Raw genomic sequence first — 71,485 nt, forward strand, 5'->3', positions numbered from 1 at the left:
CAAAATCATGAGTACGAGGAGTTCTTGCTTATGTACATACTGTTTGCAAGAAGGACTCATGAGCATGAAGGTATTTTCCTTGATAATCTTTTTCTCTGATGCATATGGCCAAGATACATGTAACACATTGCCTACTCTGTCATGGTTATGCTCTCACATGCCTCTATATTTCATATTTACATGAGTGCATACATGTAGAGGGAGCCTATGCTTGTTACATGTCCTTCCAAAGCTTTACTTTCTGTTCTTTATATCTTTATCTAAAGCTTTGATGTATGTTGCCATCAATTACCAAAAAGGGGGAGATTGAAAGCACAAGTGCTCCCTAGGTGGTTTTGGTAATTGATGACAACATATCTCTTGTTGGACTAATGTTTCTATCTAGTATGTTTCAGATAAGTTCAACAATGGAGTGGCATGGACTAAAGGTTGTGGGAACTCCTTCAAGATGCTAAGGACAAAGGATTGGCTAAAGCTTCAAGCTCAAGACTCTTCACTTTACATTTTAGTGATCCAAGATCACATTGAGTCCATAGGAAAAGCCAATACTATCAAGGAGGGATGAGGTGTTGCTTAATGAGCCTCTTGCTTCATGTGCTTAATGATATGCTCCAAAATCCTCAGCTACTTTCCCACTTCCACATATGACCTAAACCCTAAGCCAAACTCGGTCCTACCGATTATTCCTATCCGGCGCCACCGAGTTTCACTTGTCATAAGCCACTGCCAAACCCTAGCAATTCGGTTCTACCGATAGGGATCTCGGTCTCACCGAGATGGGATTGCAAACTCTCTGTTTCCCTTTCGTAACTTTTTGGTCTCACCGAAAGAGCGAATCGGTCCCACCGAGATTGCAATGTAAATTCAGAGTTTCCTTTTTGTAACTTTTCGGTCTCACCGAAAGAGCAAATCGGTCCCACCGAGTTTGCCTAACCAACTCTCTGGTTAGCTAATTACCAAAATCGGTCCACCGAGTTTGTGTAATCGGTCTCACTGAGATTACGTTATGCCCAAACCCTAACCATATCGGTCCTACCGAGTTGCATGTCAGTCCCACCGAAAATCTCTAACGGTCACTAGGTTTACCTTTTCTGTCCGACCGAGTTTGTTGACTCGGTCCCACCGAGATTGGAAAACTGTGTGTAACGGTTGGATTTTGTGTGGAGGCTATATATACCCCTCCACCTCCTCTTCATTCGTGGAGAGAGCCACCAGAACACATACACAATTCCAACTCATATGTTCTGAGAGAGAACCACCTACTCATGTGTTGAGACCAAGATATTCCATTCCTACCATATGAATCTTGATCTCTAGCCTTCCCCAAGTTGCTTTCCACTCAAATCTTCTTTCCACAAAATCCAAATCCTATGAGAGAGAGTTGAGTGTTGGGGAGACTATCATTTGAAGCACAAGAGCAAGGAGTTCATTACCTACACACCATTTGTTACTTCTTGGAGAGTGGTGTCTCCTAGATTGGCTAGGTGTTACTTGGGAGCCTCCGACAAGATTGTGGAGTTGAACCAAGGAGTTTGTAAGGGCAAGGAGATCGCCTACTTCGTGAAGATCTACCGCTAGTGAGGCAAGTCCTTCGTGGGCGATGGCCATGGTGGGATAGACAAGGTTGCTTCTTCGTGTACCCTTCGTGGGTGGTTGCTTCTTCGTGGACCGTTCATGGGTGGAGCCCTCCGTGGACTCGCGCAACCATTACCCTTTGTGGGTGGAGCCCTCCGTGGACTCGCGCAACCGTTACCCTTCGTGGGTTGAAGTCTCCATCAACGTGGATGTAGGATAGCACCACCTATCTGAACCACGGGAAAAACATCCGTGTCTCCAATTGCGTTTGAATTCTCCAAACCCTTCCCCTTACATTCTTGCAAGTTGCATGCTTTACATTCCGCTGCTCATATCCTCTTTGCATGCTTGCTTGATATGTATGGTGTATGTTGAAATTGTGCCTAAAACTCCACTCAAACCAAAAAGGCCTAAAAATTGCAACTTTAGCACTAAGTGTCTAATCACCCCCCCCCCTCTAGACACATCTACTTCAAGGTCCTACATCTATATAAACCGGAGGGTTGTAGTCCGTAGGCAATAAACTCCATATACAACAATCATACCATAGGCTAGCTTCTAGGGTTTAGCCTCCTTGATCTCGTGGTAGATCTACTCTTGTACTACCCATATCATCAATATTAATCAAGCAGGACGTAGGGTTTTACCTCCATCAAGAGGGCCCGAACCTGGGTAAAACATCGTGTTCCCTGCCTCCTGTTACCATCCGGCCTAGACGCACAGTTCGGGACCCACTACCCGAGATCCGCCGGTTTTGACACCAACATTGGTGCTTTCATTGAGAGATCCTCTGTGTCATCGCCTTTAGGCCCGATGGCTCCTTTGATCATCAACAACGATACGGTCCAGGGTGAGACTTTTCTCCCCGGACAGATCTTCGTCTTCGGCGGCTTCGCTCTGCGGGCCAATTCGCTCGGCCACCTGGAGCAGATCGAAAGCTACGCCCCTGGCCATCAAGTCAGGTTTGGAAGCTTAAACTACAAGGCTGACATCCACGGAGACTTGATCTTCGACGGGTTCGAGCCACGGCCAAGCGCGCCGCACTATCTCGAGGGGCATGATCTAGCTCTGCCTCCGGACGGTGTCCTGGAGGCCGCACACGCATCGGTTCCGACCCCTAACTCGGAGCCTATTGCGCCGATCGAGGATGAGCGGTTGGACGTCACCTCGGGGGCTTCGATCTCAAAGGCGATCGAGCCGAACGCTAGCCCCGCACTCTGCATGATCCGTGACTCCAAGGATCCGGACTCCTTTCCGAACTCCGAACCCCCCGCGCCCCTGCCGATCGAATCCGATTGGGCGCCGATAATGGAGTTCACCGCCGCAGACATCTTTCAGCACTCACCTTTTGGCGATATCCTAAACTCTCTCAAGTCTCTCTCTTTATCAGGAGAGCCCTGGCCGAACTACGGTCAGCGAGGATGGGATACGGACGAGGAAGAAATTCAAAGCCCACCCACCACCCACTTGGTAGCCATTGTCGACAATTTAAACGACGTGCTCAACTTCGACTCCGGAGACATCGACAGCATGGATGACGATGCAGGAGATACCGACGAACCAACGCCCATAGGGCATTGGACAGCCACCTCATCTCACGATGTGTACATGGTGGATACCCCTAAAGGAAGCGACAACGAGGAAAAAGGGGATGGGACGGGAGATCGACCCCCCGAAAAGCAATCAAAACGTCGGGGTAAATGCCGACCCAAGCCCCGCCTCAACAAAAACCCAGCCATAGAGCAGGACGAGCCGGTAGATGACGAGCAGGCCTTAGAGCAACCGTCCGAACAGGGCAACACGGACAGAGAAACCGAACATCCCTCCTCCGGCGAAAACGGCGCTCCGGACGACCTCACGCCGGATAAACCTATGGAGCGGAAGAATCTCCACGAGAGGCTCGTTGCAACTGCACGTAGCCTAAAAAAGCAGAAGCGGAAGCTAAAAACAGCGGAAGATGCACTCCGGATTAGATGGAGCAAAGTAATCAATACCGCAGATAAATACGGCGACAGTCGCCGCACTAAAAGCTATCCGAAAAGAAAGCTACTGCCTGAATTCGACGAAGAGGCCCTAGAGCCCTCGCATTCAAAAAATGAGAAAGCGACACGGTCGGATAGACGACCCCATAAAGCGGCAAGCGGCGCCGCACCTAAATCGGCATGCGACCCACTTAAGGATTTGCATCATGGCCCAGTCAGGTCCATTTATGGGCCAAGAAAGCAAGCTCTCGTAAGCAACGCTATGAAGCCATCATCAGAATCCGGCACACCCAAATACAGGGGCACCGCACACCCCCTATGTTTCACCGATGAGGTCCTGGACTATGAATTTCCAAAGGGATTCAAACCCATAAACATAGAGGCATATGATGGAACAACAGACCCTGGAGTTTGGATCGAGGATTATATCCTCCACATACACATGGCTAGAGGAGATGATCTCCACGCCATAAAATATTTACCCCTTAAGCTTAAAGGGCCAGCCCGGCATTGGCTTAAAAGCCTTCCCGAAAACACAATTGGAAGCTGGGAAGAGCTCGAGGATGCTTTCCGAGCAAACTTTCAAGGGACCTATGTCCGCCCTCCCGATGCAGACGATCTTAGTCACATAACTCAACAACCCAGAGAATCAGCTCGGCAGTTCTGGAATAGATTCCTCACTAAAAAGAATCAGATAGTCGACTGTCCGGACGCCGAAGCCTTAGCAGCTTTCAGGCACAACGTCCGAGACGAATGGCTCGCCAGACACCTCGGCCAAGAAAACCCAAGAACAATGGCCGCACTAACAAGCCTCATGACCCGCTTTTGTGCAGGGGAGGACAACTGGTTGGCAAGGTGCAGCCCCAGCGACCCAAGTACATCCGAAACTAGGGATGGAAATGGAAAACCGTGACGCAACAAGGACCGTCGCTGGACTAAGGACAAAAGTTTGAAGAGCACGGCAGTCAATGCTGGATTCAAAGGCTCACGACAAAATCAGGCAAAATCGCCCCCCCCCCCCAGGACAACAGGGACGATCCATCCAACCTAAATAAAATCCTGGACAGGATATGTCAGATACGCAGTACTCCCGGGAAGCCTGCTAACCACACCCACAGAGACTGTTGGGTTTTCAAACAATCCGGCAGACTCAATGCCGAACACAAGGGGCTCGACACACCAAGCGAAGATGAGGACGAACCCCAAAAGCAGAGCACCAGGAAACAAAAGAACTTCCCACAAGAAGTAAAAACAGTGAACTCACTTCACATAACAAAACGTGCGGCGCCCGTAAAGGTACGCACCACACGGCCCATCCCCAGAGGGTCCTGCCACTGGTTGTCAAAACCGATCATCTTCGATCAGCTAGATTATTCTAGAAATATCAAGAATGTAGGCTGGACTGCCTTGATACTCGATCCAATAATTGGTGGACTCCAGTTTTCAAATGTCCTTATGGACGGCGGTAGTGGACTAAACCTGATATATCAGGATACAATCCAGCACATGGGGATAAACCCAGCAAGAATCCGCCGCAGCAAAACCTCCTTTCAAGGGGTAATACCTGGTCCGGACACCCATTGTATGGGTTTCCTCTGGCTCGAAGTCATATTCGGCTCTGCCGATAACCTCCGCCGCGAAAAGCTGACCTTCCATATCGTCCCGTTCTCAAGTCGCTATCAAGCACTACTGGGACGCGAAGCTTTCGCTCGCTTTAACGCAATACCACATTATGCATCTCTTACGCTTAAGATGCCCGGTCCACGAGGCATCATCTCTTTGAATGGGAAGCACTAAAGTGTGCCTCCCCAAGCGGAGGACTGTGCGGCCGCTTTGACAGCCCCACAGCAAAATGGCCTCACCAGCCAAAAAACTTCGAAATAGGTCATTCAAGACCACGAACGCGGATAGACGAGTTCGGTGTACAATCATCATTGATGCAGGCCTAGTGGCCACATACCCCCACACTAGGGGCTCCACGCATATACAATAAGAGACAATAAAGCTCAATCTTATATATTTTACTTTTTACTTTGTTTATTTTCAACTTTTTCGGCACGACCCGTTTTCAACTCAGTTCCTCTCTTTTACAGATGAACGTTGTGCGGCGCCCGTCCAGGATACGGCACAACGGAGACACAGGCGCAGACGTGCAGTAGGGACCCGTCCTAAAGGATTCTTTTCAGATTAAGACCCTGCGTAAACCTTTTTTACTGTCTCTTGTTGCTATACATCCCCTGGTTTTTTCTGATATAACCAAGGAGGAGGCTGGCGTCTTGGCATGTGGCCACATCAGAATTTTTGCACGTACCTGGACACTAGGGGCTTTTTTAATAAAGAGTGTTGTTTCGCCCGCACTCATAAAGACCGAACACCTTAGGGAGTGTTCGGCGTCGCGAGTTTTGGCATTATATGCATCGGCTCCGAATCATGTCTTTGGTCAAATGTTGGGTTGCCCGGCTCCTGAGTTCGGATACCTTACGTTCCGCTCTATCGGCTAAGGTAGCACCAGGAGAACTACTGCGATTGTGCCCCGGTTCGGCCGGGCGAGCACCTCAGTAGAGAAAGCCGAAAACTGACTGTCATGATGTAGCGTGAGACTGGTCAGCCACTCGATGACCTATCGGAATCTATCGGATTCCTCCGCTTTAACGAAGGGCCGCTTCCCGGTCAGGCACATACGCGCCCCGAACTCAGGCGAGTGCAGTCGCCACCAAGGGGCTACCTAAATAGTCTCACTGTCAAGCTCCTATGGCTAAGTGAAAGTGTTAAAGCATTATAGTCCGGTTGCCTGGCCCGCTGCGCTATCACCTCCTTTGTAGGACCAAGACGTTGGGTTAAGTGTGAAAATGCGTCTTCTGCGAGCACCCCCGCACTATGTGCGTGGGGGCTGAAGCCAACGACTGCCATCTTTCAGATTTTGTATATATATCTTAAAACGGCCGCACAGGAGGTGTTCCCAATACTTGAAGGCACAAGTATAAAAAGGCCACTACAGTTTATCAAAATATTACTTTATAATTACATATGCTATCATAACATAGCATCTTTCGAGCACTGCGTCTCTATTACACGAGCGCCTTCAAGGACTTCCTGAAAATAGTGCTCGGAGGGTACTCAGCTTTTGTCCGAATCTCGGGACGCAACAACGGTGGTCTCCATCTCTGCCCAGTATGTCTTGACACGGGCAAGAGCCATCCTTGCGCCCTCTATGCACGCTGACCTCTTCATTGCATTAATACATGGCACCGCGTCAAGGAATTGCTGCACCAAGCTGAAATAACTCTTCGGCTCCGATCTCCCCGGCCATAGATGACCCATGACGTACTTCATGGCGAGTCCGGACAACCTATTCAGTTCGGCCCATTGAGCCAAACGATCATCCACTGCCAGTGGACGCTCTGGATTGTGAAACTTCGACCAGAAAAGCTTTTCCACTTCGCGATCTTTCTGATCTCGAAAGTGTTCGGTCGCATCAGCAACACTCACTGCCAAATCCAGATAGGTATCCTCCACACTCCACATCCGGTCCAACGGAGAAAACTTCGGATCGCAAAATTTCCTTCGCAGCATAAAGGGCTTTCCAGCCACAATCTATTCGGCCTGACGCAGCTCCTCCTTCGCAGCTCTCATCGCAGAGCGCGCGTCCTTGGCATTAGCAAGGGCCTTCTCTAAGTCCGTCTGTTTCGCCTGGTCTTCTTTTTCAAGAAGTCTGCAACGGTCTGTAGCGCTTTTTAACTTTTCGGCCATCTCGGCCATCTCTTCCTTGCTTCGGCAATGAGCAGCCTGTTCGGCTCTCAGCTCTTCAAGGGCTTTCCTGGTGGCCGCATCACTTTCGCTGGCTTATTCTTTAGCTCGGGCAAGTTCTTCCCTAAGACTCTCCACGGCGGCCGCACCATCTGCGTCAAAGCACATACATCGTAAGACACAGGCATAAAACTGTTCTTACCTGATGCCGCCCAAGGAATTACATACCTTGAGCCTCATCAAGCCGCTTATTAACAAGCGTGATGTCGGCATCTGCCACGTCCAGTTGCCGCTTTAGTTCGGCAAAATCTTCAGTTCGGCCCGATTCCGGACACCCTGCCGCCTACATTCAAAGGCGACATCTTAGACCTAGGATTATGATCCTCTGCGTGCCGTCATTTCTTGACGACGCGCAGAGTCTCAGGGGCTACTATCTACACAGGGCGCATCTTATTCATGCGCGACTGACAAAAGTGTACATTATCTAATGTACCTCAAAACCCGTCAGTAAACTTTTGACGGCCTCATGCAATCCGCTCTCTGCGGATGAGATCCTTTCAATCACCGTGCCCATCAATGCATGGTGCTCCTCCGAGATAGAAGCTCGCCCCAGCAGAATCTTTAGCTCCTCCGGCCGAGCACCAGACGGTGCCGGACTTGTCCCACGACCTCTTTCGAAGGCCGGACGCAGAGAACCTCGGGGGGCCACATAGCTATCTTCCGCCCCTGCCGGATTCGGAGAAACCCTCCGCGACGACACCTCAGGGTCGCCCGCCTCGCTAGGCGGCACGGCAGGGGGAGGCGTCCCGCTCTCCATCATCTCCGGAAGGAGATCCCCCGAAGACGAGCTCTGCTGAGAAGGGCTGAGGTCCGAGCTACAAGGTAAAAATTCGGTTAATCTTCTCAGATCTAAATCAAGGATTTTCCTCATCCCTCAAAAGGAGAATCTTTCTCTACTTACGGCTCGCTGGAGGGCTGATCCCCTTGAGGGCATAGTCCGGCCGAGGAACTCCCCGGCGCCGGACCCTCTGACGAGGATTTTTCCCCCCGCTTCGAGGCCATGGTTTCTGGGTGATGAAGACCGAACCTCGTGGTGAGATCTGATCTGTTGTTGCGGCCTGATCTTTCACGACACTCCACCACCAGCAGTAGCAACCTCTCGCCCGCGCACGCGATGTACACAAAGTAGAGGGTTTGAACCTTGCGGCCCAGCACGAGAAAACCAATCTCGATGAAGGTACTCACGCGCAAAACAATTTCCACGAAGAGAAATCGCAACACAGAGGTTTTCTAAAGATCCCTCCAAAACTTGATACGGGTATCTACCCTGAAAAACACATCGTGTCTATTTCATTTAAAAATAACCTCCGTACAATGCCTCGTATCATGGCTTTATATAGTAGCCGACCAAACCTTGACCTCGTACACGCACAAAAGAAAAATAAAGTAACTCCTAAACAAATCTGGACTCTCATTAAAGATACTTGGCCTAGTAATTTTGGTACAAGCGCTCCCGACTTGTGCAATTAGGAGGGCCCCACTCGACATCTCTTAGGCTTAAAAACTCCCAAATACATGTAGTCCTTTTGTTGATCTTTTCCTTGTGTGGCAGAAATAAAAACGGAAAGGATCTACTCCTAGTAGTTTTAATCCTTACGTAGCATGCAAGATTGGATAGGTGAGCTTGACCTGTAGCTTTATTGGACTACTTCCCATACACGAACTGGTCCTGTTCCGGTGTCCATGACAATATAGATAAATATTCAAAGTGAACACCATCTGGACTCCAACCGAAAATTGGTGGCAGCTGAACTTGTTTTATATCTACTCGCACATCAACGACTGCTTGGTCATCAGTACGAATGCATGCATTGTTAGACATGTTTTGCATACCTAGTGCATGGTTCATGGTCTTTCTCACGCCTAAACATTGCAAAACAGTAACATGGTCTGTAGTACTTGGTAGTAAATCTTCTGCATCATTGTAAGTAATGGACAAATACGTTGGTGTATAAACTGCATATTTTGGCACAACCTCGACAACAATAGGATCGACAACTACACTGGTATTTGGTATAGTCATGGACCTATCATCCTCTCCTCCTTGAAACGAAACCGTCCTCGGTTTCAAATCAGTCTTTTCAGCAATACTTTTATCTACGGACTGAACGACGGCCGTACAAATTCCAGTAGCTTCAACCTTATTATTTTCTTCTTCTTTTTGCTCTTTTATCTTCTCAAGATGATCTTTCCTCCAAGAAATAAAACGATCCTCGTCCATGGACACAAGGTCAAACTTATTATCCCGCTTGATGTGATACATATTTGCAACATGGTCATATTAGCATGGTGCTCCTTGTACCACGGCTCTCCCAACAACAGATGACATGACACCAAGGAGACCGGAATCACGTCGCACAAAACATCGGAAAAAAAAATTCCCAACAAAAACGGTACCTTGGTTTGGTGTGTGACAGTGAGCTCTTCATGACCCCAATGAAAACAGTATGGTTGTGGATGTGGTGTCATTGATAGCTTCAGCTTCTCCACCATCTCGATGCTTGCAGCGTTGATCAAATTCATGTGATCGATCATCATGGCACATGATCTCTCTCTCACGACCACCCGAGTGTGAAAAAGCCCGGCCCAGCGGGCTTCCTCCTCCAACTGAAATCCATAGCTTAACTTACTGAATGACGATGCCCTTGCCATCTTCTCCATAGTGTCGTGAACAACCTGTTGCTCTGAATACCACCTGATGAAAACCGAACCTCGTGGTGAGATCCGATCTGTTGTTGCGGCCTGATCTTTCACGACACTCCACCACCAGCAGTAGCAACCTCTCGCCCGCGCACGCGATGTACACAAAGTAGAGGGTTTGAACCTTGCGGCCCAGCACGAGAAAACCAATCTCGACGAAGGTACTCACGCGCAAAACAATTTCCACGAAGAGAAATTGAAACACAGAGGTTTTCTCAAGATCCCTCCAAAACTTGATACGGGTATCTACCCTGAAAAACACATCGTGTCTATTTCATTTAAAAATAACCTCCGTACAATGCCTCGTATCATGGCTTTATATAGTAGCCGACCAAACCTTGACCTCGTACACGCACAAAAGAAAAATAAAGTAACTCCTAAACAAATCTGGACTCTCATTAAAGATACTTGGCCTAGTAATTTTGGTACAAGCGCTCCCGACTTGTGCAATTAGGAGGGCCCCACTCGACATCTCTTAGGCTTAAAAACTCCCAAATACATGTAGTCCTTTTGTTGATCTTTTCCTTGTGTGGCAGAAATAAAAACGGAAAGGATCTACTCCTAGTAGTTTTAATCCTTACGTAGCATGCAAGATTGGATAGGTGAGCTTGACCTGTAGCTTTATTGGACTACTTCCCATACACGAACTGGTCCTGTTCCGGTGTCCATGACAATATAGATAAATATTCAAAGTGAACACCATCTGGACTCCAACCGAAAATTGGTGGCAGCTGAACTTGTTTTATATCTACTCGCACATCAACGACTGCTTGGTCATCAGTACGAATGCATGCATTGTTAGACATGTTTTGCATACCTAGTGCATGGTTCATGGTCTTTCTCACGCCTAAACATTGCAAAATAGTAACATGGTCTGTAGTACTTGGTAGTAAATCTTCTGCATCATTGTAAGTAATGGACAAATACGTTGGTGTATAAACTGCATATTTTGGCACAACCTCGACAACAATAGGATCGACAACTACACTGGTATTTGGTATAGTCATGGACCTATCACCGGGTCGTCAGAGGCGCTCTCTTCTTCCCCTTAGGAGAGGAATTGTCGGTTCCTCCCTTCGGAGCAGCCTCCTTCGAGGAGGCCATAGTTTCCTTGTCCTCCCCCTTGCTTCCCTCCAAAGGCATTATCTCCAGCATCCTGACCAGCACGGGATCCGGCCTGGTTTCGGGAAGGGGAGCCGGACACCTGATCAGCTTTGCCTTCGCTATCCACTCCTGTTTAAAAGGATGGCTCTTTTAGGGGCAAGTTTATGACAATTATACGGATAGAAGGTCCGGGCACAAGGTTGCTTACTTGAGTATCCGGGCGATTGCAGCTTAGGCCTGCGTCCTCGGTTAAATCCGGACACATCTCTCGTGATCCGAAGAACAGTTTATACATCTCCGCGTGCATTGCGCCCATGAAATTCTGGAGAGCTCGCGGTCCCTCTGGATTAAACTCCCACAGGTGAAGGGAGCGACGTTTGCCGGGAAATATTCGGCGAATCAGCATGACCTGCGTCACCTTGACCAGACTGAGGTCTCCTTCCAAGAGATCCTTAATGCGGCCCTGTAACAAGGGCACGTCTTTGGGCAAACCCCAATCTAACCCTCTGTTAACCCATGACGCTAACCGTGGTGGGGGACCCGAGCGAAAGGCAGGAAGCGCCACCCACTTGGTGCTCCGGGGAGTGGTGATATAGAACCACTCTCGTTGCCACAAGCCTAGCTCCTCTTTAAAAGAGCCCTCGGGCCATGGAGCATCAACATTTTTGCTTATAACAGCGCCTCCGCACTCTGCGTGCCGTCCCTTGATCATCTTCGGCTCCACTTTGAAAGTCTTGAGCCATAATCCGAAGTGAGGGGTAACACGGAGGAACGCTTCGCATACAACGATAAACGAGGAGATATGGAGGATGGACTCCGGAGCTAAGTCGTGAAATTCCAGCCCGTAATAAAACAGTAGTCCCCTCACAAAGGGATCCATCGGGAAGCCTAACCCCCGAAGGAATTGAGACACGAACACTACGCTCTCACCGGGCTGGGGACTGGGGATAGCCTGCCCTTGAGCAGGCAACCTGTGCGAAATTTCAGCGGTCAAGAACTTAGCCTCTCTCAACTTTAGCACGTCCTCCTCCGTGACGGAGGAGGGCATCCATCGGCCTTGAAGGTCGGAACCGGACATTGTCGAAGGTTTGAGGCGCCCGGAATCTGGAGCCTAGGGTGTTGGAACTCGAGGCGACGGGCGAACTCATTTTGGGATTGGAGAAAAGGAGTAAGGCCCTGGTCTCTTTATAAGAGGTTGAATACCAGGAGCCCTCCCCGTAACCGTTTGGGACTTGCCTTTAATCGAGAAAACATGCTAATGGGCACGATTGGGTTACCCACGTCCGTATTGATGAGAATCCCGTGAAAGGGGGGGACACGATCTCTGCTTTGACAAGACGTGCCAAGGAAACTGCCTCGCAAAACACGCTGAGGTGGAAAAGTGAAATCGATTCAAGTAAAGGACTTGGCTGTAGTGTGTTGACGCACTGCGGAATACGTCAGCAGATTTGATTTGTGTTAATATTATTCTCTCTATGGCAATATGTGGAAGCTTATTTTGCAGAGCCGTACACTACTCTTGGTGTTTACAATCTTCTATGAAGGACTTGGAGGAGGAACCCGCCTTGCAATGTCGAAGACAATTTGCGTGCCGGACTCGTCATCATTGAAGCCAGGTTCAGGGGCTACTGAGGGAGTCCCGGATTAGGGGGTGTTCGGATAGCCGGACTATACCTTCAGCCGGACTCCTGGACTATGAAGATACAAGATTGAAGACTTCGTCCCGTGTCCGGATGGGACTTTCCTTGGCGTGGAAGGCAAGCTTGGCGATGTGGATATTCAAGATCTCCTACCATTGTAACCGACTCTATGTAACCTAACCCTATCCGGTGTCTATATAAACCGGAGGGTTGTAGTCCGTAGGCAATAAACTCCATATACAACAATCATACCATAGGCTAGCTTCTAGGGTTTAGCCTCCTTGATCTCGTGGTAGATCTACTCTTGTACTACCCATATCATCAATATTAATCAAGCAGGACGTAGGGTTTTACCTCCATCAAGAGGGCCCGAACCTGGGTAAAACATCGTGTTCCCTGCCTCCTGTTACCATCCGGCCTAGACGCACAGTTCGGGACCCACTACCCGAGATCCGCCGGTTTTGACACCGATAGCTACCAAACGTCACAACGTAACTGGGTGATTATAAAGGTGCTCTACAGGTGTCTTCAAAGGTACTTATTGGGTTGGCGTATTTCGAGATTAGGATTTGTCACTTCGATTGTCGGAGAGGTATCTCTGGGCCCACTCGGTAATACACATCACTTAAGCCTTGTAAGCATTGCAACTAATGAGTTAGTTGCGGGATGATGTGTTACGGAACGAGTAAAGAGACTTGCCAGTAACAAGATTGAACTAGGTATTGAGATACCGACGATCGAATCTCGGGCAAGTAACATACCGATGACAAAAGGAACAACGTATGTTGTTATGCGGTTTGACCGACAAAGATCTTCATAGAATATGTAGGAGCCAATATGAGCATCCAGGTTCCACTATTGGTTATTGACCGGAGACGTGTCTCGGTCATGTCTACATAGTTCTCGAACCCGTAGGGTCTGCACGCTTAAAGTTTGATGACAGTTATATTATGAGTTTATGGTTTTTGATGTACCAAAGATAGTTCGGAGTCCCGGATATGATCACGGACATGACGAGGAGTCTCGAAATGTTCGAGATGTAAAGATCGATATGTTGGACGACTATATTTGGATACCGGAATGGTTCCGGATGAGATCGGGATAATACCGGAGCACCGGGAGGTTATCGGAACCCCCCGGGAGGTATATGGGCCTTAATGGGCTTTAGTGGAAAGGAGGGGAAAGGAGCAAGGGAGGGGGCGCCCCCCCCCCCAGCCCAATCCGAATTGGGAGGGCCCCCCCTTTCCTTCCTCTTCCTTCCCTCTCCCTCTCCAAATAGGAAAAGGAGGAGTCCTACTCCCGGTGGGAGTAGGACTCCCCCCTGGGCGCGCCTCCTTCCCTTGGCCGGCCCTCTCCTCCCCTCCTTTATATACGGAGGAGAGGGGCACCCCATAGACACAACAATTGATCTCTTGGATTTTTTAGCCGTGTGCGGTGCCCCTCTTCACCATAGTCCACCTCGATAATATTGTAGCAGTGCTTAGGCGAAGCCCTGCAACAGTAGAACATCAACATCGTCACCATGCCGTCGTGCTGACGGAACTCTCCCTCAAAGCTCGGCTGGATCGGAGTTCGAGGGACGTCATCGAGTCGAACGTGTGCAGAACTCGGAGGTGTCGTGCGTTCGGTACTTGATCGGTCGGATCGTGAAGACGTACGACTACATCAACCGTGTTGTGCTAACGCTTCCGCTTTCGGTCTACGAGGGTACGTGGACACACTCTCTCCTCTCGTTGCTATGCATCACCATAATCTTGCGTGTGCGTAGATTTTTTTTTTTGAAATTACTACATTCCCCAACAGCAAAATGGATGTATCAATGGACAACTTTCAAGAGATCACGCTTATGTCGGCTAGAAGAGGCAACAACATACTTGCCCATGAGTTTGCGGCGCATGCGAGGAAATATGGGAATCTGACGATGCTTGCTGACGTTTCTTTCGAAATTTGGTAATCGGTAATCGAAAAAGAATGTAGAATCCACTCCGCTAGAAATACTACAAAATCCTATTTTTCTCCATGAGAAAAGAAAACTCAAATCTCATTGTAGTTTTGTATGCCAGTGCATTGTACTTTTCTCCTACAGAAACTTTTTTTTTTGCGGAAACTCCTACAGAAACATTGATGATAATAGATGTCACTTTTTTTTCTGTCAAACAAAAGGCTTCCATCGAAGCATCAGATGCATGATCTCAGGGTAAGTCCTTTTTTTTAGATTGATCTCAGGGTAGGTCGGTGGTACAAGGCGGGGTGGTGGTGCCAACTGGCTGATCCATCCGATAAACTGCGAAGCATTCCTCTTGCCTTTGCCTACCCGACTCAAATTTCCCCACTTCCAAACCCTCGCGTCGTCCCCGGCCCATCTAAAACCCCAGCGAGCGACGCAGGAGGAAACCCCACCCCCACGTCACCGCCATGGACGCCACCCCCGTCGCCACACGCCTGCGCCGCTCCACCCCCGAGCACGACGCCTACACCGTCCGCGTCGCCGACCGCCGCCTCGTCGCCCTCGCCACCGGCCATCCGGCCGACGGGCGCCGCTGGATCTACACCACCCGCTGGCTCCACCAGGCCCTCCTCCGCTCCGGCCGCCTCGTCGTCGGCCTCGGCGTCCAGTGGACCCCCGTCCGCGGCCGCGGGGAAGGGCCGCTGACGCCGCCACCGGCCACCCTGCAGCTCTGCGCGGGCCACCGCTGCCTCGTCTTCCACCTCGCCCAGGTCGACGCCGAAGCCGTCCCCGCCGTGCTCTACCGCTTCCTCGCCGACCCGCGCGTCGTCTTCGTGGGCTACGGCTCCTCGTACGACCGCCGGATGCTGTGGGATCACTACGGCCTGGACGTCGCGTCCGCGTGCGACCTGCGCGCGCTCACCGGCATGGGGAACGCCTCCGTCGAGCTCATGGCGCAGCGCTTCCTCGGCTACCGCGGGATCAGCAAGCCCAGGGACGTGGCCATGAGCGCGTGGCACGCTCCCAGGCTCTCCGTCGAGCAGGTGGAGTACGCCTGCGTTGACGCCTACCTCGCCTTCCGCCTCGGCCTCCTCCTCTGCCCCGGCGGCTACCAGCCCGTACAGCGCGCCCCTGCGTTTCCCCGCGCGCCTCCACCCGCCCCACGCGCTCTGGTGATCGCCCACGCACCTCCTCCCGCCCCCGCGTTCCTCGAGCTCCACCGCGCGCCGGGTCCTGCTCTGGTGCGCTCCCGCGCACCGCCTCCCGCCCCACGCGCTCCGGTGCGCCCCCGCGCACCTCCTCCCGCCCCGCGCGCCCTCATGATCCCGCGCGTTCAGCCTCCCTCCCCACGCGCTCCGGTACGCCCCCGCGCGCCCCCTCCCGCACCTCGCGCCATCATGATCCCGCGCGCTCCGCCTGCCGCTCCACGCGCTCCGGTGACCCCGTGCTTGCTGTCTCCCACCCCACGCGCAGCCGTGAACCCCCACACTCCCGAGCCGCACCTGGCGTTGGCGCCGACGGCGGTGGCTGTGGGCACGGCCGAGAGCAGCAGCAAGGTCGCGGCCCTCCCCGGATTAACTGGATCGGACACGGACACAGACACGGAGGCAGAGCTCGGCGGCCTCAGTTTGGTCCGTTCGAACTACGCTTCTGATGATGATGACGACGACGATCTCTCTTTCTCTTCAGATGGATACGAGGTCGTGGGACGTGGAGCTGTCACCGACGAGGATGAGGAAGAGGAGGATGTCTACGACTACGTCGCCAGGACCGGACTTCTCAGTGACGGTGACTACGTCGTCGGGCCAGGAATTCAGAGCGACGACGACGAGGAGGATGGCTACGAAGGCTACGTCCTCGGCACCGGAACTCTCAATGCTGAAGACGTCGGAGAGCAGGGCTACGCCTACAAGGAGTACGCCGGGATTGGAATTCTCACCGTCAAGGAGGGCCACAACGAGTACACCGGCATCCTCACCGTTGGCAACGAGGCGGCGGCTTACGAGGATGAAGTGTTCGTCAGCAACCTACATGCCACGGTTGTGGAGGTGGAGGAAAGTGGCCTGCAGCTGGATGTTTACCAAGAACCACCGGAGTGCTACGACAACAGCATCGAGGCGTTCCAGGGCGGCGATGATGGGTATGGCCAGGACGACGGCGGCGACTGGTATGATCAGGGGGACGACGGGTATGAGCAGGATGATGATAGCTATGATGCGTTCTACTAGTTGCTAGCTTTGGTTTCATGTCGATTGAACGATCATTCCGCTGTTTTTGGAAGGAACTAGTCGTAGCCCTTGTGCCTGACCGAGTTTGCTTAATTTACAATCCCGCACCGAAGCCTGATTAAGTTCCAGGCGATCTTGGTTATCGTTGTGGTTATCCATGCCTTCTGTTTAGCTCGTAGCACCGGTTGATTACCAGGCTAGCTGTTCTTGGATGAAATTCTGCTGTGAAGTTTGGATAATTATGAGCTTGGGTTAATTTTCGTTCAGCTCAGCGATGCCATTTCAGTTTGGTGGTGTCTCTTCATTTCTCATGTATACTTGATTTGCACGTTGACGTTGGCTCAGGTGTATGAGCACTTAATTTGCATGCAAGGTTCATTGATCCCTACATCTTTTGTTTTTGAGGATCATCGATCCCTACATCTTTGGGGGTTGATTGATACAGTTTGCATTTTGCCGTTCCTTTGACGCAACAGACAAGATGTTGAAGATAATCTACTACAGGGTAGTGTTTAATGACTCTTTGATTTGATTTTCTCAGTAGTTACTAGTACTAAATAACTTCATTTGCTGCCGTATGATTCAAATTTAGTAGCAGAATTAATGAGGGTACTTGATTAGTATAGTGCTTATGCAACATTAACATAGCATTCCAAGTATATTTGAATATGCACGCCGATAACTGTGCGGCACAATGGACTCCCAAGCCAGCCTACACGATTCTGTGTGGGCGAATATTAAAACTCCCCACACGTTCTGGCGCAGCTACAACGGCCCACACGAACTTGTGTGGCAACAGCTCACCTCCATTCCGTGAGCGCGAACGAGTGTGTAATTAACTTTAGTTGCTATGTGTAGTTAACTATAGTTACCATGTCTAATTACTATAGTTGTCATGTGTGATTAACTTTACTTGACATGTATCATTAAATATAGTTGTCATGTGTAACTAATTGGAGTTGCCACGCGTGGTCAAACCATAATTGTCATGTATAGTCAACCATAGTTGTCGTGCGTGATTAACTAGTTGCCATATATGCACAACTGTAGTTGCCATCTATCATCGTGCGAGTGCCGTGTGGGCGAAGAGCAGTTTCATCCACACGTTCGGGTGAGCGTCGTGTGTCCGTTCTGGGGAGGAGCGTCCACACGTGTGGCACTAAATGATAACACCCACACGACGCTGGGTGCTTGCGTGGCTCTCAACCCAGTTGGCAATTACTGCAATATTCGTGCAAATGAATCGAACGACATCGACTGCGTTTGGGTCATGTTGATAAGTGCCACACGTGTGGACGTTATCATTTTAGATTGAATATATGCACACATCAAGGGGAAGATCCTTGTATTAGTAGAGTTGCATGGCATAATTCACTAATTATTCCTATTGTCATGCGCTAACCATATTGTCATCAATTCATCAAAAAAGGAGGAGGGGATTGAAAGTGCTTTAGTCCCTAATGGTATTTTGGTGTTATGACAATGTGATTAGTGAGACAAATGGCGGTTACTAAGTTTATCTCGGGTCATTGGTCTCTCTGTGATGATTATATGAAGATGGTTGACCCCACTTCAAGAAGGAAAAAGGTGTGGTTTTCTGATGACTCGAGAGTTTTGTTTTGATTTCTTTTGAGTCATATGACAGCCACACTATTAAGAGGGAATCGGGGTGCTTGGATGAAATCATGAAAGTGTGGGTTCATGCAAATCATATACACCGACTATTCTACAATCATAAAAGAAAATAGCCTCAAAACCCTTTCTTTTTTGTGCCATGGTCTACTCCCGGGGGGTCAAGAAAATTTGTTTGGACATCCCATGCACACGGGCCTCCTGACCCGTGCACACAGGATCGAGTGGAAAACTCTCAGGACACCCTATGTGCACGGGGTCAATGACCCCATGCCCACGTGGTCTAGGGTTTGGGTGACCCCATGCGCAGGGGCCATCAGGTGGGCAATGATCACTTTGGAGGTGAGGTATATAAAGCCCCTTCTCCCTTCTCCCACCTCCCACCCCTAACCTTAATGCCTTAGCTTCTCCATCATTCTCAATCTTCCAAAAGCCCAATTACTCTCACCTTCATCCACTAAAAAATTGTCATATTTTGAGGATTGAAAGAGGAAGACCTGATCTATATTCCCACTAAATCAATTCGTGATCCCCGCTTGATTTCATAACTATTTCACCAATACCAAATAAGCATAAACATTAGCTCTCCCTCAAAAGGAGGTGATCCAGCCGTACCTTCCAGTACGGCTACCTTCTTACGACTTCACTCTAGTCGCAAGCCTAGCCTTAGACATCACCTCCTTACGGTTAAGGGTACTGACTTCATACATGGCCATCTCCTATAGTGTGACGGGCGGTGTGTACAAGGCACGGGAACAGATTCATCGCCGTATGGCTGACCGGCGGTTACTAGCGATTCCTGCTTCATGCAGGCGAGCTGTAGCCTGCAATCCGAACTAAGGACGGGTTTTTGGAGTTAGCTCACCCTCGCGAGATCGCGACCTTTTGTCCCGCCCATTGTAGCACATTTGTCGCCCAGGGCATAAGGCGCATGATGACTTGGCCTCATCCTCTTCTTCCTCCGGCGGTCTGTTCAAGGTTCCAAACTCATAGTGGCAACTAAACAAGTACAACGATAAACAAACATCACATCACCATCAAAATATTAGCAGCCATCAAGTGTATTGCAAAAATGATTCCTCATTCACACTACATACACAAAATTTGAAGAAAAATACACAAACATCACATCACATCACAAGTGCATACGGAATGTAAAATCAATGAAAACCGGATTTATTTACCTCTCGATGACTTCATCGAACATGTTGGGGACGCTAACGGTTCTGGCGACGAGTGATGTCTACTGGTCCTCATGCAGCGGTGGGAGGGGAAGAGGCCCTAAGCATTGTTGGAGGAGCAACTACTGTCGTGGAAGGGATCGACAACGATGGGGAAGTAACCGTTGTCACCGCCTTCTTCTTCGCGTGGGAAACAACCCTTTGCCGATGAATCCCGCAATAGCCTCTTCCCGACGACCTTCTTCACCCGCACTAAAACTTGTCAACGACGACTGGGTCCTTAGGTGCATCCCTGCCGTCAGCGTTGTCTATTTGGGGCAGCGCAAACCCTTGGCGGCGGACGGCCTTCAGCTTGTTGCCACCGCTGGCGGGAACCACGGGAGGGACGACTATGGGTGTGACCAATGGCGGAGCTAGCATTTGACATCAGGGTGGTCCGACCCCCCCCCTCCCCCCAAATTTTTTTACAAGAAATTTGCCATGTGGACGTTCTAACTAGTTACCAGTATCACATAGAAATAGATCAATATGGTCTTACAAACACACTAAAATTCTCAATTAAGTCTAAGTTTTGCATAAAGAAGCATACATAGTACATGCTACATGGACCATAATACATACCCTGAGAAGCTCAAAAGGACTATATTTCTAGCCTACGCTTTTGCATTGCCATGAAAGTATCAATTATATCATCTTCATTCACCTCGGCAAAAGCATCACTCTCAATGAATGTGACTAGGCAATCATCCAAAAGACTATCACCCATCTTATTTCTCAACTTGCTCTTGACTATACTCTAGAAAAGAGAAACAATGTCTCCGGCCCTCTTCATTCTTCAACCTGCAATAAAAATTAGTTTCTATCAATAAAGCTAATTAAGGAAGAAATGATGTGCAAAATTATGTATGTGTTCATCAATTCATGATAGCATAGTGCGAAAAAACAAACCCTAAATAAAAAATTAGGAGTTTTCGGTACCTTAAATCGATTTTGCACACTTGATGCGGTGCTGCTGTTGAACGACTAGAGATTGGCTACTGAGCGGCACCGACGGCTGTAGGCTTTGCATGGAGGGCGGAGGGCCGGACTCCACCGGAGGGCGGAGGCAGGGGCGAGCGGGCGGCAAGGCCAGGCGGCCCGGGTCAAGGGAGCAGCCGGGCAGAGCATGGGCACGGGGGAGTGGTGGAGCCGAGGGCCAGGCGAGCGTCGGGCGGGAAGGGGAGGCAGTCTGGGCTTCGGCCGGCGACCGGCGAGGAACAACGGCGGTGAGGCGAGGGCGTCAGACGAGGGACGAAACGAGGAACGGAGGAAACGGACGAGACGAGGGTTGTGGCCATCGGTATGGTTATTGCCTTATTGGGCCAATTTTCTTTTTATGGCCCAGTTAAAAATCCATAAGTATATAAGCGGACCCAAAATCCCAGGGTGGGTCGCGGCCCACCCTGGCCACCCTGTAGCTCCGCCACTGGGTGTGACGGGAGCAGCGGGGAGGCCATCAGCATCGGCGGGCGCGTTGAAGATGCCTTCCATGGCATATCGATGGCTGACAGGGTTATAGTAAAAGGTGATTCGGTTGGTTCTCAAAGGATCAATTTTGATTTTGAGTCGGCTGCTAGTGATGATGCAAATTTGTATTAGTTGTAGCAATCTTTTGGGCATGACCTAAAATGTTTTGGTCACCATACATCAATAGGCTGTGGTTGGCGACAAGCATTTTTGTTGGCCCAAGTGACCGAACTGATTTTTAGGGTTTAGTGTTGGAGTTTATTTTTTGTTTTAGACATTGGAGATGTTCTAAACAAATAACTCGTGTTTTTTTTTGACGCGCAAACAGCGCGTGTTGATAGAGCATTGTTGGGCTATGGCCACCCCAACCCCAACTGACTCGTTTGCAGCGCTAGCTCTACACGCACTAGGCTGCGGCCAACCCAAACCCCAACCCCAACGCCAAGCCAGTAGATCCAGACTCCTGTCTTGCAGTCGCAGCTCGGTAAGGAGGAGGCCAGCGCCATGGTAACCTCCGCCCCTTCGCCGCGTCGAACTCATCCCCTCCTCCCCCCTCCCCAATTCGACGGATCTGGCCACCTAATCGTTGTTTTTTGGCGTGATTGTAGTCGGCGCTGTTCAACTTCAACTCCTTCCTCATAGTGGTGCTGCTGGTGATCTGCACCTGCACCTACATCAAGATGCAGTTCCCTGCCATCCTCAACGATCGCACCGGGTATTTTTCTACGCTGACTTCCCATATTGAAAACTCATTAGGGATTTCTTCCTGAGCGATCTGATCTACGCGATTTGTCTTTCCTTTTTTTTCTTCCCTAAAGGCAGATAGTCGTACTGTCAAAATCAGCATGAAGCTGTACGGTACCTATACGGTGCAGTAGTATCCTTTCAACATGGATTGGATTCTCGCTGGGGCTGCGTTAATGCAACATGTAGCTGTTGGGTCTAGGGCATTTTGGTTTTGATCCGTAAACACTTTCGGATGTCCAACAGTATGCTGGTTCAGAGCTGATTGCAACCTCTGAATCCTATAATCGGATTAAGCACGATTTGGAAGAATTGTGAAACTGCCCTTTTTGTATTACTATATAAGATGAGGCTCATTTACAGACTCGATAAGGAGCAACGATTCCCTAAAAAAGTAGTAGAAAGATAAGGAACAAGATATGTAGGGCCTCTTTGATCTGTGTGGTTTGATTTCAAACAACACATAATTAGGAGAAAAAAAGACCATGATTACAGTGCTGTGTCTTCTCTAAGCATAGATAATTGAGTACTAAATGAATCTGAATCAAAGCATATTTCGTATACACCATAGGAAATACAGTGGTATCTTTGCAAGAAGTTTAGTCAACGAATATAACCCTTAGAAATAACTCTTATGGATTACAATCCTGCGTAACCAAAAACCCTGATGGGTGAAATTCCTAAGGATAACTATCCTAAAAAAAGATCAAAAAGGGTCCTCAATGCTATTTGTCAATGATCTCTCTGCTGCCAACTACTCCCTCATCCCAAAATTCTTGTCTTAGATTTGTCTAGATATGGATGTATCTAATACTAAAACGTGACTTGATACATCTGTATTTAGAAAAATCTAAGACAAGAATTTTGGGACGGAGGGAGTATTATTTTATTCAATTAGCTCAATTTGTTAGATTTCAAGAGCACAGGGTTCTGACCCAAATTCAGGCAAACCTTTTTCATTATTCTTCATTTTCTTACATGAATTTCTTTGACAGGTTCCGTGGTTTCTTTTGGAAAGCAGCCAGAATAGGTATGCTTCTGTCTGTCTGTCCAGCTCAAATTTTATGCTAGCTTGCATTCTTCAGACATCTGCTGCATATTTCCTAGTTCCTTTGGTTTGCTCAATTTGGAGCACTTGTTATTGTCGGTGTATATGCACCTAGTTTCATCTGCCAAACTGTATTGTAGACATTAGCTGAGGAATCAAGGTGCTAATAACTTAAGTTCAGTTCTAGACTTGCTTACTTCTCGTGCTTTGTAGCAGTTTTCTTTATTGGTGAAAGACGTAATTTTTTATTTATACAAGAATGTTGTTAAGATTGTTGTGTTGTACTTATCTTATTAAGAAAATAAGAAAAATAGAACAAGGTGCAATCTCTAGTTTTGTCATCTTTCTTATTGGTGTGGATAGCTTACTGCATATTATATCGATGAATGGTTATGGATTTTGTAGCTTTCTTTTATCTTGGTAGGTTTTATTAATATTAGAAAATACCTACATGGTGAAATAGCTGAACTTGATTTGTTATGGAAAAACAGACTTCGACAATATTAAGAAGGATCAACTTAATAGCCATCTTAACCAGTGACAATCAACTACAATTTGTTACTGTAAGTTTCTATATATTAGGGGAAACTCGTGAGGTAAAGCTACGTCCTAGCTGTCATGTGGAAATTACAAAGCCAGCATTGGTTTCTGCTTTCTGATCTTTTTTTTCTATTTGAGTATCTAGTCACTAGTCATAGTTTATTCGATTGTCTGTATACCAGCAGTTTTTTTGCTCTTGTCTTTCGAATTTCCAATACCTCATCCATGCATTCATTTGTTTCATAGTGATTTTGTGTAACAGTTGCTGATTAGTAGTTGCTATTTACATAGAGATGGTGTGTCAAACTTATGCAATGAAAAACATTACTTGCATTTTTTTCTTCTTCTAAAGAACACGATATTTGTTAGCAATGCATCCTTTTCATTTCAAACCTTCGAAATTCAATCTTTCTTGTGCTGCTTCGCAGGTGAGCGGTTGAGCCCTTGGGTAGCATTTGGGTGCTTCGCAATGGGGGTATCCACCATCTTCTTCTGAAGGCCTGGGCAATCATGGCCATGATTTGAATCTAGGTTGCCAGAGTTAAATATAGGAAGGATCATGTCACACTGTATTTCTGTTCATGCCTCCAGAGAAGCCTTCTGCTTCAGTTACTGTCGTGGCGAAAGCGGCATCTTAATACCGAGCATGCAGGTTAGATGAATGCACTCGGGTCGGTGCACTTGCCGATAAGACAGAGATGATACTGTGTTTGCAAATGCTAGGTGCAAGAAGTTAACAACGAAACGATGGAGGATTATGTATGTTGTGTAGAATGTTGTTTGGATCCTGCAAAACCAAATGTGGATTTCTCGTTATATCCTATTTCGTCTCTCAGTTCCAGTACTTTGATGACGCCAAAAAGAGCACCTCTATTTTATCTACATTCTTGTGAACTCGAATGGGATGAAATAAAGTTTCCCAGTGAACCTCTGACACAGTTCAGTTTGGAGTGCGTAGCATTCAGTTTTCAGGTCAGAGCGTGCTAGACTTAGGTACGGAATGCGATCTTCAATTGAGTCCAAACTTGGACCATCTACGATTGGACGCCTCAAATTCCTCTTTCTGGCACGGGCGGACGGCTTGGTCAGTGCTCAAATCCCACTTATACGTCCGGGCTCGGGCGGACAGCTTTTGGTAAGTGACTAATCGCGAAAATATGACCCACCCCTCGAATCCAAAACATATCTGGGAAGACCTGACGTGTTGGTCATGTCGGATCTGGCAGATTGGACCCACGCCAAATTGACTTAGTCCACCAAAATCGATTGTCTTCTCATGTCTGTCCTCCAGTTCTCGTGTTCGAGCCGTCACCGTCATCAACCCGTGCTGCCTGTTTGCATCGCTGCTTGCATCCAAGCCATTGTAGATGTTGTCGCCGAGTACCCCGTCCCCCACCACTGGCATGAATGATGCCTCGACGTCGTCCGTAGGAGCCAGTTGCAAGGCAAAGAACGTTGCCCGAAGGGAGCGGCGAAGGAACCAGGGTGAGCGACAAGAAGGTGGTCAACGCTGACATGAACGCTTCCTCTCCGGTCGCAACTGACGTCGTGCCCGTCCTGCCGCCTAGAAGGAAGGTGCTAGTCACCCCAAACGCGACCTAGTTCATTCGCCGGACGATTGGCGGGGGATTCCGAATGGCTGGAAGCAATAGGAAGTGCCGAAGATGGTGTATGACTTGCCACAACTCCAATGGGCGAGGACAGCTTCGAGAACCGTTGGCTCCGGGTCTGCCCAGGTCTGCTCGACGAAATGGCTGAGCAGGACATGGTACAATCTTTTGCCCCTCCTTTTGTTGATTTGTCTGTTTGTTCCATATGCCACTGAATCAATTTATGGATACATATGACATTAGGAATGCATATGCCAATGACCCTTTTGTTGCATACATGATCAATGACGGTTAAGAGCCTATGCATTAGGACTCGGGAGATATCAACTCTCGTACATATGGTATAGGGCAAACATCGGCCACTCGTAACAAAAAATGAAGATACCCAAGGTAATAGGTCCGACATTCTCAATCAAGGAGGATGTCCTCATCGTATGAAGTTGGCTACAAACATTGACCCTATATATGGAACCGAGCAAAAGGGCAACAAGTATTTGCAAAAGATCCACATACATTACCATGCATACAAGGGATATCCTGATGAATTTGTTGGGCATCCGGCGATCGTCTCGACCCGGTGAGGTACTCTGGCCAAAATCAAGATCAATGCCTTCTAGGTGTTCGTCAGAATTCCACTAAGTTTTTTCCTCTTTTGTTATTTGTTGTGAGCTAAGGCTTGTTCATGATGGAATATGTCCAATGTGTAGATGAGTTGGTGTGATTCCTCCTCCGAAGAGAAATATGAGTTTGATGAAGATGATGACATTGCCATGATCATGTTGATCGACATGGAGAAGAACAAGCGGCTGAAACATGGAGGTTCCATTACCGATTGTGAGGTGATTCGTAGGAGCCGGCTACACAGACACAATAAGCTCATACTTGATTACTTCTGTGCAAATCTAGTGTATCTAGACCGCTACTTCTGGTGTAGGTTCAGAATGGCTCCTGATTTGTTTCTCCACATTGCCTACTCTGTCAAAGAGCATGATCAATTCTTCGTGCAGAGGAGAAATTGTACCAGAGATCTTGGACACATTAGTATCTTTATGGTGACTATGGCACTGCATGATGCCATATGGTATTCTTGCAGATTTGACTGATGATCATCTGGAAATAGGAGAGAGCACTTTCATCAAGTGTGTGAAGCAATTTGTGAAGGCGGTGGTTGAAGTCTTTGGGCCACAGTATTTGAGATCACCCAATGCTCAGGACACTTACAGGATTTTGTAGATGAACAAAGCACAAGGGTTTTCAGGGGGATGATCAACTCAGTTGATTGCATGCACTAGAGGTGGATGAACTGCTCTCTGGCATGACATGGACAGTTATCGACCATGTGAAGGATCCCAACATCATTCTTGAAGCCATTGCAGATCATGAGACATGGTTTTGGCATGCCTATTTTGGAATGCCTGGAGCTTGCAATGACGTCAATGTACTCCACCGATCATCACTCTTTGCACGGTTAGCCAATGGGGAATCAGCACAGGTGGAGTTTTAAGCAAATGGCTGCACATACAACATGAGCTACTATCTAGCGGATGAGATGTACCCAAAGGGGGCAATCTTTTTGAAATCAATTCCCAGCCACCCCAAGGAATAAACAACTTGGTTTCCATAATGCTCAACCATCTGCTGGGAAGGATGTGGAGAGAGCATTTGAGATTTTGCAAGTCCAGTTTACTATTGTGCGAGGACCGGCTCGGTTTTGGGACCAAGAAATCCTTTGGTAAATCATGACTGCCGGCGTGATCTTGCACAATATGATCAACGAGCATGAACGTAGCCAAAATTTGGATTGCTTCTACTATGAATTCGTGCGATGGATGGTGCATCAAAGTAGGAGAGAAGAACACATCTCCAACGTTCTTCAAGTTCACCATGTAATTCGAGATACGGATATTAAAGTTTTCAACAAGTCAAGGAGCGGTGGACATGGAATGGACAACAAGACCACTTGTTCTATTCGTATGTTTCATGTTATGTTCGATGCACTTTGTGTTGTGTTTGATGAACATTTGTGTTGCATTTGGAGTTGCGGATTGAATAACTATGTCATAATTAAGTAATATTTGGATTTTATTTGTTTCAGATATATTTGACATGAGTATGATATTATTTGGAACATTACATATCTACAAATATGTGTGCTAGAAGTAGAAGCTGAAATCTAGATACCCAGTTTTTAGGTCGAAAATACTCTTTAGAGCTCGGGCTCCATGGAGGCCGAGTTTGACTTGATCAAAATTCAAATTTTCACGTTTCAATTTTTTTTTAAAATACACACGTACTTAGAGACATAAAGCATATGTGTGTAAATTTTCAGGACAAAACACCTTAAAATGAGTGCTACACAAAAAGAACAAATCTGAGGCTTTTTAGTAGATGCACTATTCATTCTAAAAGTCCATGAATTTATCTTTTTTTGCACAGATCACATTTTAGGGTATTTCATCCTCAAATTTTACATACATACACATAACATCCTTGTTTACTTGTATGATTTTTTTTCAGATTTTTTTGAAACCGAAAAGTGTGAATTTTGAATTTTTCAAAAAATCCGGCCTTCATGGAGGCCGAGCTCCAAAACGCCCTACTCTTTTTAGGTCCGCTATAAAAAACAGAAAAAAAATTGCTACCTAAATCTTCTCTCTCCACTCCTAAAACTGGATTTAGGTAGTCATTCTTTTTGTGTGCCGTTGGAGATGCTCTAACATCTCCAAATGTACAATTCCATCGACGTCGTCCACACATGGTAATGCACTGGTGCAGTGCAGATGCCGATCAAGTTTACTCGACAGCGCCTGCTCCCATTTCATTGTCAGCTAGGACGCGGCCGGCTGAACTCTCCTTCGTTGGTGCCAGAGCTGGAATTGAACTTGCTGTCCACCGGCGTGGTCATCCGAGACCGCCGCTTGGTCGCGACAAGGTGGGGGTTCTCCTCTTCATCCATGGCCAAGAGCTCATAGATGTCACCGCTGCGGAAGACCGGGTGCACGTATGCGTCCTTGAGGTACTCTCTCAGGTTCAGCATCGGGTCGTTTGCCCGTTGCAGCGTGTCCTTCACCATGGCCTCCTGCAAACATCAAACGCAGCTCTCGCTTAACATTGGAGACGATGTGAATATCATCTGCAGTTATGTATGGAGAAGAGATCAAGAGAATGCGTTTTGATCCTGCCTGCAAGGGGAATTTTATGTATGCCGGCTCGAACCGGCCCTTGCAGACGTAGTGGAACCATATGGTCAGGACAGGAAGAGGAAGAAGGGCGACAGTGGACTGGTCTGCTTCCTGTGTGCTCAGCAGTCCTATCAGCAGGATCTGCGATATGACTAATGCGGTGACGATTCGTCCGTGTACGTCTGGCCAGAATTGCGCGCCGCTCTCGTATTGCTGGTTATAGACATTGATGATCTTGCAACAAAAGAAACATACCAAGGATTAGTATTTTGGTGCATTATACTGTGATGAAGCAGAAATTTGTGATCTATGCCAATGTGGATGTGATATCCACAAGAAAAATTTGAAGCTGAAAGAACACAAAGATAGATCACTTGAACTGGAGGACAGATGTGTACCTGGTGTCTGAAAACAAGATAGGCCAGGCCGAAGAAGACTATGATGAAAGGAAGAATGATGGGTGTCACAACAGCATATACAAGCCCTAGGAGGAAGTAGAGCTGTATTCGCGGTTCGGTGCTGCCAAACTCCAAGCTCCCAGGGTCCATGGCCTGCTCGCGATCTTGCTCGGTTCTGACCAAGAATGTGTTCTTTATGTGGAACATGATCAACGGCTTCAACCTAAGAACCTCAGCGGCAATGCCTGCCCATCCATCCACCATAATGTAGGTGATGAAAAAAGTTGCTTTCATGGGAATGGATTCTCCAATGGTCTCTGGAATTCTTTTTCAAAACAAAAGTAAAAGAGTTTTTTTATGTGGTAGTATAAATATAATTGAACCCTTGTTATTATATCCAAGTGCAAAATTTGGCTTACTTGTTAGTGGATTGATGGATAAAACTGTTCAGCTGCTGGAACGCTGTTCCAGCTACTACACTTCCCAAGAATACGTTGACGAAAATAAACAGGAAGTATTTTGATGCTGTCTTCCTCTCCAATCCAGAGAGTGATACGTGGCCTTCAATCTTGCTCATGGCCATGAGAATTGTTGGCAGAAATATAAGGAAGATTTTCAATGCAATTCCTGGCAAGAAACCTTGTATGACTGACCTTGGACCATTTCTGCAGGAAATTGCATTGACCATGAAAATTACATCCAGCAATGCAGTACCTTGTAAACAAATCAGTATAATGTGGCTGACTTTTTATGTAATTCAAGGTCTATTAAATTCAACAGATTTTTTTTTCTGCTCTTGATTATTTAGCAAGGAGAATCGTTAATCAAAATATGGGGAAAAGTGATCTCACAAATGCCTTTCCCTTTTTGTTTTTCACAATTGAACCGTGAAACAAGGAGCGGTTACACTCACCTCTCTATTATAGGTTTCAAGAAAGGAAGCACCCGCTCAATATCGTCGAGATTGGCCACGGATTGGACGAGCGCAATTGGGACCATGAAGAAAAATGTCAGGAAAAAGAGCGCAACAGCCATGATAAGCCTCCTGATCGAGAGCTCGACAAAAGGGATGGCGAGATTAGGCCAGTAAACATCCCGAGGTTCCGGAGCCCACTCAGTTAACCACACCGTTGGGTTACTTGTCTGCTGTGTTTGTGCACAAACAGCAGCCCCCCACTGACTATTGAAAGACACAAATGCTGCTGGCATTATAGCCTTAGGATCACTAATCACCTTCTGCCTCTCCTCATCCTCCTGCAATTAACAGGTTACATATTGTTAATACTGCTGCTCAGCGTTTAGGAGGAACTATGCAGTACAATGAAAGAAGACATTGGTGCTGCTTGATGACACTATCAAGACGATGACCGGCACCTGTTTACATAGCTCCTCGATTGTTGTCTTGTAGTGTTGTAATGCATCCACCTTTTCCCCCCAAAGACCCCACAGTCCTGTCTACAAGACAAGTACGTAAATGAGCCATACCACTTGCAGATTAGAGCACATATTGAAATAGCTTTGTGACGAACCGATCTTAGGTGCATGATTTGCAAAGGAGGGAAGATTATTACCTTAATAGTCAGCTCCTTTTCAGGGTTCTTAGCGTGCTGGTTTTCGTAGTAGACCAGCCAGTTTTGCAAGCCTTTCTTCTTCTTAACCAAACTGGCAAGGGCGTTTGCGTTGTATGCAACCTATTGATCAGTTACGTACCCCGAATGAGAAACAGATTTGAACCATAACAGAGTAATGAGGCGAGTTCAACGACGGCGGAGCCGGCTAGTCGTTGAGTGGGCGGCGGGGAACAGGGCGACAGCACAACCAGGGCCAACAGACCGATTGCTGATGAGCTAGCGTTATTCTAGAAAACGGAAAACTGACGAGACTACCCTCACGAAATCAGCGGCGGATGATTGTATACTGCTCACTTCCATCTATAGCAGTATAGGGTACCATAAAAATCCTCAAAGATAAAGGCATATGGGCCTACAGGTGCTTCGGTTGGAAAGCAAACAAATAATTAGAAAGCTTGCATTTCAGTTGAAAAGTAAATAACAACTGGAAAACAAAGTAACTTGATGCTCGGTTGAATTTCATGGTTTAAATTCGTATCAGTAGTATTCACCATAACGATACCACGGTGCACACAAGATAGAAAAGAGTAAAACCTGGTGGCTGAGATAATGCTCGCGATGATTCACAGCAAAGAAGTGCTCAACATGCTCACCAACTGTTTCGTCTGGGTCAGCTGGTATATTTCTCACAAGTACCTGAAAATAAGGAGGAAAATGAGTTATGAGCCAAGGAAACTACTCTACACACTGCATTCAATCTGAGAAATTCTACACACATGTACACTGCTTGTTTTACTATCACAAAGATAGTCCCTACTAATTGTTATGCTTGTTTTACTGAAACGGTTCGAGAAAAAAAATCAAAGCAACAAGATGAAAAATTCACATTCAGATCCAGCGAGGTCCATAACACCAATTAAACTTGCATGGTTAAGATATCTTACCGTGAATTGGTCGGGCCGACGATTTTGATTGGCAAGAAAGTGCAATCTCATAGTTGTTATAACCTTATATTCATGATATAACACGTAGAATGTCCAAAAGGTAAACACATAGGCCATTCCAATGTGTACCCAAAACCTATGAAAACATACAGCAGTTTCAGTAGAATAAATATGAGCCAAGTGAAGTGACATGAGGAGATTAGAAGGACAGCATCTCTGCATCTATAGCTATATAATCAGGCAGGTGCTTGAGGAACGATAAATTCTGAAATTGCCAGGATATCAGGAGTAAACAGAAGTAATACCTTTTTGAACCTGGACCAAGATTCGATATTGAAAGCTTGTCAATTTGATCATAACTTAGACCCTCTTCATCATCCCCTAAAGTTGCACTAGTCCAATTGACAGGAACTAGGACAGCAAATGCCAGCACAGTAATTGGCACAAATATTTTTAAACTGCAAAGCAAAACAACAATGCACCATCATTAGGCATAATGTTTTTTTGGTTACAAACACAGTGATCCACATATCCATCTGTTTACATCACAAAATAGGCATTTTGGAACTTGGAAGACATGAAGTGTAAGCAACTAGTATAATGCTGTGGTGTGAGAATTCAGATACACAGATATCATGCTCACCCGAGAAGATAGATGCGGACATATACTGCAGAGTCTAGTCCTGCATGCTCAATTAACTCAGGTTCTGGCATTTTCAGCGCGGCGGGCATCCAGTTGAGAAACCGAAGATATGTTGACACATCAGCATTCACAAATTTTGACAAGACATTTCCGATGTGCCTTGGGCTGCTTCTTGTCCCTTTAAGGTACCATTTTGGAAAGTATACCCGATCATTAATAGGTTGTATCCTAACAACTGCGAACACGAGAAGAAAGCCCACTGCGGATAATATGTTTATTCCTGCGGCAACACCAATGTCGTTTAGGGAGCCCATGTCTCTCTAGAGAGACTCACTCCAGAACAAGCGTCACCAAGAAGTAGCCCAAAGGTTTAGGCAAAATATCTACATAGAAAGAAAAGAAAAAATGGTAAGAAAATTGTCAACTAGAATCAAAATAATACTAGATTGGTAAGAATGAAAGTAGCTAGGTATGATCATTAGCATTAGAAACTGAGCTTTCCCAGCAGATTATGCGTGGAAAATTGAAGTGGCCAGAAAACAAATGTTGGACAGCAGCTTAGATGGCTTACTCCGATGATGTATTCCTGCAAATTCTGACGACCAATGTAGCAAAAATCTGTGTTAATCTTGCATTCTTGCAATCTAAACCTCTGGAGTTCTATTGCAATAAAGTCAACATCCACAATTTCCCATATAACCTATCGTCTTGGTCTCAACTAAAGCTAGCGGATACGCTCAGGTGACCTCGATCGTACAGGCAGGAAACAGGAGCAGTAAATTAACATAACGTACCGCGCGCGGTTATCGCCGACGTCGCCGCCACTTAGCAGGCAGTGGCCGAGCGCCGCCGCTTGAACGGTCACTGCCGTGCCGCCATTGATGTCGTTGCCGTCGAGGAAACGCAGGAGTACGGTGCACGAGAGGGAGGCGGCGGCGGGTGCACGGCCGGCCGCCTTGAGAGGAGCTCTGGTAAAGTGAAAACAATAGCAAGAGAGATTACAAGGCCAACGCCTTTGCCGGTTTTGTTGCTAGTCTATCTATCAGAACGGGGACGATCAGAACGAGGAGGAGGACTAGGACGGCGACGGGCCGGCACGACGCGTTCGCCTTGGTCTCGGCGGAAATAACGACGTGGGGAGGGATGACCGTTCTCCAACGGCCTGCCACTGGTGTTTCTTTTTTCAAAAAATAAATCTTTGCTAGTATATGGACACAGCTGTTAGAATATAATAACTAGCTAAATACACTAAGAGTGACCATTTGTGGACCAGGGAGCGCCGATTTTTTTGGCATGGAACCACACTTTTTTTTAATTGAGTTGGAATCGTTGCATTTTATTCAAATGCAGCAAACTCCGAGGCTACCACCGAAACAATACTTACCGGCAGGGGCGAATCTACAGGGCTTTAACAGGCTTGAGCCCCCCCTCCAGCACTGTAAAAAAGTTTTTTACTACTAGTTTCAAGGCTTAACTCAGCCACTTGCAAACCCAAACCCAACCCAACAGATATTTGCATGATACAGGCTTTGAGCCCACCCTTTAATTTCTGTCTAGATTCGCCACTGCTTACGGGTGACACCTGAAACCAAGTTTTACATGATGCCAAAAATGTGTGCTACGTAATTAGCCTTACGTCGCACCCAGCTCATTTTAAACTCGTCAAAAGTTTGAAGCACTGTCTTGATCTCCTGCACCACGTGACCCAAAGCTAAGAGGTCCTTGTTCTGTTCCGAGATCTTTCGCGTTGCCGCTTGGGAGTCTGATTCAAGGAAAACATTATGCACATTCATCTCTTTAGCCGGCCAAAGGCTCGATGACTCGAATAATGCCTTTTTGCAGGATTAGAATAATGTTTTTGTCGTATGCTTCTTCTTCGCAATTTGCATTTAGATATAGCATCTTCGCATCTGTAAGCCACTAACGATAAGGGCATTCTACAAGAGCTACACCCATTGCCTCTGCCGACGGTATATTGTCAATTATATCGAACGAGCGCCTCTCGTTAAAAGATCTAGACACCCATAATGTGATCACGTGGCAGAGGTCAAGGTTAGTCGGTGAGATTTTTCAGTTTTTCATAGTTTATATTGCCTAAGTTTTTCAATGTCTATCATCCACAAGAAAGCGAAAAAGGATAGACCATAACATCCAAACTAGTTTGATCCGTTGCAGTATATCTGTCCGGCGCATTACGTCATTGCTGGTCATCAATAATACTATCAAGAGCTACAAATTGGTGTTATTCATTGCAGTTTTCAAGGGGGTGGCGAGGCTATGATGGCTAAGATTTGTTTGGTGATTAAATCGAATTCCAGACCATTGTAGATTAAAAAGAGTATGATATTATCATACATTTATTCCGTCTTACTTTGTTTTGCCATGAAAATTTGGGCAGCTTTATTGCTTTAACAAGGTCCTGTTACAATCAGCTCTAAGGCTGCTAACAAGAAAAGTCAGGCATTTCTCGAGCTAGCATTCAGAAACCGACAAGGAACACACATGCTTGGCAGTTGGCACATAGGTTCGCCAAACTATTAACATCCCACAGGACATGTCTAACAGAAAAGGAAATAAAACTTGACAATTTCTCCGGATAGGTGCTACAATAGAACGAGAATTGTTGTGCGAAAACCAGAGGTTAACAACCTATAAGCAGTCCACTTTCATCACCACATGTGAGAAGCCCCGGAGTTGCGCAAAAATAACAGTCTCCGATAGGGCCATCGCTTCAACAATCAGCAGATCAGTGACCCCAATGAAGGGTTTACTCCAAGCTCCCATGAAGGCCAGGTGAGATTGAACCACACCACCACCACCTCCCATGTGAGCTTCATTGTTGCTGGCTCATCAGTGTTGATTTTTACCCATCCAACGTCACACACCTCCAACATTGATCATCAGGGATGTTGTGTTTATGTGTAGGCATATCAAGCAGTAGCAGATCATCCATGACCTTCTTCACCAAATGAATAGGAACAAACGGAACCTGATCGCGTGTCCATTGGTTGCGGGCTGACCATATGGCATGCATGACCGTAATCAACTACTCCCTCCGTTCCTAAATATTTGTCTTTCTAGACATTTCAAATGACTACTACATACGAATGTATGTTCACTCATTTTGCTCCGTATGTAGTCACTTGTTGAAATGCCTAGAAAGACAAGTATTTAGGAACGGAGGGAGTAAATCCGTGACACAATCTGTTCCGAACAGCAGGGGTTGTCAAACTGCATGTTGTCCGTATCTTCTTTGATGGCGGGAGTTGCAATAATTTGGCAGTATCTTGTTAGTGGAGAAGCTTGCTCTCACCAGCAGGCCACACCCACATCCACACTGCATCCAATAGTTTAACAATTGTTTGCAGTGTATGCACACGTGCATTTTTTCATTGATGCCTATTTTGATTTTGTTTAATATAGTATGATGTTGTGCCATAGATGAACCAGCTGGCATAAAAGAGCAACAATGATCACAATAGTGACAAATGGATCGTGTTACATTATGATACAGGTCAACCATTCTCACTAACCAACACTACCATAATGTGAAGATCGTACGTGTTGCTTATTTCGGATGACTATTGTACACTGGAGGGAGAAAGCTGTGTTGCCCAGGCCTGGCATATACAAACGCAGCCACACCACACCTAAACACTGTATCTGCTAGGAAACACAGCGCTACGTACAGAACCTAAAAAATGTTGAGAAGTGACATTACTGTGTTGATGCGCGGTCTGATTCGTCTCAGACGGTATCTGAAGGCGAAGGGAGAATATCTATGATCCTTAGGATTCCTCGTTCTTCACCGGAGTCCATTGTGCGGCTTCTCTCTTCTTCCTGAGGAGAAATCCCAAGGCAAAACCAAGCAGCAATGCCAACATCACACTACCTCCAATTTCCAAGTATAATGGGGAAATCTTCAGCTTGGTGCTGGTTCCCGAGCTGAGCTTTGTTTGATTGACCGCCTCAGTAGCGCTAGCTTCAGTAGATGTTTGTCCAGAGAACATCTCCACCATGTCATGGACTTGTCCGTCGTGGTTCCCGACATACATCAGTGTTAGCTTCTCCCTGGTAGCTACCAGTTTTGTGTACCCGAACTCACCACCACGGTACATGGAGATCCCAGGCTGCGGAAAGATGGGAACATCTGGATGATCACGCCTTGGTTGCCAGATCGGTTGCCAGTCTTGTCCGGCCATCCCGATCACAACATGAACAGGGGCACCAGGGTATACGAAGCTTGATGATGTGTTCAGACACTGTGAATTCTTCATGGGGCAGAACCTCTCATACCTATGGACATGTCCCCACAGGGCAAGGGTCACATTGTACATCACCAAGAGCGGTTCAAGATGCTGGATCATCTGCTGTCTCATGGCAGAATCCCTGGCTTCGTTGCTCGAGGTATACATGGGCCGGTGGCCCTGAAACACAACAAATGGGGTTCTACTTCGGTTCACCTTCTCCAGGTCAGCTTTTAGGAAATTGTGTTGGTCGCTGCCCTGAACGAAATTAGTTTCAGTCGACATGTATACAAAATGCACGACACCTGAATCAAAAGAGTAATAGAGATTCCGTGTGTCCGGAGCTCCATTGCCAGTAGGTAAAACAGAATTCCCAGGCATCCTGAACTTGACACTGTATGGTATTCCACATTCACCTCCACCATCCTTTCCATATGTAGACCACGAAGGTTTCCAAGGTTGTGAAGGCCAGTCATACTCATGATTTCCTATGCAGACATGGTATGGAGTATTGGCTGCAATAGGCTCAATCTGGCTGAAGAAATGGTCCCACACCCAAGCATAGCCTCTGGCATAACTGATGTCCCCAATGTGCGAAATAAATGCAGGCTTATCTCCAAGGGCTTCAATATCACGGAGGATCCACTTCACCGTTGACAAGCTCTCATCTTGTGTGCGGATGTAGGTGTTATATGGTACATAAGTGCCCATATCACCGAAGAGAAAAGCAATGGTTTCATTGGCCTCACTGTCACGTGAAATAAAGCTGTATGTCTTGCTCCATCCTCCCGGGTCACTACCGACCTACCAAAAATAGCTCAGTTAGCTAAAGAGAAAATACATGCTGAACATGTAGATAACAATTGTTTGCTGCTGTTGGGCTAGCTTAGCTTGCCCCACAGGCCAGCTTGTTAGGCTTATGGCCTAGACTATGTCTTCGACGGCCTTAATTTTTATGAGAGGACTGAGCATAGACGGTAAGCCAGAGAGATACAACCGCTTATAATTTGTTTTCACATCTTGTTTAATACTCCCTCCGTTCCAAATTACTCGTCGTGGTTTTAGTTACGACGAGTAATTTGGAACGGAGGGAGTAGTTAATACTACATCATGTTCTGGAGATTTGTTGATCAAATGCGTAGGAAATGTTGAGAATTTTGTTTCATAAGATGGTATTGTTTGAATGAATTGTATGTAGTTCTTTCCATCACAACTCAAAAGGATGACATTTTTATATACTAGCTATTGCTCCTAAAGATTGTGATCACACTGATACAGAACTTCACGTCATTAATTTTATCGTATTATATAATATATTAACAATCCTGATTTAATGATCCCACTCTATATTGCGTTTGGAAACTTTAAGCATTATTTGAGTGTGCTCCCTTTTGGTGCCGATGAAAACTGATGTGTTGGGCCGTTTTTTCTGAAAGTTTTGATACATCCCTAGAACTCAGTATGCAATTCTGTAATGTGGTATGTTCTGAATATGTGTACTTAAGGTATGTTGATTGGAGGTTGTATGGCATTAATTTGTCAACGATTACATTGATTTTTGACTTCGACGCCAATTCAGATGATCTACGAGTGTGGCCTAGGCTGTCCTTATACTCCCTCTGTATCAAAATATAAGACCTTTAAAGCATATATTTTGGTACGGAGGGAGTACTTGTTTAAAGCATATATTTCACCTTTTTGGCGAATATTTTCTATTATGAGTAGTACTGATGTAGAATTATATTTGAAGGGTCTAACTGTGGTTCACAGGTTCAGGACCACCTTAGCTTCAAGGGCGGTTAAAATGGTGGAGCTGCTTTGCAATTACCTGTAGGTCTACATAGGTTGAACTATCTTCTGAAACGAGAAATATTCTCTAGCTCACACCCAGACTCGAATCCTATGCACACGAACATCAATCTCTAAATGCATCTGAGCTTCTAAGCCAGATTGATGGAGCAAAATTGCTATCACGATTGATAAAATTAGTTTTTTGCAGGTTCAATCTCTGGGTATTTTCTTGTGGGGAATTCAATCTCTGGTTTACCTTGTAAAAGTACCTCCTTCCGGGCTCCAACCCATTCATGAGGCCATCGAAGACGAAGCCCGGATCCCTCCACCCTACGCTGTCGTTCGCCGGCGCGTCGCACATGTGCTTCTGCTCGTACGTCCTCACCTCCGTGCCCACCTCCGCCCAGCCCTTCTCCTCCTCCTTCTCAAGCCCGTACCTGACAGCCCTCTTTCCGGCGTCCGCGCACACGAACATCACCCGCATCTCGTCGGCCCTATCGGCGAACGCGAGGTGCACCTGCTCGGGCCGCGCGGCCGAGCCCGCGAAAGCGACCTCGCCGGAGAGGGCGACGCGGTGGCGGCCGTGGGGGAGCGGGTTGCCGTCGTGGTCGACGTGGTGGTAGGAGTACTCTTTGGCAGGCCAGCGGAAGAGGCGGAACTGGTAGGGCGCCCGCAGGTTGGGCAGCCGTGGGATGGTGAGCTCTCCTCGGCCGCTGCGCCAGGAGGTGGAGCCATTGAGGAAGATGTAGCCGAGAAAGTCGCGGTCGCTGGAGGACGGCGGGGAGTAGATCGCCACGTGGTCGAGGCCATCCGGGGACGGGAGGTCGGACCACCGGATCTTGATTTCTTGGTCGGATTGGGTGAGCTTCGCCGGGGTGGCCGTGAGGGTGGTCCCCGCGGCCTCGCCGGCGGCGAAGAAGAGGAGGAGGAGAAGCGGGGTTTTGGGGTGCATTTTGCCGGGGACGCCGAGCGAAGCGCGGGGTGGACGTGGAGAAAAAAGGTTACCCTTACGACCAGCTGGAAGGTGTGTGCGAGTCACTGGCGATGTGGGACCCACCTTGGATTTTGTGAAACAGAAGTCCAACTTGTGAAGCACCGCTCGATGGAATATTCCGTGCAAGACGTGTAGCCTATCGATCAACCCTCAAAAAAAAAAAGATTAGCACAAACTGTCCCTAGAAAAACACAAACTAGTACCAGTTGAGTGCTTTTTTTTGACAAGGAAAAACCTTTATTTCTTAAATAACAGCGAGATCGTTTACAATAAAATGAGAAATAAAGTCCGGGATACCATATTCCGTGCTTTGCTGCGCCGAGGTTATTTTGTGTTGATCAGACATTTACAAAATATGCATGGCCATTGGTTAAAAAAAATGATCATGTGATATTACAATTCCAAGCCTTCCCATTCAAAAATTGAGCAACCAAAGCTAAACCAACAAATGTCAATATCTGAATTTGGTGAAATATGTGGTAAACAAATCGAACAAGTTAGAGACGTGCCTCACATGTAGGAGGGAAGCATTTAAATTCAGACATGCCATGCAAAAATTTAGGAACATTTACATCTATGCCCCTAACTGGATCCTACTACTCAGATATACCCCTAATTTTGAAGGGTGCTTAAATTTGCCTTTCTTTCGTCAGTTTCACTTATAGAAACTAGATAATTCCCCCGTGGGTTGCAGCGGGAATTAGTGCACAAAATTTCTTGATAATGTAGTTAAGAACATACGGGAATGTTAAAGAAATCTATCATCGCTATGAACAAACAATGACTCCTTATCGTTTTTATTTTGTCAAAAAGGAAAAGGTAAGGAAAAATAGTGACTCCATCGTTGCATGTATAGCTGTGAAGTGAGCACGAGGTTTGAGAGTAGAATCCACATCATGAAAATGATTAAAAAACTATTCATACTAAACATTTTGTCAAATTTTTCAAGAATAACACATCTCAAATATTTTGTACAACAGAACTTGCACAACATTTACCAGAGGGCTAAAATAATTCAGTAAGAAAATAGCATTAGGCAGATCCATGGCTCCGCGCGGCAGGGGCGATGGGATGAGAGTGCTTTGCAACGTGTGACAGTTCGGGTAGACGAAGTTCTTCTGCCCTTGTTTGCCTCCAGCGTCTCACTGCACCCCACACAGCACATCTCCAATACTTGGGCGAGATCCTCGGCCGCCGCCATGGCTAACGGTGGTGGCGTCATGGCCTTCGAGCTAAGGGGTTATGCCATAATGCAGCATCTTGAATCAAGCGCTTTTATCCACAACTGCTTGGTGATACTATTATTTTATTATTAAGATCAAAGAGGACAAATGAGATGTTGACGGAAAAGTTCAGCAAGTGACAAGCAGTGAGGGACGTCGTCTCACCTAATGATCTGCACCGCTGCACAAATTCGTGAATTATTTTTCATCTCGATTCCTTCACCATCAGGTCTCGATCTCCCTCCAGCCACCAATGCATTTTTTGGATCTTCTTGGATACTGAGGCTGCTAGCGTTGAAGCTCCCTCGTGGTATAGAAGCAGCTTGCGGTGGGCTAGCAACGATGGGAGGGTGCATTTTTGTATTTCTTCCCAGGGAGTAGAGCCAGCAGATCAAATTCTGCTAGATCCTCATCTTAGTTTTATGGAGTCAAGAACGATGAAGTGGGGAAGACGACGTGCTAGGCAATAAATGTTGCACCCATCGGTAACTGACGAATGACGATACATTTTACGTACTTATTATGTCAGGTGGTAACTGACAAATGACCATACATTTTACAGACTTATTATGCCAGCTGGTAACTGACAACAGATGGGTCCGCTGTGACTTGCGAGAAGGCTGAAGCGGCTTTTCTTTTCTGGTTTCGAGGAGGGGCGTGAAACGGATCGTGGCCACCGCGCGAGACGATGGGTCCGCTTGAATTAAGGTAGAGAGACCTCCGAGTCAAATTGTGATGGGTCCCTCGTGTGAGTTGATAAGAAAACGGTGACGTGGCTGGTTGATGATGTGGATAGCCTGCATGTTGAGATAAATACTTTAGTGAAGATGAATCTCTTAGATATATAGGATGCCCCTCCATGCCGTTTCCGTCCAGTCAAGCCTATTTGACCGCTAATTGGCCGCCGGTTTGACAATTTTGCCCCTGCATGGCCCAAACTCACCTGTTCGCTCCACTTTCTCTCGTTCTCTCGCTCGACCCACTCACTCTTCCCCCAAATCGCGACATAACCCTAACCCTAGAGCCTTCGATCTCCGGCAAGCAAAGCCCCAGACCAATGGCGGCCGCGGTGGAGATTCCATTGTTCTGACTCCGTGTGCTGCTGTGCTGCGGATAGGACAAAACTGCTACAGATGGAGGGTGACGGTAGTTGCGCGGTGGCCATCAAAGGAGCACAACGCCAGCGATGGATGCTTCGGTTGGGTAAGTGCCTAACTTTCAAATCTGAAGAATGTTCATTGTTCTGTTTAGTTCTTGTAGTTGGGTTTGTTGGTTACTGCGTTCATAGTGCTCATTTGGTTCAATTTTTTCTCTATTTTCCATGGTTATCCCTAGGGTGGAACATATTTGTCTGGATTGTATAATGCAAACGACACTTCTAGTTCCTGATGGTACAAAAGCACGGGAAACAGGGTTCTCATTTCCTTTGGTTGTGGAGAGCACACTAAAGTTTGACCAGTTTAGATCTCTAATTTGTGATAAATACCCCTGGGGAATACATGATGTTGTAGAATTCAGGTACTAGGACATTGATAGTGCAGTTTGGGTCCCAGTCCAATGTGATGATGAGCTAGGAAGAATGTTTACAACACATGTTTTTGTCCTGGACAAATTAGAAATCAATGTTATACAGAGAAGAAGAGGAGAAACAGAGGGCAGTGAAAGAAGATCACAATCTACTAGTTCTAGAGGTAGAAGTCAATCTAGGGGGAGAAAAAGAACTATTAATAGTTCACAGCCTGAGTCCAGTAAGAACAGAGCTGCAAATGCAGGAGAGAGCTCTATGCAGGTACCAGGAACACCAACAGTAGAAGTTCCTAGTCATGCAGCTCCTACTAGTAGCAGAGATTCTGCTGGTCCAAATATTGAAGAGGGACTTCCTGATGATTGGCCTACAGATGATGAGGATGAAAGGCTTTTCCCATAGTTTGTTACAAGACAGAAGCCCACAAAAAGACGAGGAGGGGGAAGAAGATTATATTCCACCACCAGAAGGCATGTTTGATGAGCCAGGTGAAGATGAGTTGGAGGAGGACATGGACATGGGATACAATGAGGATTCAGATGATGCAAGGCCAGATGTGCAGTACAACAGAGATGATCCTTCTCTAAAAGAAGGAACTATATTTTCCAGTGCTTTAGACTGTATGAATGCACTTGCCACTTTCTCAATAAAGACTCAAAGTGAATTTGTAGTAGACAAAAGTGATCCTACTAGGTTGACTGTTCATTGTGCTTATAAGAGGTGTAGGTGGAGGATGCATGCCTCTTTAGTGAGGCATAACACACTATTTCAGGTATTAATTTGATTTTGTAACACTAGATGCATACATAGTTACATTGTAATTTTATTCAGTTATCAGTTCCAGCACATATGTCCTGACATGTATTTTAACTTTCATATTTGCAGGTCAAAGTGAACAAGAATGCTCATACTTGTCCAAGTGCCAACAGAAGGAAGAGATTGAAGTCGGCTAAGAGCAGATGGGTTGCTGATGATGTGAAGAACTGGGTTCTAGAGGATCCAAAGATTGGATTTACACAGTTGAAAAAGAACCTTAAGAAGAAGTATGACCTGGAGCTCCCATACATGAGAGTGTTCTGTGGGAAGCAAATGGCACTTGACAACATCTATGGTAAGTGGATTGACTCATTTCAACTGTTGTATACTTTCAAGGCAGAAGTTGAGAAAGCATCTCCTGGCAGTGTCGTACACATTGATAAGCACACTGTATAGTACAAAAAAATGAAAAAACTAGAGAGAAAGAGTGCTTTAGGAGAGTGTTTGTTTATTTCAAAGCATGCTGGCAGGGTTTTCTGGATGGATGTAGGCCTTACCTTGCGGTAGATGGCACAACATTAAAGGTTAGATATAGAGGGAAACTTGTCAATGCATGTGCAGTGGATGCTTGCAACTGGATCTTCCCAGTAGCATTTGGAGTTTTTGAGTCTGAAAACATAGAAAGCGGGACATTGTTTTTCTAGAATAAAAAAACCTAATAGGGCATCCACCAGGTCTTGTTATCCATAGAGATGCATGCAAGGGACTAGAGACTACTATGGAAGATGTATTATCAAGAGTGGAGCACAGAGAATGCATGAGGCATTTGTCAGCCAATTTTTCAAAAAAAACATTAGAGGTAAAAAAAATGATGAAAATTTATGGCCCTGTTCATTGACATATAGCATGAAAAACACAACTACCATCTTAGACAATTGTACAACAAACCTGGTGTGAAAGAGTACCTAGAGGAGCATCTGTTGGGGAACGCAGTATTTCAAAAAAATTCCTATGATCACGCAAGATCTATCTAGGGATGCATAGCAACAAGAGGGGAGAGTGTGTCTACGTACCCTCGTAGAACGAAAGCGGAAGCGTTGAGTAAAGCGGTTGATGTAGTCGAATGTCTTCGCGATCCAATCGATCCAAGTACCGAACTCACGGCACCTCCGCGATCTGCACACGTTCAGCTCGGTGACGTCCCTCGAACTCTTGATCCAGTTGAGGCCGAGGGAGAGATTCGTCAGCACGATGGCGTGGTGATGGTGATGATGGAGTTACCGATGCAGGGCTTCGCCTAAGCACTACAACAATATGACCGAGGTGGAAAACCGTGAAGGGGGGCACCACACACGACTAAGACAAATCTTGGAGTGCCTTTGGGGTGCCCCCTGCCCACGTATATAAAGGAGGGGGAAGAGGAGGCCGACCTAGGAGGGGCGCGCCTATAGGGGGATTCCAACTAGGATTCCCAATCCTAGTTGGAGTCCCCTTCCTTTTCCAAGAGGGGAGAGAGGGAAGGAGTAGGAGAGGGAGAAGGAAAGAGAGGGGGGCACCACCACCTCCCTAGTCCAATCCAAACTTGCCATGGGAGGGCGCGCGGCCAACCCTTGATGCCCTTCTCTCCTTTCCCGTATGGCCCATTAAGGCCCACTATTTCCCCCGGCGAATTCCTGTAACTCTCCGGTACTCCGAAAAATACCCGAATCACTCAGAACCTTCCCGATATCCGAATATAGCCTTCCAATATATTGATCTTTACGTCTCGACCATTTCGAGACTCCTCATCATGTTCGTGATCTCATCCGGGACTCCAAACAACCTTCGGTACATCAAATCACATAACTCATAATACAAATCGTAATCGAACGTTAAGTGTGCAAACCCTACGGGTTCGAGAACTATGTAGACATGACCGAGACACATCTCCGGTCAATAACCAATGGCAGAACCTAGATGCTCATATTGTCTCCCACATATTCTACGAAGATCTTTATCGGTCAAACCGCATAACAACATACGTTGTTCCCTTTGTCATCGGTATGTTACTTGCCCGAGATTCGATCGTCGGTATCCTCGTACTTAGTTCAATCTCGTTATCGGCAAGTCTCTTTACTTGTTCCGTAATGCATCATCCCGTAACTAACTCTTTAGTCACATTGCTTGCAAGGCTTATAGTGATGTGCATTACCGAGAGGGCCCAGAGATACCTCTCCGACAATCAAAGTGACAAATCCTAATCTTGATCTATGCCAACTCAACAAACACCATCAGAGACACCTGTAGAGCATCTTTATAATCACCCAGTTACGTTGTGATGTTTGATAGCACACTAAGTGTTCCTCCGGTATTCGGGAGTTGCATAATCTTATAGTCATAGGAACATGTATAAGTCATGAAGAAAGCAATAACAACAAACTAAACGATCATAGTGCTAAGCTAAAGGATGGGTCTTGTCCATCACATCATTCTATAATGATGTGATCCCGTTCATCAAATGACAACACATGTCTATGGCTAGGAAACTTAACCATCTTTGATTAACGAGCTAGTCAAGTAGAGGCATACTAGGGACACTCTGTTTGTCTATGTATTCACACATGTATCAAGTTTCCAGTTAATACAATTCTAGCATGAATAATAAACATTTATGATGATATAAGGAAATATAAATAACAACTTTATTATTACCTCTAGGGCATATTTCCTTCAGCATCACACCAAGCTATGGCCAGGGACCTCTTCAATGAAATTTGCAAAGTTGATTATGTGAACAACAACCTAGCTGGGTCATTCAATTCCAAAATTAGGAAGTGGAAGGGGATACACATTGTGGACTTGTTTGGCAAAATAAGGCAGTTCATAATGGAGAAGTTTGATTTGAGACAACAAATTGCAGCTACCACATACATTGGGCACATTATAATCCCCAAAATTATGATAAGGCTTCATGCTAAATCTAAAGACCTTGACATGACCATAGTCAAACGAAGCACATTTGAGGCAGAAATTACTGCAATTGATGAGGAAAAAAGAGAGTGGAGATATCCTGCTAATTTGCAAACAAGGAGTTGTAATTGTAGAAAGTGGCAAATAACAGGACAACCATGCATACATGCTCTATACTTTATCACATCAATGAGAGGTCCAGTTAGTGAGATTGATCAGTATGTACATGACTATTTCTCTTTAGCAAAATTAAATGCAACTTATGTTGACAATTTACCACTCTTGGAGGGCAAGCAATAGTGGGAATTGGTAGATCCAGGATTTAAATTGTGTGCTCCAGTGCAAAATAGGCCCCCTGGTAGACCTAGGAAGACAAGAATTAGAGCAAAGTCATAGGGGAAAGGACTTGGAGAAAGGACCATGGCAGCCATTGCAAAGAGTCCATTGACCCTACATTTGGAGAAGAGGAACACTGGGGTGTTGATAATGCAACTGATGAACCTCTAGATGTTGAAACTGATGAAGCTACAGATGTTGAAAATGCAACAGATGTTGAAAATGCAACATATGTTGCATATGCAACAGAAGCTGAGCATGCACCACAAGATGGAGATGCGCCATCTCCTGTGGAAGTTCCTACAGTTGCTGCTACAGATGTTGCCGCAGCACCTCCAACAATTGAGCATGCGGCCAGTCAGGATGCAACAACAGTTGGTAGTGCAGTGAGGTATTTTTTGTACTTTATTTCTTACATTACTTCTTAAAGTTTTTGAGTGTTTGCTAACTGACTTCTATCATTTATTTATAACTTTGCAGCCCAAGAAAAAACTACAAAATACTAGCCGAGAGAGGACAATCACCACTAAAGAAGAATATGCAAACTGCAGAAGAGGAGACTGTAGGTTCTGTCACTAGAAGCAACAATCTCAGCAGGTCTTCTACTCCAGTTCTGAGCAAGAATGTGAACATCCGAAGGAGTTCTAGGCTCTCTTCAGACCCAACTTGCAACACTAGGAGCAAGAATAAGTAGTTGTGAAGTGTTATCTTGGTTTTGTGAGCTGTTAGCTTGTCTTTTTCAATTCAAAATTGTATGGTGATGTACCAGATTTGTGGTAGTATGCTATGAACTATTTGTTGCTTTTCTGAACTCTAAGCTAATCTTCCAAATGTATAATTTGCAACTAATGTAAAACTTCTATCTCATGTGCTATGTGCTATCTCAAGTGTCATTTGCTATGTGCTATCTCATGTGGTAAATCTGCTCAAAATAAATAGAACATTTCCTGATGAAACATGTCACATTACATTACCAGTACAACCTTGGTCAAAACACAACTAATTGAGATAGTTCACAACTCACAACACTATCTTACATTACATACCATCATCCAATTAGTATGGATTCTTAGACCACTCACAAAACAATGCTGATAAAATTCTAATGAAAAGAACTATGAGAAACCCCCATGTTTGCATAAGCTCGTTTCTCTTCTTCATCTTCAACTTTAGCTTCTTGTTCTTCTCTGTTGTATACATCACCCTGCGCTCCAAAGCATGAGCTTTTAGCCAGCTTTTCTCCAATCCTGCATGAAGTTCCTCAAATACACGAGCAACAAGATCTGCCAGAGGCAAGTCAATCCAAACAACCCAGTCACATTCAGGGAGCTGCAAAATTATAACTTCGATAAAAGAATTGTATTATTTGCAACTAATCAAATCCAATGACACAAAAAATAGAAATTACATCACGAGGCACCCCAGGAACCTTTGTCCCATGCTTGCTCCTCCCCGGGCGACATGACAAGCAGGAACAAGCCCATGCCGCGGGCACTGATGACCCACAAGTATAAGGGATCAATTGTAGCTCTTTTCGATAAGTAAGAGTGTCGAACCCAACGAGGAGCAGAAGGAAATGAAAAATGGTTTTCAATAAGGTAATGTCTGCAAGTGCTAAAATTGTCAGTAGCGGGGTAGTTTGATAGCAAGATAGTTTGTAACGAGCAAGTAACGATAATAGTAACAAAATTGCAGCAAGGTAGCCCAATCCTTTTGAGGCAAAGGACAGGACAAAACGGTCTCTTATGATAAGCAAAGCGTTCTTGAGGGTACACGGGAATTTTATCTAGTCACTTTCATCATGTTGGTTTAATTCATGTTCGCTACTTTGATAATTTGATATGTGGGTGGACCGGTGCTTAGGTGTTGTTCTTACTTGAACAAACCTCCTACTTATGATTAACCCTCACGCAAGCATCCGCAAGTACGAGAGAAGTATTAAGAATAAATTCTAACCATAGCATTAAATTTTTGAATCCAATCGGTCCCTTACGGAATAGCGCATAAACTGGGGTTTAAGCTTCTGTCACTCTCGCAACCCATCATCTAATTGCTACTCCATAATGCATTCCCTTAGGCCCAAATATGGTGAAGTGTCATGTAGTCGACGTTCACATGACACCAATAAGGGAATCACAACATACATACTATCAAAATATCAAACACATATCAAATTCACATGATTACTTACAACATGATTTCTCCCATGACCTCAAGAACAAAGGTAACTAATCACAAATAATAATGATGCTCAAGATCAGAGGGGTATTAAATAGCATAATGGATCTGAACATATAATCTTCCATCAAATAAACCATATAGCAATCAACTACAAGATGTAATCAACACTACTAGTCACCCACAAGTACCAATCTATAGTTCCGGTAACAAGATTGTAACATCCCAAATTTTCAATTTGGAATGTTATATATAGGTCATCCATGCATATCATATTTTATTGCATTTCGTTTTTGCGATCCTCGAAATTCTAAGCAACTCAAGGACCCACGGAGAGAGTTGGGTGACGAAGCTATGTACCTAGGGTAGGGTCATGGATCTGTCCAAGATACCCTCCCCAAGGACATCTCTAAAAGAACCAGAAGCAGTCAAAGAGAAATCATCATCCACTCGACCCAAAAGCTATGTTCCACTCAACAGTCTTGAAGACACTCGGCCATACGAACAACCACTCGACCACCAGAAGATGTGAAGCCTCTCACTCCGCAATGGTCGGGATTTAAGTCATAGCTTTAATAATCATTTATAGCACTTTACTTCGGACGTTACCAGTAACGCTCCTCCTTTATGAACATTGAACCATGTGTAACGGAGGGGAGCTGGGGTCCTGGCGCACTCTATATAAGCCACCCCCTCCTTTGGGACAAGGGTTCACACCCCCTGTAACTCACACGCATATATCCAGTCGACCGCCTCTGGGCTCCGAGACGTAGGGCTGTTACTTCCTCCGAGAAGGGCCTGAACTCGTAAAACTCGCGTGTACAACTCCTCCATAGCTAGGATCTTGCCTCTACATTCCTACCCCCCATTCTACTGTCAGACTTAGAACCACGATAGTTGGCGCCCACCTTGGGGCCGGTGTCTTAGCGACTTTTTGGAGAAGTTGCAATTTTTCCGATCCCCTTCATCATGGTTTCAGGCGGAGGTTTTGGCTGAGGGCGCCGAGATCCGTCTCGGCGCGCTCATGTTTGTCGCCGACGACTCCGCTTGGCTTCAGGAGGCTCCACTCGACGTCGACACACTCCCCGTCTGCGGGGCGACGCACTTTCGCGCGTGCGTCCGCGGCGTCCTCCTGCAGCAGTCGTCGACCCAGTATCGATCAGCTCCTATGGCTTCCCCCCTCCCTGCGGCCCGCCGGAGCAAACGTTCCGGTCGGTCAAGGCTTCAGCGGTGGGTGAAGCATGCGGTGGCTCGTCAATCGGCCACCCCTCAAGTCACGGCAATCGAGCCCGACGAAACCCTCTACGGCTTGTTCGATCTGTCGACTGGCTCCGTAGAGACCGCATCCGAGTGCGATAGCAGTGACCCCACAGCAGAAGTTTTGATGGTCAATGGACCACGCAGTCCTCCTGGCTTCACCCGTGAAGACGAAGGCGATGGGAACGGCGATCCGTCACGCGTTCATGAAGAGTACCGCCCCGAACCCCTCTCCTCGCAGCGGAGAGAAGAACTTCGCCGCCGGAAGATGGATGCACTTCACACTCCTATCGTTGGAGAAACCCCTAAGGCCCAGGCCTTGGAGGAGGCGCGCCTGGCCAACTTGGCTGAGCGCACTCGACTGGAGAATCTCCAGCGCGCACTCGACGAGCGTGCTCGACAGCGTGCTCCTGAATCCAGTCGACGTCAACTCTTTCTGCCCCCGACTCAGGTATACCGAACTCCGATCCAGAATCTCGCAGCTGCAGCCCGGATAGCGGAGTCGATCCAACCTTCCCAATCAGAAGCTGGTCGAGGCCTGGTGCAGATCCGAGTTTTGCTCCGTGCAGCAGGAGAGCAGAATACAACAGTATCTCAGTCGCAGAATAGGATCCATAGCAGGTCCGTGGTTGCAGACACAGTTCAGTCGGCTCACAACCCAAGATCGCCCCCGAGGCGTGAGGGACGTGGAGACCGACGAGATCAGTATAGAAACCGTGAGCAGTATGATCACCGACTCGATCGCGATGATCATCGTCGAGTGCCCACACCTCCCCCAAGGAGTGGGTCGTACGTGCCTCGGCAACATGATGACAGACGCCCTCATAGTATGGGGCGAGGGGTTCCAGTCGACCCCAGAGAGCTGGGCTTTGATGCAAGATCTATTCTCATTCAGGGCTTGGTCGACAGAAACAGAGCTCACCGAGAGGGTCGTGACAGAGATGTACCAACCAGCAGCAGGGTGCATGTCTCAGGTCTGGAGTGCTTCAGCAGGGCCATCAGGGCTGCAGTGATTCCTCCCAACTTCAGGTTGGCGACTGGAGTCAGTAAGTTCACTGGCGAGTCCAAGCCTGATACTTGGCTTGAAGACTACCGAGTGGCTGTCCAGATTGGTGGCGGCAATGATGAAGTGGCCATGAAACACCTTCCTCTGATGCTGGAGGGCTCGGCTAGAGCATGGCTGAATCAGTTAGCACCAAGCAGTATTTATACTTGGGAAGATCTTGTCCGAGTATTTGTCAGAATGTTCGAAGGGACTTGCAAACGGCCGACAGGGCTGACCGAATTACAGTGTTGTGTGCAGAAACCGAATGAGTCTTTGAGGGATTATATCCAGAGATGGATCACATTGCATCACACGGTGGAGAATGTGTCTGATCACCAGGCAATTTGTGCCTTTAAAGAAGGTGTCAAGTATCGGGAATTGAATATGAGGTTCGGTCGGATAGGAGATATGACTCTGACTCGGATGATGGAAATTGCCACCAAGTATGCCAATGGTGAAGAAGAAGACAGGCTCCGGAGTGGCAAGCACAAAACAGTCGCCCATGAAACCGGAGGAGGTAACTCCAGTCGGAAACAGAAGCGCAAGGCCGAGCCAGCCGCCCCTGGTGAAGCTTTAGCTGTGACTCAAGGAAAGTTCAAGGGGAAGCCCAAGGGCCGTGGAACCCCAAGAAAGTAAAAGATCAAGATGGAAATGATGTGCTGGATTTGCCATGCCACATCCACACTAAAAAAGATGAAGAGGGTAATTTCATTTACCCGAAGCATACCACTCGACAGTGTCGACTCCTAATCCAACAGTTCCGAGAGAAACAGCCCAAGGAAAAGGAGAAGGAAGCAGACAAGGTTGAGGATGAGGAAGAGGATGATGATGGTTATCCCCACGTGAATTCCACCTTGATGATTTTCGCTGACGTTGAGAGTAAAAGTCGATTGAAAGTCATCAACAGAGAAGTGAACATGGTCGCTCCGGTGACACCCAGTTATTTGAAGTGGTCCCAGAATGCCATTACATTCGACCGGTCCGATCACCCAGCGCACATAGCCACCCCTGGGAGGCAAGCGTTGGTGGTCGACCCAGTAGTCGAAGGCACCCGACTGACAAAGGTTCTGATGGATGGTGGTAGTGGCCTGAATATACTATATGCAGATACATTGAAAGGAATGGGCATTCTGATGTCCAGACTCAGTGAGAGTAATATGAGTTTCCATGGGGTCATTCCAGGCAAGAAGACTGCATCACTCGGCCAGATTGCTCTCGACGTGGTTTTCGGTGATTCCAAGAATTACCGCAAAGAAAAGTTGACATTTGAAGTTGTGGATTTTCAGAGTGCCTATCATGCTATTCTGGGCAGGCCAGCTTACGCACGTTTTATGGCTCGACCATGTTACGTGTACCTCAAATTGAAGATGCCTGGTCCCAAAGGGGTGATCACTATCACTGGTAATCGGAAGAAGGCAGAAGAGTGCTTCCAGAAGGGTTCAAAGATCGCCGATGCACAGATGGCCGTGGTAGAATTGCAAGAATATCAGAAAAATGCAGATCCGAGTGATTTGTTGCAAGCCAAGAAGCCCGCGACAGATTCATCATTCCAGTCGTCTGGCGAAACAAAGTCGATTCACATTCACCCGACAGACCCCAATGCTGCTCCGACTCACATTTCAACCACACTCGACTCCAAATAGGAAGAAGCGCTCATCCAGTTCCTCCGTGAGAACTGGGACATCTTTGCATGGAAACCTTCAGACATGCCAGGTGTTCCCAGGGGACTGGCTGAGCATCGTTTGCGAGTCGACCCAAAAGTGGAACCAGTCAAAGAACATCTTCGACGGTCCGCCGTACAGAAGAGGAAGGCAATCGGTGAAGAGGTGGCTCGGCTTTTGGCAGCTGAGTTTATCCGTGAGTTTTACCACTCCGAGTGGTTAGCTAATGTTGTCATGGTCCCAAATAAGGACGACTCACTTCGCATGTGCATTGACTTCAAGCATATCAATCGGGCCTGCCCGAAAGATCACTTTCCTCTCCCTCGCATCGACCGGATAGTCGACTCGACTGCAGGGTGTGAGCGTTTGTCCTTTTTGGACGCCTACTTCGGGTACCACCAGATCCGTCTGTACGGACCCGACGAGATAAAAAAGCTTTCATCACCCCATTTTGGTGCTTCTGTTATGTCACTATGCCATTCGGTTTGAAAAACGTTGGAGCCACATTCATGCGGATGATTCAGAAGTTCCTGCTCACTCAGATCAGTCGGAATGTGGAAGCATACATGGATGACATTGTGGTCAAGTCACGTAAAGGTTCTGACCTATTGACTGATCTTGCTGAAACCGTTGCCAACCTCAGAAGGTATGATATCAAGCTTAATCCATCAAAGTGCACGTTTGGAGTTCCGGGCGGAAAATTACTCGGTTTTCTCATTTCCGAACGAGGGATCGATGCTAACCCAGAGAAAGTGGGTGCTATACTCCGGATGAAACGCCCTGTGCATGTGCATGATGTCTAGAAGCTTACTGGTTGCTTGGCCGCCCTAAGTCGATTCATTTCTCGCCTCGGTGAAAAGGCACTGCCTCTTTACCAACCGATGAAGAAATCAGATAAGTTCGAGTGGACTCCTGAAGCTGATGCAGCATTTGCAGAGCTAAAAGCCCTGCTTTCCACCCAGCCGGTGCTTGCTGCCCCAATCAGCAAAGAGCCTTTACTGCTTTACATAGCAGCCACTGGACAAGTCGTCAGTACAATACTTACGGTCGAGCGGGAAGAAGAGGGAAAAGCCTATAAAGTTCAGCGCCCAGTTTATTATATTTCTGAAGTTCTGACTCCGTCAAAGCAGAGATATCCGCACTATCAGAAGCTCGTTTATGGGATTTACATGACCACGAAGAAGGTTGCACACTATTTCTCTGATCACTCTGTTACAGTCGTTAGCGACGCTCCATTGTCAGAGATTCTACACAACAGAGATACAACTGGTCGAGTGGCAAAATGGGCGATTGAACTCCTTCCCTTAGATATCAAGTTTGAGGCAAAGAAGGCTATTAAGTCCCTAGCAATAGCAGATTTCCTCACCGAGTGGATTGAACAACAACTGCCGACTCAAGTTCATTCGGAGCACTGGACCATGTTCTTTGACGGATCCAAAATGCTGAATGGTTCCGGTGCTGGGGTGGTTTTGGTATCCCCCCGAGGAGACAAGCTCAGATATGTCCTCCAGATTCACTTTGATTCCTCCAATAATGAAGCTGAATATGAAGCACTCCTATATGGGTTGCGTATGGCCATCTCACTCGGCGTCCATCACCTCATGGTCTACGGCGACTCAGATCTGGTAGTCAATCAAGTGATGAAGGAGTGGGACGTCAGAAGCCCAGCCATGATTGGTTACTGCAACGCGGTGAGGAAGCTGGAAAAGAAGTTTGAGGGGTTAGAGCTCCATCACATACCCCGACTGAAAAATCAAGCAGCCGATGACTTAGCAAAGATAGGTTCCAAGAGAGAAGCCATTCCCAGCAATGTGTTTTTGGAGCATATTCACACACCGACAGTTCAGGAAGATCCTTTTACTGAAGAGCCCCCGCAGCCTAGGAGCGCCACAAATCCGTTTGAAGTCGAGGTCCCAGCCGTGGTCGACCTGATCATGGAGGTTCCGGCCATTACTCCCGACTGGACAGTGTCGTACATTGCGTACATCCTTAGGAAAGAACTCCTAGAGGATGAGGAAGAGGCTCGACAGATCGTCCGTCAATCCAAGGCCTTTACTGTGATAAGAGGATAACTGTTCAGGGAAAGCGTGACTGGAGTCGGACAGAAATGCATAACGCCAGAAGAAGGTCGAATGATCCTCAACGACATCCACTCGGGGACTTGTGGTCACCATGCATCCTCTCAGGCCATCGTGGCTAAAGCATACCGAGCCGGATTCTATTGGCCACGAGCAAATGAAATGGCGAAAGATATAGTCAACAGATGTGAAGGCTGCCAGTTTTACTCTGACATGTCTCACAAGCCAGCGCCAGCCCTGAAGACCATTCCCCTCGTCTGGCCCTTTGCTGTTTGGGGATTGGATATGGTTGGACCACTGAGAACTGGTAGGAGCGGATTCACTCATGTGCTCGTAGCAGTCGACAAGTTTACCAAATGGATCGAAGCTAAACCTATCAAGAACCTTGAAGCCGGCACCGCTGTTAGTTTTATCAGAGAATTGACATTCAGATATGGAGTTCCACACAGCATCATCACGGACAACGGGTCGAACTTTGATTCTGATGAGTTTAGAGCTTTCTGCGCTTCTCAAGGCACATAGGTCGACTATGCTTCAGTCGTTCACCCGCAGTCGAACGAACAAGCAGAAAGAGCCAATGGCCTAATTCTCAAGGGATTGAAACCCTGACTGATGCATAATCTCAAACACGCAGTAGGCGCTTGGGTCGATGAACTTCCATCAGTTTCTGTGGGGATTGAGGACAACTCCCAATCAGTCGACTGGACGAACTCCTTTCTTCTTGGTCTATGGAGCCGAAGCTGTTCTGCCAAGTGACCTGCTCCACAATGCACCCCGAGTCGAGCTCTTCTCCGAAGAAGAAGCAGAGCAGGCCCGTCAGGATTCAGTCGATCTCTTAGAGGAGGAAAGAGAGATGGCCTTGATCCGGTCGACCATTTATCAGCAAGACTTGCGTCGATTCCACGCTAGGAACGTGAGGAGCCAAACCTTTCAAGAGGGAGACCTGGTTCTTCGAGTGGATCAACAGAAACCACACAAGCTTGCCCCGGCTTGGAAAGGCCCCTTCATCATCACCAAAGTTCTCCACAATGGAGCATACGATCTTTACAGTGTTGAGCATTAGAAAGACAAGCCACGGGCTTGGAACGCGGAGCTGCTCCGCCCCTTTTATACTTAAGCACTCATTCGAATAAAATGTAATAAGAAGTACCTTTGTAATTTGTTCGTCAAAGACAAGAGCTTTTCAGTCTTCTCGCATGATGGTTGTTGCTTTTATTTACCTCTGAAATCCCCCAGTGGGTGGGCTTAGCCGCGAATCCGTTCCGCCTAAGTTCGAAAGAAAATCCTACCGAGTGATGGGTAAGCCTCTCACTCGGGAGGCTTAGCCGCGAATCCGTTTCGCCTAAGTTTGTAAAATCCTACCGAGTGGAGAGCAATCCCCCCACTCAGGGGCTTAGCCGCAGTCTAGTACTCGCCTATGTTCTCCCACTTGGAGGCTTAGCTGTAGTCCAGTACTCGCCTAAGTTGTAAAATCCTACCGAGTGGAGAGCAATCCTCCCACTCAGGGGCTTAGCTGCAGTCTAGTACTCGCCTAAGTTCTCCCACTCGGAGGCTTAGCTGCAGTCCTGTACTCACCTAAGTTTGTAAAATCCTACCGAGTGGAGAGCAATCCTCCCACTCGGGGCTTAGCTGCAGTCTAGTACTCGCCTAAGTTCTCCCACTCGGAGGCTTAGCTGCAGTCCAGTACTCGCCTAAGTTTGTAAAATCCTACCGAGTGGAGAGCAATCCTCCCACTCGGGGGCTTAGCTGCAGTCTAGTACTCGCCTAAGTTCTCCCACTCGGAGGCTTAGCTGCAGTCCAGTACTCGCCTAAGTTTTTAAAATCCTACCGAGTGGAGAGCAATCCTCTCACTCGGGGGCTTAGCTGCAGTCTAGTTCTCGCCTAAGTTCTCCCACCCGGAGGCTTAGCTACAGTCCAGTACTCGCCTAAGTTTGTAAAATCCTACCGAGTGGAGAGCAATCCTCCCACTTGGGGGCTTAGCTGCAGTCTAGTACTCGCCTAAGTTCTCCCACTCGGAGGCTTAGCTGCAGTCCAGTACTCGCCTAAGTTTGTAAAATCCTACTGAGTGGAGAGCAACCCTCCCACTCAGGGGCTTAGCTGCAGTCTAGTACTCGCCTAAGTTCTCCCACTCGGAGGCTTAGCTGCAGTCCAGTACTCGCCTAAGTTTGTAAAATCCTACCGACTGGAGAGCAACCCTCCCACTCGGGGGCTTAGCTGCAGTCCAGTACTCGCCTAAGTTTAAAAAATCCTACCGAGTGGAGAGCAACCCTCCCACTCGGAGGCTTAGCTGCAGTCTATTACTCGCCTAAGTTCGGAGCTACGCCACAAGTACAATGTGCGCTCCATCCCTATCCGCAAGGACGACGAGGTGCGGGTCGACTGCAACCTTCTCCTTTGGAGCTACGCCACAAGTACAATGTGCGCTCCATCCCAATCCGCAAGGATGACGAGGTGCAGGTCGACTGCAACCTTCTCCTTCAGAGCTACGCCACGAGTACAATGTGCATTCCATCCCTATCTACAAGGACGACGAGGTGCAGGTCGACTGCAACCTTCTCCTTCGGGACTACGCCACAAGTACAATGTGCTCTCCATCCCCATCCGCAAGGACGACGAAGCGCAGGTCGACTGGAGTCGCCACCTCAGAGCTGCATCTCCAGCGCAAAGACTATTCCGAGCAGAGAACAAAGTCCACTTGAAGGCAAAACGCATGCATATTCGGAAATGAACCAAATTCGGATAAATGGTAAAGTTCCAAGAAGCAAACCAAAAGTATTTGAGCATCAAGCCCGAAGGAGTTTAACAGTTACAGCAATCACTCGGCATTCCGAGGCAAATTTAAGGCAGATTCAAGTCTCATAAGTTTGTTCACTCGGCAGGAGGAGGGCTGGCAGGCTCGACGAATTCGTCCAAGTCGATCCCATCCGCGATCCGGGTGGCAGCAGCGATGAAAGTCTCCATGAAGGACTGGAAGTCATGCTTTTTGGTGTTAGCGACCTTGATCGCCGCCAGCTTGTCTTCACGAGCTTCCTTGCAGTGGACTCACACCAAGGACAGCGCCACGTCAGCACCACACCGGGCGGAGGACTTCTTCCATTCTTGCACTCGGTCAGGGATCTCGTTGAGTCGAGCCATCAGGGATTCCAGGTCATTTTGAAGCGTCGCCCTTGGCCAGAGCAATGAGTCGACTCGTGAGACTGCTTCCTTCAGACGCACGAGGTAGCTTGTGATGCTGGCAACACGAGACTCCAGTCGGAGCACGTTCATTGCAGTTTCGTCGCAAACTGGAGAAGCGATAGGGTCCAGACCCGTCTCGACCTTTCCAGTTTCCTCGTCAAAGTCTTGGCAGAATTCTGCAGTCAAAAAAATTAGTGAGTCGACTGGACAGGGTTCGTTTGCAAGCATCAACACAATCGGGGTGAAAGGAGTACCTTCCAACATCAGATAGAGCTTCTTGGCGAGAGTTCTCAAATAAGCTTCCGTGTCATTCCTCTTGTGGACCGCAGACTCCAGCTTTTCATCCAGGACAATTTTATCCTTCTTCAGATGACTCACTTCTCGGTTGGGCTCATTGAGGCAGGACTTCAGTTTGTTCACCTCCCCTTCCAACGCTCCGACTGAAGCCAGCTTCTGGTCTGCAAGGGCAGTTTTATCTTGGGCTTCTTTCTGTGCGGCGGCGAGGTCCGAGTCCTTCTTCTCCAGAGCCAACTTCATTTTCTCTGCAAAAGAAGCAATCGAATCAAACAAGAGATCGAAGAAATATATTGAAAGACAGTCGACAGGCAGTTACCTTCCATACCAGCAGCTTCATCTTGAGCTTTCTTCAGATTCTGCTGGGCCAATTCCAAGTCGAGGTTGATTTGCCTCTGCTTCTCCTCAAGTTCAGAAAACTTGGAAATGAGAGTATAAGACTTCTGCAGAAGGCAAAAGACGTGTCAATCGACAAGATCAAAGGTTGTTTACTTCCGAGTGGATAAAACCTAAAGAGGTCACTTAAGACCCCAGCCGACTGCACGCAGTCGACTATGGTCTCGGGGACTACACCCAGCGGGTGCACTTGGCGTGCCCCCGCTGATCCAGACCCCACTCGACCGGTCCGCCCAGGTTGAGTAAAAAAAACTATTCAGACCCCGGCCGACTGCCAGCAGTCGACCGCGGTCTCGTGGACTACACCCAGTGGGTGCACTTGACGTGCCCCCACTGGTTCAGATCCCATTCGACCGGTCCGCCTGGGTCGAGTGGAAGAAAAGAAAGGAAAAAGAACTCAGACCCCAGTCGACTGCCAGTCGACTGTAGTCTCGGGGACTACACCCAGTGGGTGCACTTAGCATGCCCCCACCAGTTCAGATCCTACTCGCCCAGACCGAGTGGAAGAGCGCAAACACCAAAGACAACAAAACACCCAGCAGGTGTACAGATTCGACACAAACAACAGGAGATTGTATAGAAGAAAATTTTTCGGGTAGCATATCCTGATAGAACAAGATCAGTTGAAAGTTTACTTACCTGGACATTGGCCCGGAGAGCAGCGCTGGCGTCGTAAGCGGCCTGGCTATTCTCGTGCACCGTCGTCATCCGCTCCATCCTCACGTTAGCCTGATGGATGGCTTCTGCAGCCGCATCCGACTGGTTTTCCGGGACAGGGTAGCTGGTGAAGAAGAGGGTAGACAACCCAGGTGCAGCAGCTCGGACCTCCGAGGCGTAAGATGGGACGACTGAAGGAATCACCGGTACAGTCGACGATGTGGGGCGCTCACTCGACAAGGGTACAATGAAGGTTACAGAGGCCCCGCCCGTGTCTTCAGATTGATGGACATTTGGTGTTGTCGTTGGTCCCTGCTAAGACGCCTTACCAACCGCCACCTTTTTATTCTTCCTGGGCCTAGGAGCCACATCTTCATCGTCATCTAGGAGATCGATGATGTTGGGTGGAGCTGCGGAGAAGATCAGTCGACCCCAAATTGAACCGCTAGAATTCAATCGACCGAGTAGTCAAGAGTAAGATCATAAGAGTTTTTACCTGGGTTGGAGGTGACCGCATCTTCCATCTCCTCATCTCGGTACTGGTAAGAAGAGGTTCCTAATGTAGCAGCACTGCAAAGGCCCGCACCCAGTCGGTTACGTTCTGTTGCTCGAGTCGACGAAAAGAACAAGTCAGATGATTACCCGGAGATGGTAGGGACGGTCACTTTGATCCTGGGCAAAGCCTTTGGCAGTTTGGAGGAGGTGGCTTTCTATGCTTTTGGCGCTGGAGGCGGCACAACCTTGGGCTACTTCGGAGCCTTCTCAATCGGCGCTGGGGAAGACGTCCGGGGGTGCTTCAAAGACTGCCCAGTCGGCACGGTCGCCAGGTCCGGGGTGCTCATCGGGTCGTGAGTGTGCTTGGATCTCCTCTCTTTGCGAGGAGGCGAGTCGACCTCTTCGTCATCAGTCAAGTCGTCGCTCTCCTCGTCCTCCTCGGCATCCGAGTGCCACTCACCGCTCTCGCCCCCGCTCGATCCTTCCTCGACGTATTGCCCCTGCACTCCATTGGGCATCGAGTACATGTCAACGAGGGCCTGAAAGGACAACGATCGAAAGAAATTCAGTCGACCATCAACAAGGTGTCACACAAAGAATCAAGAAGATACTCGACAAAGCAGTGTCATACCTGTTCCGGTTGGCGCGAGTGGTCGAATGGAATCACCCTCCTAGACCCCCGGGGATTGTCTTTGTTGCTGGTGATTCCCTTCAGCCACTTCTCCAAGGTGTCTTCGCTGACGTCCTCCAGGTGGATCCGAGTGGAGTCCTCAAGCCCCAAGTACATCCACATCAGATGGTCACGGGCCTGAAGCGCCTGGATGCGTCGACTGAGAAAGACCTCCAGCAGGTCCATCCCAGTCACCCCGTCGCGGACAAGTTGGACGACCCGCTCGACCAACACCTTGACCCGCGCCTTCTCTTCTGGGACCACCTTCAAGGAGGAGGGCTTCTCCACTCGGTCTAGCGAAAAGGGAGGAAGTCCAGTCGACTGGCCCGGAGTCGGTTGGTCCTTACAGTAAAACCAAGTCGACTGCCAGCCCTGGACCGAGTCGGGAAGGATCATCGCTGGGAAGGTGCTCTTGTTCCTCATCTGGATCCCTAGACCCCCGCACATCTGAACCACGTGCGTCCTCTTGGCCTTTTTGACCGACTGGGAGCGGCAGGTGAAGATGTGTTTGAAGAGACCCCAGTGCGGTCGACAGCCCAAGAAATTTTCACGCATTGACACAAAGGCAGCCAGATAAACTATGGTGTTTGGAGTGAAGTGGTGAAGTTGAGCCCCGAAGAAGTTCAGAAAGCCACGAAAGAAAGGATGGGGAGGCAGAGAAAACCCGCGATCGACGTGGGTGGCGAGGAGAACGCACTCACCCTCCCGCGGCTGCGGCTTGGTCTCATTCCCCGGGAGCTGCGCCGATTTGTGGGGGATCAGTCCCCCCTCCACCAGGTCGTCGAGGTCGTCCTGGCTGATCGTCGAGTGGATCCAATCACCCTGGATCCAGCCTAGCGGCAGGTCGGATCTTGATGAGGATCCCCCCGACTGGTCCTCTTGCCCTTCGCCTTCGCGGTCGCCTTCTTCACACGCTCCAGCGCCACCGTCTTCTCTTTTCCCATGGCAGCGGATCGAGTTCGAGCGGGGTTTCGATGCAGAGAGCGGAAGCGTGCGCGGCGGAGAGGTCTGAGGAAGAAGAAAGAGAATGGGAGCACGCTGTGCGAAGACCCGGTCCGGTACCTTTTATAAGGTCATTCCCCGAGTGACTGACTGGTAGGCCCAGACGATCTAAACAAATCCCGCAACAGTCGCGCATGCAATACGTGGCAAAAAAGGTGGCACAGAGATCGAGGCGACCTGCCTAATCCGTCCCGATTACCATGGCCTCACCCGTCCGGCACGCTTCCCAAAATTTGAATCCTGTGAAATCCGTGCAGAGCAGAGCAGCTTGTCAGACTGAAAACATCCTCCGCATTATCATTCGGAATTCTACCGTGAAAATTCACTCGACAAAAACTAAGAATGGACCAAGGCGACTGAAAAAGAAGTTGACGTTGTGTCCTCAGTTCATGGCCCCAAAACAAGTTATACTCACAACACGAACAACGAGTCGGAAGTGTTCTCAACTCCTTCCCCACTTAAACCCTGATCCACTCAGGGGCTAATGACGAAGCTATGTACCTAGGGTAGGGTCATGGATCTGTCCAAGATACCCTCCCCAAGGACATCTCTAAAAGAACCAGAAGCAGTCGAAGAGAAATCATCATCCACTCAACCCAAAAGCTATGTTCCACTCGACAGTCTTGAAGACACTCGACCATACGAACAACCACTCGACCACCAGAAGATGTGAAGCCTCTCACTCCGCAACGGTCGGGATTTAAGTCATAGCTTTAATAATCATTTATAGCACTTTACTTCGGACGTTACCAGTAACGCTCCTCCTTTATGAACATTGAACCCTGTGTAACGGAGGGGAGCTGGGGTCCTGGCGCACTCTATATAAGCCACCCCCCTCATCTGGGACAAGGGTTCGCACCCCCTGTAACTCACACGCATATATCCAGTTGACCACCTCTGGGCTCCGAGACGTAGGGCTGTTACTTCCTCCGAGAAGGGCCTGAACTCGTAAAACTCGCGTGTACAACTCCTCCATAGCTAGGATCTTGCCTCTACATTCCTACCCCCCATTCTACTGTCAGACTTAGAACCACGACATTGGGCATTTCATGTTTTTCATATTTGAATTTTATCAAATATCGAAACAAGGATCACTTTGGTTTTAATTGTTTTTCTCTCCGAAAAATATTTCATATTAAAATGTATGAGAGGAGATAATATGACTTCTCCAAAATAAAAGTAATATTGGAGGAAAAATATTAAAATCAAATAAACAATTTAATTTGGATTTTATTGCTATTTTATTTGAATTAGGAAAAATATGCGTTTTTTAAAATTGCATTAGAGGCCCAAATAAATGTTCACTTTGTCCGCAATATTATTGGAGGACCGTGAAAATTTATTTCAGGATTTTTGGAATAAGTTTAGTATTTTTTATTTGTTTTTCCGCGTCAGGATTATTTAAAAAAAAGTGCACCGACCTAACCGGGCCGTGCCCAACCCGGAGACCGCCCGACCGGCCTTTAAAGGGCGAGCCCCGAAGCCCACAACGCCGCCAGCCCCGCCTCGAAACCCTAGCACCGCCGCCTCGAAAACCACGCCGCCACCGCCGCTAGTTCACGCCGCCGCCGCCGACCGCCCGCCCGCCGGAGCCGCTGCTGCCACTCGCCGGAGGTAGAAACCGCCGCCGCCTCGGTTTTTATCTGAGAACTGTTCGTTTTTTTATAAAACCCTAGATTCGTTTTTTTAGATCGGTTCGTTTTTTTTGATTTAGTTATTTAGCGGATGTTCGTCCGTACGTTCGTTTTAACGAACATTGTTCGTCAGTTAGACACAGACAGCGAAAGTTCGTTCGTTAGCCTCTTCGTCTCGTTTTACTTTTCCAGGGTTTTTCCGTGATTATTTTCGATCGTGATTTCTGCCCTAATCTTCGTTCTAGTATATCTTTTCGCTCGTTTATCCAAATCAGGTGAAACAAGCGCCTAGATCTTCATATCGAATTCCTCTTTCTGTTTAACCAACTTGAACAACATTTTGGTACTGTAAAATTTGACTTTAGTCCAGATTAGTAAACGGATCTTGTTTCTTTCGTAGTTTGAGTTTTGTTGCTCCGTTTGATTTGATTCTTTTTGCAAATCAAATCTCTTTAGTTGAGTTTTCAGATTCGATCTTCTTATTTGAGTTTTACCTGTGCATCTTTGCTTGGGTGCTTATGTATGCTATTGTTTGTTTGCGATAGAATTCCCGGAGTGCGAAGCGTTCTACTACGAGTCTCTAGGTTTTGTGGATCGTCAGCAAGGTAAGTAACACATTGATCATACCCCTTTATTACCCAGTTTTTATGCATTAGTTTCAACCCTCACACATTGCATGAGTAGGATCTCTTAACATGTGGGCCTGGGAAGTAGCTGATGAGGTAGAACCTATTACCTATTTTATTATCAAACCCTTGGGAGTTACTTCTACGCTATGCTTATATTGCCATGTTATGCCCGTAGACATGGTTTGGGTTTGAGTGTAACCATGACAGATGTGAGTTGTTATTTAATGGTTCAACTTAAGGTTGCAACTTTAATACACATCTGGGTGGATTGCTTGTTGGCACCTGGAGAATCCAGTGTTGTCCTAGGATATCCTGGAGTACCCGTGTGATCATCCTACGGTCTTCCACCCTGGCTCAAAGGGATCATAAGGTTATTCATGCTAGAAACTTCCATGTGCAGCCACAAGCCATTATGGGCTCTGGCATAGTTGAGTATGTTGCATGACCTCTTTCAGTGGTGGGCTAGCAGATGTAGGGGAAAGTAGGTGTAACTGTCCACCCAGGGTAAAGAGTTAATGCTTCTGAAAGACTGTGTATCGGTCATCCGTTTCTCAAACACCATGTAGTGCGAGAAATGAAATGGAGGAGATCGAGTCTTGTGGGGAAAAGTGCGCAAACCTCTGCAGAGTGTATAAACTAATCATGGTTAGCCGTGTCCCCGGTTATGGACATCTTGAGTATCTGGTACTTGAATTATTGATTTGATCTCATCACTTTAACTTAATTTGACGGGTGTTAATGACTACTTTAATTGGGATTGAGTTGGAGGAACCTTCTCAATGATGTTACAACTACCATGATAGTTAAATAAAACATATTCCTTTGTTGTAGGGAAAAATTGGCTTTTCACAAAACAATATAACCATAGAGCCTTCACCAGCCATATATGCATGTAGTGATAGCATTTATCTGTTCATTGCTCTACTGTGTTATATTGCCAGCATATTCCATGTGCTGACCCATTTCGGGCTGCAACATATCATGTTGCAGACTTTTCAGACGACGAGTAAGGTGCAATAGGTCGATTGTCATGCACTCAGCTATGCCATTGGAGTTGATGGACTCACTTTATCTTCCAAGCCTTCTGCTGTTATCTTATTTAGATGGCCTTAAGCCATATACATTGTAATAAGTTATCTTTTGAGACATTCGATGTAATAAGTGTGTGATTGCTACTCTGTTATAAATCCTTCGAGTATTGTGTGTGTCAGCATTACCGATCTAGGGATGACACTGAACACAGAGACTTGACCGTCTGAGGTCGGGTCGCTACAAGATGGTATCAGAGCACACGCTGAATGTAGGACATGACCACTAAGATGAGCCATATGTCACTCTTCTCTACTCATTTCTGACTCCTCTCCATTTTCTACTCTTTAGGATGGCGGACTCAAGGAACAAGTTTACACAACCGGATGAAGACACGCCCTTTGGACGCCACTTGAAGGAAGTCACTAGGTATCTGAACATCGGAATACCAAGCTTCACCGGGACCTACACCGCCACATTATCAGAATTGGAACGTTGGATGATTCGAGTTCAAGTTCCAGGAAGGACATTCAGGCCAGTCACTGAGCCCATAGAGTTTTCTTTTGATGCACCCACCTGGAGTCTAGGAAAGAGCATGGCAGCCCACATCGCCATGGGACGCATTGGCGAAGTTTATCACAAGGATTCTAAGGACACTATCTACCAGATATGTGGGCACCGAGATGAGCAATGGGAGATGATCAGCACCAGGAAGGACAGGTCCATTGCAGCCTTCATCCAGGAGTTAAATCATCACATTCGTCGCCAGGAGAACCAGATATGCGCAAGCATGATAGATTTGAAGAAGGCGATGACCAAGATCACAGAGCTAGAAGAGGAACTCAAGTCTACACGTGATGGATATAAGGAGGAAATGACGATACTTGTGGAGAAGAATGACGACCTAACAAGGAAGCTAGGAGTTTTCATGGGGACTCCGCGCCAGGAGGAGAAGACGACGAACCCAAGGAGATTCGTTCTGAAGACTACATCATCATCGACGACACCGACTCCGACCCTGATGGTAGTGATGATGATTATGAAGATGAAGCTGGAGCAGATATCATGGAGTCTTCCACCGATCAAAATTTCTAGATGACCACCATATGATTAGTAGTATTCCCCCCATGTATATATTAGTAGTCCGAGCACTGTAACGATAGTTAGATAAAATGTATGCCCTTGCTTGATATTGTTTTGGTGTGATATTGATTGTGTTTTGTCTCATGTGCATATGGGTAGTGTTTTCTCATTAGACCTCAGTCTATTCTAATCTCTCCCCTCTAAACCCATCAGATGCCTCCGAGACGTGACCCCAGATTTGCTTTTCCACCGGAGCTCACTCAGTTGATCCAGCAGCAGAATACACTGATGCAGTTGCTAGTTCAGAATCAGGGCAACAACAACAACAAGAATAACAACAACCCACCCACCACCTCCAGTTGACAACTTAGCCCATTTTTTGAGGTTACAGTCACCGGTGTTTTCCAGTAACACCGAGCCCATAGTTGCGGATGACTGGCTACGCAGGATCAGAAGGGAGTTAAACACTGCCGGTTGCACAGATGCTGAGAAGGTGCGTTTTGCCGCACACCAATTGGATGGACCTGCAGCCGCATGGTGGGAGAATTACACAACCACTTTCCCCATAGCCAATGTTACTTGGGAGCAGTTTTAGCAAGCATTCCGCACTGCTCATGTCTCAACTGGAGCTATGAGTATGAAGAAGTGTGAGTTTCACAACTTACGCCAGGGCAACCGTACTATAGGGCAGTACGTGGAGGAGTTTAGCAAGCTAGCTCGTTATGCCCCAGATGGCGTGGCCACCGATGCCGCGAAACAGGAGAAGTTTATGGAAGGGCTGAACGATGAGATGACTATGCAGTTGATGGTGGCAACATTCAACAACTACCAGGAGTTGGTAGATAATGCTCTTATGATTGAAGGGAAGCAACAGTAGATTGAGAGCCGCAAGAGGAAGTATGGGCAAGGAAAGTACAATTCAGGAGCTCAGCAGAAACCCCGTTTCACCCCGAACTCGGGAGGATTTACCCATAACCATGGACGCCACACCCATAATGGAGGAATTCCGCATAACCACCATGGCCCTAGGAATGGAAATGGGAGTGGAGCAGGCAGCATTAAGAACCGCTCTAACCCAAGCACGCCCGCCAAGAAGGATTTAAGTCACATCACTTGTTTCAAGTGTGGGAAGACTAGACACTACGCTACTAAGTGTTCTGAAGCAAAGAATGGAAATGGCAATGGAAGCTCTGGGAAGAAGCCCAACCCTTTCAACAAGGGACAAGTGAACCACGTGAACGTGGAGGAGGTTGAGGAGCAGCCAGATGCAGTTATCGGTAAGTTTTTGGTTAAGTCATTTATTGTAGTAGTTCTTTTTTATACTGGTGCATCGCATTCATACATTTCAAGGGGATTCATGGATAAATATAAGTTGCCCACTAAAGTACTTAGGACACCCATGTTAGTAAGCTCACCAGGAGCGGAGTATATGACAAGTCAGGGATGTTTTCAGATGCCATTGGCCATAGGTAGGCACTAGCACAAATGCCCGTGCGATGCAACGGGTGAGATATTTTATTTACAAAAAATAACGGGAACGATAATCAATGTGGCCACAAAAAACGGTCTTCACAACGGTAGGCGACAGAGCAAGGAGTTGTCTTCTCACTGGACGTGTTTGGCCCATGAAATCTTGATAGTGGTGGGGTTGGTAGGCGCGGTGGCGATCACCCAACTCGTGCTTTTTTTTCCGCGTCTGCCTCCATCTCGGGGTTGTGCATGCCTCCTCATTTGATGGGTGTGTGACGACCTTCGGGACACGGTTGCTTCGACCACTCTCCTACAACTGTGTAACTGGATGGATTACTAATTGCAGCGCATAAATCCTGTTTCATAAGCATAATCAGGCATGAATGTCCCTTCATTGTGATGGTTTATTCTCTTTGATTATTTTAGCGCTCACGTATCAACCATTTTTTTCTAATTAGAGCCAAACAACATATACTCTTTTATTGGCAGATGCCCATATTTTTTAATTTATTTCCAACCAGGATAGAACAAACGCGCGCTCTAATCAATGGCCAACACGAATATTTAAGAAGATACGATAGCTTCAGATTTTATTTATTTATTTATTTATTATTTTGAACATTCAAAGAAAACCGCCGAATGTTCTTGGAAACGTTAATTTTTTTGAAAGCCCGGACAGTTCTAGAAAAATGTCAACATTTTTCTTAAATTCCACATAGTTTTGGAAAAACACAAACAAAATTAGAAACGGGAGTAGTAATTGAAATTAATAAACAATATTTTGAAAACATGAACTATTTATACAACAAAACATTATTATTATTTTTGAAAAGGGGAACATTAACAACATTTTTAAAATGTTTTATTAGACGCAAACATTTTTTTGTATTTATGAACTTTTCACTAAAATAGGAATATTGTTTGAATATCGAACATTTTATAAAATAATAATTTTATAAAAAATATTGAACAATTCTGAAATAGATTTATTTTAAATTGGAACATTTTTAAAATGTTGAGGAAATTACGAAACCAAATTTTTAAGTTGCTAATATTTTTTAAGACAGGAATAAAATTTTGTAATGCTAATTCTTTTGAATATTTGAACAAAAATTGAAATTCTGAATACATTTTGTATATTTTTATTTCCCGAAACAATAAAAATAAAGAAGGGAAAAATAAAAATTAAACCGAAACCGAATACAGAAAAAACAAAAACAGGCCCGCCCAGTCTTGGGCGACTTGTGTGTACATTCAACTCTTTGTCGCCACATGCGACAAATAAGGTCCTAGCGACGCATGGGCAGGGTAATTACCGGGTTGGTTTTGTTGGACTGGAGTGCGCCTGGCCCAGATGCGGTATTCTGGACAAACTTTTTGTCTTTTCCAGTGGAGAGACACACAAAAATTTAGTACCACCTCGGATAGCAAAAAATTATTTTCGGCGGTGAATGGATGAAAATATTGGAGAAACGCACCTTGCTTTATTAGTAGGTATAGATGTTTTCCCCTCAGACTTGATAATTTTGGAATCCCAAGGATTGGATGTGATACTCGGTATGGATTGGCTATCGATGTATGGAGGAAACATCGATTGCGCCAGTAAGTCAATTCTGCTCACCACACTGGAAGGGAAAAGGATTAAGTATGTATCCAGGTATACTCCTAAGAGTACTCACGTAAATTCCCTCTCGGGAGTTGTACATGAAGAAGTGGTCGTAGTGAAGGATTACCCAGATGTATTTCCGGAGGAACTACCAGGCATGCCCCCAGATCGAGATATTGAGTTTTTGATAGAGCTATTGCCAGGCACCGGACCAATATCGAAGAGACCATACCGGATGCCCGCAAATGATCTGGAGAAGATTAAGTAATAGATTAAGGAGTTATTGGAGAAAGGTTACATTCGGCAAAGTTCGTCACCATGGGGAGCCCCAGTGCTCTTGGTTGAGAAGAAGGATAAGTCTCTGAGAATGGTCGTTGATTATCGGGCATTGAATGAAGTAACGATCAAGAACAAGTACCCACTGCCGATGATCAATGATTTGTTGACCAGCTGCAAGGAGCAAAAGTCTTTTCCAAGATCGATCTGCGACCAGGATACCACCAGCTGAAGATTAGAGAACAAGATATACCTAAGACAACTTTCACCACAAGGTACGGGTTGTATGAGTACACGGTTATGTCATTCGGATTGACTAACGCCCCTGCCTATTTCATGAGTATGATGAACAAGGTGTTCATGGAGTTCTTGGATAAATTTGCTGTGGTGTTCATTGATGACATTTTGGTGTACTCAAAGAATGAAGAGGAGCATAAGGAGCATTTGCGCTTAGTTCTCGAGAAGCTCAGGGAACACCAGTTATACGCCAAGTTCAGCAAATGTGAGTTTTGGTTGAAGGAAGTTGGATTCCTTGGACATGTTATATCAAGAGAGGGTATAGCAGTAGACCCTACCAAGGTTCACTCAGTCACTGAGTGGTTGGCACCCACCTCAGTTGGAGAGATCCGCAATTTTCTTGGACTCACGGGATATTACCGGAGATTCATTGAGAATTTTCTAAGATTGCGAAGCCCATGACGACATTGTTGAAGAAGGACACCAAGTTCCATTGGACTGAAGAATGTGAAGCAAGTTTCCAGGAGTTGAAGAAACGTTTGACTACAGCCCTAGTGATGATTCTGCCAGATATACGCAAGGATTTCCAAGTGTATTGCGACGCCTCTCTCTTAGGACTTGGAGGAGTACTTATGCAAGACGGAAGAGTTGTTTCGTATGCCTCACATCAACTTCGACCGCATGAGTTGAATTATGCCACCCATGATTTGGAGTTAGCAGCTGTAGTGCATGCGCTCAAGACTTGGAGACATTTTCTTATTGGAAACCGTTGTGATGTGTACACGGATCACAAGAGTTTGAAGTACATTTTTACTCAGAAGGAGCTGAACCTCAGGAAGAGGAGATGGTTGGAGCTTATAAAGGATTATGATATGAAGCTGCACTATCATCCAGGAAAGGCCAATGTCGTAGCATACACTTTGAGCTGGAAGAGTTATGCCAATACCTTAGTAACAGGAGGTTTACCAAAGGAGTTAGCCGACGATCTCAGGGAACTCTATTTCGAGATTGTTCCTACAGGTTTTGTTGCAGCGATGGAAGTTCAATCTACATTGTTGGGAAATATTCGTGAAGCTCAGAAGGATGACAAGGAAATGGCGGAGATAAAGGAGAAGATGAGTGAAGGAAAAGCCAACGGTTTTCGTGAGGACGAGCACGACACCATGTGGTTCGAGGACCGTGTTTATGTGCCCAATAATGTAGAGATCAGGAAGTTAATACTACAGGAGGCACATGACTCACCATACTCGATACAACTCAGAAACACCAAGATGTATTTGGATTTGAAGGAGCGTTTCTGGTGGACTGGTATGAAGAAGGATATTGCTGAGTATGTAGCCGTATGTGATGTATGTCAGAGAGTGAAGGCAGAACATCAGAAGCCAGCAGGATTACTGCAACCTATGCCGATACTCGAATGGAAGTGAGACAAGCTTGGCATGGATTTTATCACCGGATTACCCAGGACCCGAGCGGGATATGATTCTATCTGGGTAGTAGTGGATCGCTTGACCAAAGTAGCTCACTTTATCCCCGTGAAGACCACTTATACAAGTGCGAAGTTGGCCAAGATATATATGACCAGGATCGTATGTCTGCATGGAGTTCCGAGGACCATCGTATCAGATAGAGGAACGTAATTTACTTCAAAGTTTTGGCACTAGCTGCACCAGACTTTGGGTACCAGGCTAGAGTTCAGTACAGCCTTTCATCCGCAGACGGATGGACAGACCGAGAGAGTCAATCAGATTCTGGAGGACATGTTGAGAGCTTGTGCGCTAGATTATGGATCTAGTTGGAATGATAATTTTCCCTACGCGGAGTTCTCATACAATAACAGCTACCAGGCTAGTTTGAAGATGGCACCTTTTGAAGCCTTGTATGGAAGGAGGTGCAGAACACCGTTGATGTGGGATGAAGTTGGAGACCGTCAGTTGTTTGGACCTGATTTGGTTAAGGACTCTGAAGAAAAGGTTAAGCTAATTTGAGATAGACTGATGGTAGCTCAGTCCAGACAGAAGAGCTATGCAGACTCAAGACGCAAGGAGGTAGTCTATGAAATCGGAGATAGAGAATATTTCCGTGTGTCACCACTACAAGGAGTTAAACGATTTGGAGTTAAGGGAAAGTTAGCCCCGAGATTTGTAGGACCGTACAGTATTTTGGAACGCATGGGAGAGGTTGCCTACAAGTTGGAGTTACCCGAAGGACCGTCAGGAGTTCATGATGTGTTTCACATTTCCCAGTTGAAGAAGTGACATGCAGAGATGGCCGATATTCCTCTGAGAGATCAGTGCCCCTGGAAGCAATTTAGTTGGATAGTGATTTGACATATGAGGAGAAACCTGTTAAGATTCTCAAGGTTGCCAGCCGAGTTACTCGCAGCAAGGTTATCAAGTTTTGCAAAGTTCAGTGGAGCCACCATACCGAGGATGAAGCCACCTGGGAACGAGAGGATTTTCTAGCCAACCCGAATCTCAAGGACGAGATTCATCTTAAGGGGGTAGGTTTGTAACATCCCAAATTTTCAATTTGGAATATTATATGTAGGTCATCCATGCATATCATATTTTATTGCATTTCGTTTTTGCGATCCTCGAAATTCTAAGCAACTCGAGGACCCACAGAGAGAGTTGGGGATTTCACATTTTTCATATTTGAATTTTATCAAATATCGAAACAAGGATCACTTTGGTTTTAATTGTTTTTCTCTCCAAAAAATATTTCATATAAAAATGTATGAGGAGATAATATGACTTCTCCAAAATAAAAGGAATATTGGAGGAAAAATATTAAAATCAAATAAA

General features: G+C 46.8%; 4 protein-coding genes across 5 annotated transcripts; 2 read left to right on the top strand and 2 right to left on the bottom strand.

Annotated features, from left to right (window-relative positions):
• Positions 1–15,104: 15,104 nt before the first annotated feature.
• On the top strand, positions 15,105–17,250 carry LOC147985276 (uncharacterized). Its single transcript, XM_087539860.1, has one exon. It carries the CDS (start codon positions 15,224–15,226, stop codon positions 16,982–16,984), a length of 1,761 nt encoding a protein of 586 aa, XP_087395986.1. The 5' UTR covers positions 15,105–15,223; the 3' UTR covers positions 16,985–17,250.
• Positions 17,251–21,646: 4,396 nt separating this feature from the next.
• On the top strand, positions 21,647–24,451 carry LOC125537546 (kish-A-like protein). The gene is made up of 4 exons (XM_048700862.2): positions 21,647–21,810; positions 21,912–22,018; positions 23,043–23,077; positions 24,064–24,451. The coding sequence occupies exons 1-4, from the start codon at positions 21,808–21,810 to the stop codon at positions 24,129–24,131; spliced, it is 213 nt and encodes a 70-aa protein (XP_048556819.1). The 5' UTR covers positions 21,647–21,807; the 3' UTR covers positions 24,132–24,451.
• Positions 24,452–27,871: 3,420 nt separating this feature from the next.
• Positions 27,872–33,135, bottom strand: LOC125537544 (hyperosmolality-gated Ca2+ permeable channel 1.7). Of its 2 annotated transcripts, XM_048700859.2 has the most exons (13): positions 32,778–33,135; positions 32,555–32,578; positions 31,984–32,366; positions 31,646–31,798; positions 31,341–31,476; positions 30,991–31,092; positions 30,397–30,516; positions 30,200–30,280; positions 29,739–30,079; positions 29,245–29,490; positions 28,826–29,150; positions 28,428–28,661; positions 27,872–28,324 (listed from the first exon to the last, which is right to left on the bottom strand). In XM_048700859.2, exons 3-13 carry the CDS (start codon positions 32,295–32,297, stop codon positions 28,070–28,072), a joined length of 2,307 nt encoding a protein of 768 aa, XP_048556816.1. In that variant the 5' UTR covers positions 32,298–32,366; positions 32,555–32,578; positions 32,778–33,135; the 3' UTR covers positions 27,872–28,069. The 2 variants fall into 2 exon arrangements, with proteins under 2 accessions (XP_048556816.1, XP_048556815.1); XM_048700858.2 differs by lacking the exon at positions 32,555–32,578 and having other exon boundaries at positions 32,778–33,134.
• Positions 33,136–35,439: 2,304 nt separating this feature from the next.
• Positions 35,440–39,024, bottom strand: LOC125537545 (putative inactive purple acid phosphatase 2). Its single transcript, XM_048700860.2, has 2 exons — positions 38,278–39,024; positions 35,440–37,034 (listed from the first exon to the last, which is right to left on the bottom strand). Exons 1-2 carry the CDS (start codon positions 38,971–38,973, stop codon positions 35,772–35,774), a joined length of 1,959 nt encoding a protein of 652 aa, XP_048556817.1. The 5' UTR covers positions 38,974–39,024; the 3' UTR covers positions 35,440–35,771.
• Between the last annotated feature and the right edge of the window lie 32,461 nt (positions 39,025–71,485).

The sequence above is a fragment of the Triticum urartu genome, chromosome 2A (assembly GCF_056163025.1).
Source record: "Triticum urartu cultivar PI428250 chromosome 2A, HENAU_Tu73, whole genome shotgun sequence".
Classification (NCBI taxonomy): Eukaryota; Viridiplantae; Streptophyta; class Magnoliopsida; order Poales; family Poaceae; genus Triticum; species Triticum urartu.

Excerpts from the sequence above, each read along its gene's own strand:
- LOC147985276 (XM_087539860.1), top strand. The coding sequence starts at position 15,224 with ATGGACGCCACCCCCGTCGCCACACGCCTGCGCCGCTCCACCCCCGAG.
- LOC125537546 (XM_048700862.2), top strand. Across the intron at positions 22,019-23,042 it reads ATCCTCAACGATCGCACCGG|GTTCCGTGGTTTCTTTTGGA; the intron begins GTATTTTTCTAC and ends TTTCTTTGACAG. Across the intron at positions 23,078-24,063 it reads TTGGAAAGCAGCCAGAATAG|GTGAGCGGTTGAGCCCTTGG; the intron begins GTATGCTTCTGT and ends GCTGCTTCGCAG.
- LOC125537544 (XM_048700859.2), bottom strand. The coding sequence starts at position 32,297 with ATGGGCTCCCTAAACGACATTGGTGTTGCCGCAGGAATAAACATATTA. Across the intron at positions 30,080-30,199 it reads TCGAGGAGCTATGTAAACAG|GAGGATGAGGAGAGGCAGAA; the intron begins GTGCCGGTCATC and ends TGTTAATTGCAG. Across the intron at positions 29,151-29,244 it reads ATCCATCAATCCACTAACAA|AATTCCAGAGACCATTGGAG; the intron begins GTAAGCCAAATT and ends GTTTTGAAAAAG.
- LOC125537545 (XM_048700860.2), bottom strand. The coding sequence starts at position 38,973 with ATGCACCCCAAAACCCCGCTTCTCCTCCTCCTCTTCTTCGCCGCCGGC. Across the intron at positions 37,035-38,277 it reads GAAGGAGGTACTTTTACAAG|GTCGGTAGTGACCCGGGAGG; the intron begins GTAAACCAGAGA and ends TATTTTTGGTAG.